Genomic DNA, 72,089 nt, shown 5'->3' with positions numbered 1-72,089 from the left:
TCTGCGTATGCCTGTCAATATGTACAAATTTTGAAATCCCTGTCTGTCCCTTCCCACCCCCTGTCCCCCTGGCAACCACAAGTTTGTATTCTATGTCTATGAGTCTGTTTCTGTTTTGTATTTATGTTCTTTTTTTTTTTTAAGATTCCACATATGAGCAATCTCATATGGTATTTTTCTTCCTCTTTCTGGCTTACTTCACTTAGAATGACATTCTCCAGGAGCATCCATGTTGCTGCATATGATGTTATATTGTCATTTTTATGGCTGAATAGTATTCCATTGTATAAACATACCACATCTTCTTTATCCAGTCACCTGTTGATGGACATTTAGGCTGTTTCCATGTCTTGACTATTGTAAATAGTGCTGCTATGAACATTGGGGTGCAGGTGTCATTTGGAAGGAGGGTTCCTTCCGGATATATGCCCAGGAGCGGGACTCCTGGGTCATATGGTAAGTCTATTCCTAGTCTTTTGAGGAATCTCTATACTGTTTTGGTGCAGTGGCTGCACCAACCTGCATTCCCACCAGCAGTGTAGGAGGGTTGCCTTTTATAACTCTATTTTTTTTCTTGTAACTCTACCCTTCAAGATATGTTGGGGCACAATAAATAAAATAATTTAGACGCAAACAACTTATACTGTGAGTATAACTCTATGTGTGGCCCCATAACAATTCAGTGAAGTATATAAAATTAGAAGAAATTCTGAATATCCTTCATAAAATTACCAAATTTGTACTTGGAGTCCTGCCAAGACTAACAACATCTATTTTTATTTTTTTCCCCATTTCTCTAGTTTTCAGTACTCTTGAAGCTCTCTGTGACTGACAAACTCCCAATCAACCTTTCAAGGTCACTTGGTTTGAAGATAGAGTCCGTAATTGGAAGGGGCCAGGAATAAATGCCAGAGTGAACTCTCATTCTTTCTGGACAATGTAGATATATTTGCTTTTCCTAGGAAAACTGGAAACAGAAAGGCTTTCCCCCTCCATTTACACTAAGGGAGTGGGAAGAGAGTAGTGAATTCATCCAGGCACATTTGGGATCAAAGTCAGGACCGGGGCAAAGTTTGGGGCCCAACAGTAACTGTTTAATAAACTCTTGTTCAGTGAAGGCCCTTTAGGCATGTGCCCCTTGAATCTTCTCCTGGGTTATAATTTTTTTAAAGGCTACCCATTCCACTTAACTCTCTGGCTTAGGAGTGCCAGTGCTCAGAGGTTTAAGCTCTGTTCTAGCGTAGCTAGCGGAGCATGCTCAAAGGTACTGGCACAGGGACCTGCTTTGTACTCTAGGAAGCCGCCTGCACAGGGTGTCAGAAGTTTGAGAAATCGGATTTGTGCAAGTGAAGAGGACACTGCCAGCCCTGGAGGTGTTTCAGAACCACCGCAGTTGCCTGCCAATGGCTGTATAAGGCATTGTGAGGGTAAGAGGGGACAGAGAAGGATCATCTAACATGGCCTATGGAAAGACGGCTCTTTTCTCTACCCTGGCGTAACAGAGGCTCATGGAGAAGGAAAAAGTCACTTCAGATTCCTCTCCTATCAGTTATTAAAGGAGCTATCAGAATGGATGCAATGCATAAAACATATTTATGGATAAATTATAATGAAGTGTTCTGGTGAGATTGTACCGAGTTAAAATACCCTGCAACCCATCAGTGGGGCCAGGGTGGGCTGGACTAATGTGTCGACCGTGCAGGTCAACGCCACAGCACCAGAGCAAGGTCCGAGCAGCCCTCCTCAAGCCTTGAGGAGAAAGAACAAGGGGAGAAGAGTCTGCAGAGGGATGTGTATGAGCCAGAAGGGCCAAACCAGTGGGTGAGGCCAAAGGTTAAGGGTGGGATCGAAATTGGGAAATAAGTCAAAATGAGCCACTGGAAGCAACTGAATAGAGCCATAACAAGGCTGACAAGTATTCACTGGATTTTGCAATTGGAGGATAACTGCTCACCCTAGAGAACGCAGGTGCAGAAGAGTAAGGGTGCAAAGGTCAGTGGGTAGAAGATTAAATGGCAAGGGAGCATGACAGGGTAGACCTGCTGCTTCTAGGGGAGAGGCCATAAGGGAGGAGGGAGTTCAGGCACGATAACTGGAGGCTTTCCAATTTGCTTGTTTTCAGATGTGAGTGAATTAAGCTTTTTACCTGCTGAGAAAAAAAAAATAGAATAGGAAATTATTGAAGACATAAAGGAAACAGAAAAACATGTGGGTTAGATTGAGGTTCAGAGCTCAGCTAAAAGGATTATGTTTAGTTGGGGGAGAGAAAATTCTTTTGGTGAGAGAAAGAGAGAGAGCGAGACAAAGGGAAAGAAGATATGGATGGAAAAGGGCCAGGTAATTTTGCAGCTAGGAAGTGTTGAAGAGGTTCAAGCCAGAATGCTTCATTTCCTCTGAAAACGGGTCTCGGGCAAGATATGGAGATTGCAAGATTGTTGTGAAGAGCAAAAAAAAAAAAAAAAAAAAAAAAAAGAGAGATAAGCAAGGAAACAGAAGAGGATTTTCATAGAACGATCAGAGCATAGCCAGACCATTTTATATCACTGCCAATTCCATGCTTCAGGGAAGAAAGCATTAATACTTCATGAGCAGAAAGTTTCAAAGTCAGCCGACCGGAAGACATGGACGACATCATATAGCTGTCATCCTTCCGGTTCCCTTCTCTGTGGCACAGTTGTCCTGTGGGTCCTGTCTTCAGAAGGTTTCAAACAAGGATGCTGTTGGCCTTGGTCTCGGTATCCTTACAATTACTCTCCATCACTTGAGCTACCTGGATGGGGTCTTTATTCCCTCCAAAAGTATCCAAAAGAAGCTGCTGAACATGGGTGTCATAAAAAAGGAGAGAGCACCCTGTAGTATTAAAACAAGTTTAATCCATTTTCTGAATTTTTCAAATCATCTCTCCTAGTCAGAAAATATGCTCTTTGAGCAAGAATCATATATAGTCATCAAATATGTTTGCCAGGACAGAATTCCCATACAATGAAAACCCTTTTCTGCCTCATATCTTCCTTCTTGAGTGCATTAGTTCCAATGAGACTATAACTTCTGGTTTCTGAATAAAGTAAAAATTTGATAAATTAAGGTTTACCTATGCCACAAATCTTTACAATGACCTTCCCTCATTTCCTTTATCAGTTTAATTGTAGCCTACTTTTTATTTCCTTAATGCTGGCATAGTGCTAACACATGATTGAAAATTAACTTAAACTTTGTCCTCGTTCATATTGTATAATATTTCCATAACTTTATTTTTAAAAAGCATAGAAATTCAGTTATAAGAAACAGACTCTTAATAGAAAGTTAATACTGTCATGCGGCTAAAACGTGTAGACCTTTCTTCGGCCCTGGCTTCTCTACAATAGCCTGTCCTCTCCTCTCAAGGAGCTTACTGTCCAGTGGAGGAGACAAAAATGTAAAATAAATTCAATATAATGTTAGACTGTTAGAATGGAGATAGGTGGGAAATATTCAGAGAGAGTAGAATTGTCCCTGGCTGACAAAGACAGGGGAGGTGAATGTTGGAGAATGCGGGTGACCTGTTAATTAACTGAATTGAGACTTGTTTTGAACAGAGAGAATAGCAGCTTTAAAAACAGAGTGAAGAGGGGAAAGGACATTTGGGTTCAGGAACTACAAGTAATTCGGTTCACATAGTATGTCTGTGCTTTCTGTTTGGCCACAGTGAAGCTCTGTAACAAATCACCCCACATCTGGTGGCTTAAACAATCACCATGTATTATTCATCATGCATCTATGGGAAAACTGAGGGGTTCTGCTCATCTAGCCGCATTCTGTCCATCAAAACAGAGTTCACTCTTGCATCTGTGACCTTCTGGTGTGTAGCTGGGAGCTGGTGGTCTACCATGGCCTCGGCTAGGATGGCTTGTCTCCGTTCTGTGTGAACACTGATTCTCCACCAAACTGCCCAAGGCTTGTTTTTGTGGCAGAGACCAGGTTCTAAGACAGAATGAAAGCACCACGAGGACTTCTGAGGACTGGATATGGAACCACTGCCCCATCACGTTCTATTAGGCAAAGCAAGTGACTGGGCCAGCACAGATCTGAGGAGTAGGAAAGTCAGGAGGCACTGCAGAGTCACGTGGCAGAGTGTGGCGGGGTAGGGAATAGGGTCACTTTTTGCTGTCAATCTATGTCACCATGTAGGAATGGAAGGGGCACGTGAGAAGGAGAGGCTGGAAAGTTTGTAGCACCCCATGCCTTGTAAATGGAGGTAAGAAACGCGAACTGGAGGGTCAAGTGAGACTTGAAAGGATTTGAGACAGAGCAGTGACTGGATAAGTTTCTCACTTTAGGAAAATAACTCTGGCAGCAAAGAAGAGGATGGATTGGAGGCGTCAGACCTTTTCCTTGTAAACAAGTATCTGAGATGGAACTCTGCATAGTTATCTATTTATTTATATCCCACCTCATTCCAAAAAAGATATGATGCCACAACTCTTCCATAGTTGCTATCAAAAATATGTGTATTTATGCCCTGTCTACTTCTGAAAGGAATTCAAAGCAGCTCTAGTTGAATCCGGCCCAAAAAATCATCTTGGAAGTATGTCGTTGTCTGTCTTAGCTGAGCTACCAGTAAATGAAACTCCCAGAGCTTCTCGCCAGAGTATTCCTGGAGGTGAAATAAACAGAGGTGAATTTGGCTGCTTAAAAACACATGTAAGCTCTTTATTTAGAACTCTGATTGCATGGTGGCTGAAGAGAAAGAAAGGTATGGCAAAGCAGGATGAGTTCAAAAAGAATATTTGCCATTCCAGTTCATCTTAGGAAACGCTGCAATCATTTCTGCTTAGCAGACACAAAAATAGGCTGGTAACGCCGATACCCTGTGTGGAGAACAAAGCTGAAATAACCAAAAAGCCTCTGCAGAGACTGAACCAGTGACTGGCAAAGGCTCTCAGTCTGTTGTTAATGCTGGAACAGACTTGAAAAGATCTGTGTTTGGTTTCACTCTGTATTTGCATATGAAAGCAAAGTCAAGTAGAAGCCAGGGTTAGAAGCACTCAGATTTTCATAGGAGGGTCTTCTTGAAACTCAATCAGTTTGGTTTCTAACAACCAACAGGGAAAATTCACTTCTTAAGTTCAATGTTGGTCAATGTGCTAAATCCAATAGTTTTTAGGATGAAGAACCTCGATCCTACTATTTTCAATGGATTGACCTACATTTATTGAAGATGCATGGTACAGCCCTATGCTGGATACTGGGGCTACAGAGATGGGTAAAATATGCTCCTGTTCTTGCATTGTTCACAGACAGACACAGAGTAAGACAAAGGGCCACAGAATTTGTTAAGTGCTGGTACCTAAATGTGCCATGAGACCCCAGGAAAGGGGACAGAGGCTTGGTTTACCGTGTGTTACCGCCTTTTTGTCACAGAGTTCATATTCTTGGGACAAAAGGCAAAACAGAACAGTGTTCCCGCTTTCTGCACACTAACCTGTGCTGAGGCTCATTTACTCACGGACCTCCGTTACCCAGGCGATAGACGATGCTTCCAGCTGGTACTACTTGTGCTTCTTGCCTCCAAAATGATCCCCGAGAGCCTGTGACACTAAATGGTGTGTATGCACAATTGAGGTGTTTGTCTTTTTATTTACAGAGACGATACTAATAAGTAGGGTGATACAAGTCCTCCACATCTTGGTGCACCCCCAGTTTATGTCTGTTATCCCAGAGTATTTGTTAGTAACACCCCTCTCTAAAGAGTACGACTTCGGAGAAAACCTACGGAATGGGAGAAAATTTTTGCAAGTGAAACCGACAAAGGCTTATCTCCAGAATACATAAGCAGGTCATACGACTCAATAAGAAAAAAATAAACAACCCAATCCAAAAATGGGCAGAAGACCTAAACAAGCAATTCTCCAAGGAAGACATACAAATGATCAAAAAGCACATGAAAAAATGCTCAATATCACTAATTATCAGAGAAATGCAAATCAAAACTACAATGAGGTATCACCTCACACCAGTCAGAATGGCCGTCATTCAAAAATCCACAAATGACAAATGCTGGAGAGGCTGTGGAGAAAGGGGAACCCTCCTACACTGCTGGTGGGAATACAGTTTGGTGCAGCCACTATGGAAAATAGTGTGGAGAGTCCTCAAAAGACTAGGAATAGACTTACCGTATGACCCAGGAATCCCACTCCTGGGCTTGTATCCAGAAGGGACCCTACTTCAGGATGACACCTGCACCCCAATGTTCATAGCAGCACTATTTACAATAGCCAAGACATGGAAACAGCCTAAATGTCCATCAACAGGTGACTGGATAAAGAAGCTGTGGTATATTTATACAATGGAATACTACTCAGCCATAAAAACTGACAACATAATGCCATTTGCAGCAACATGGATGCTCCTGGAGAATGTCATTCTAAGTGAAGTAAGCCAGAAAGAGAAAGAAAAATACCATATGAGATCACTCATATGTGGAATCTAAAAAACAAAAACAAAAACAAACAAACAAACAAAAACAAAGCATAAATACAGGACAGAAATAGACTCACAGACAGAGAATACAGACTTGTGGTTACCAGGGGGGTGGAGAATAGATTGTAGAATAGATAAACAAGATTACGCTGTATAGCACAGGGAAATATACACAAAATGTTATGATAACTCACAGAGAAAAAAATGTGACAATGAGTGTGCATATGTCCATGAATGACTGAAAAATTGTGCTGAACACTGGAATTTGACACAACATTGTAAAATGATTATAAATCAATAAAAAATTAAAAAAAAAAAGAGTACGACTTCGGATGATAAATTATATAGTCACCGTACTAGTGTGAATGGGAGATCCTCAGTTAAACATGAGCAACTGAGCTGGCTTTCCAGTCGTGATTTCTCTGGTGGGCTCAAAGTTATCTCCACTAGGCTGCACAATCCCTCTTATGATCAGGGATGTGAAATCTCACAATGCCTAGCCTAATTTAAACAGTGTTGTTTGTGGTCGTGCAACCAAGTTTTTCTCAGAGCAAGGCTGACTTGTCTGTGTGGAGATTATGACCATGGGAACCCATTACTCCCCTGCATTACCCAAGAGGGAAGCTGACCCCCATCACAGCTTGATAATTGCAACCTTGGCAAAGAGGAGGAGAGACACCCTGTCTGTGCACTTTGCACCTGAACAAAAATTCGCAGGCCAGTCTTGAATTTTCCACACAGTGTTACTTCAATTCTCAAGTATTCGTTAAATATTTGTCATACTTCCTAAAATACACTGAAAATAAAGGTTTTAAAGAGAATTTTTAAAGTTACCAGGACAGAACCTTTTCTGCTTGAGGTTGGAGGGGGCAGGGATTTAAGCCTCTAGTCTCTTTTCCTGTCATAAATTATGCATTGGTTTTTCATGAAAATTGATGGCTCATTGATCAACCATCCTTGGGTCCTTTACAGATTGGATGTTACTCAACCATTCTTTGTTTGGTTACTAGGTTGGATTTCTTTATTAACTGCTCTTTGGAAAGAGCCCAGTTTGAATGTAACTTCATTCCATGAACTACTGGAAAGACAGACCATGGTCTCCAGGTCAGTTTTGAGTCTGAGCTTTGCCAGACTATAGCTGTGTGACCTGGCGTAGGTTACTTACTTTTCAGACCACAGTTGCATTATTTGTCAAATGAGGATATTAGGGTCTAGCTCTTTATGGTGTCGCGAGGACCATAATAAGCCTTTATATCTGGTAGATACTCAACTCATGCTAATTTCTTTCTCTTCTCATCCTACTAAAGAAAATATCTGTCCCAATCTTTTGATTCTATAATTGTAGGAATTTTACTTTACCCCCATGAAACTACCTATAATAAAAGAAATCTTTGAATATAAATATCCTTAAGTAACATAAATACTCTTGGAGTGACACCAGTGGTTCTTTAGGCTTCAGATCTGGGGACTCTTTTGCTAATTCCAGTGAAGTTGTCTAGCTTAAGGACATGAAAAACTGGTAGGCTGTTTCTATCTGTACATATGAAGTATTAGATTAAACATTTGTTAATTAACTTAAATATAGCTTTCTAAAATTAGCTGGGGTTACTTTTGTAAAAAGGTTTTAAAATGTGTAAAAAGACAGGTTGCTCTAGCAATAGACAATACTGGCCACGTAAAAATAGTAGACACTGTCACTTTGTTCTGGAAGAAATACATTGCAGCATGTGAGACAGTTTTAGAAGGGTGAACTTGGAGAGTATGTCCAAAAGCAGAAATTCTTTAGAGGACACATACTGATTATAAGACATTCATGGTATAAGTCAAATGCTTTTTTTAAAAATGTCATTTAGAGGGAACAGATAGATCTTCTGCTGGGAGAACATACTCCATTGGGAGCCCAGTGGAAAGATATCTGATGAGGACTGGAAAAGGGACAAGTATGCATGGAGGTGTTGGAAGTGGAAGAACGGAGCACAAAAACAGTGGGGGGCAGAGAGGCAGGTGCTGCATGTGAAAGGGAGACTTTGAAGGGGGAACATGATGACACCAACTGGAACTGAGAAACTAAATCAGGGAAATATCTTCTAGTTATTTGTGCAAATGTCACCCTGGCAGGGAAGAAAACGACCACCCATGCTCTAACACCGCTCACCCTTTTTTTTATTAACCTCTCATCTTTTTATTTTTTTCTCGAAAGTACTGATAATGTTTTTTATTGAAGTATAGTCAGTTTACAATGTTGTGTCAATTTCTGGTGTACATCATAGTGCTTCAGTCATATGTGAACATACGTATATTCATTTTCATATTCTTTTTCACCATAAGTTACTACAAGATATTGAATATAGTTCCCTGTGCTATACAATTTGCTTATCAATTCTGTGTGTTGTCCATCTCCCCCAGCTGGGATAAATGAGGGCAAGGACTGTCCATTTTTTCTTTTGGTTACTTTTATATCCGGGGCATATAGTAATCCTGATTTTGTCAAGGAATGAATGATGAATGAATGTCCATGTAAACCAACTATCTTAGGATGAAAAATATGGTATCTTCTAGGAGAAAGGAATATTGCATGTTAATTCTATTCAAAAAATTGTTTTTCACTCTTTAATTCAACAGTTATTTACTGAGCACATACTACACGCCAGGTACAGTTCTAGGACCTGAGAGCATAGGAATAATCAAAGCAGACAAAGCCCCTGACCCCACCAAGTTTACATTCTAGTTGAGAGACAGATAATAAACAAGGCATGCTGTTGCTAAATCTCACAGGCAGTTTTTATTCAAAATTTATTGTCTTACATGCTCACATGTATAAACTCTGGCAGAATATGAGGTAGATAGAAGATCTCTAAAACCAGAAAATTCTCATTCTAAATATATGCCTACAAAAGATTTCTTAGAGTGAATCCTTCATTAAGTTGATTTTGGGGCATTTTGCTTTTTATTTATTTGTGTTTCTTTGCAGATGTAGGTATTACTGACATGGTGTATTTGTCTCCATTCGATACATACAAAAATAGCAGTGTGCATGCCCCAGATATAAAAGGACCAAAGAACGGTGTGATTTTAACCTCCAGAAAGAATCAGAGAGGGAAACACAAATACTAGGAGCAAGGTCACATGGAGAAGAGAGACACAAGAAAGAGAGAGGTGAATGTGCCATATATTCTGGAACACATTCTCATCTTCATTCTCACCTCCTTCCCCCTGCAAAGGGACAGAACATAAAAAGCACCTGGTTATGAACATTAGTAAAAAATTTAAAAATTTTATTATTCAATGAATATGAGGCAACCGTAGTCTTGTTTGCCAGTTAATTCTGGCTAAAGATAAAAACAAAGTCACTTAACTAAGAGAAACACCAAAAAGGGCAAAGACATGTAAAATTAAGAAATATGTAGGAGTACTAACATTATATTAACATTTGGAATGAGCTAAACTTTGTGAAAAATGTAAAGAACAACATGTTAGCTATTATGCCTGACATGTCAAATGTAATTGTACGCCATGTTTCTTTATGATTTTTACTAACCAGGATTCTTTGCAAAGATTTTGGCTACCTCTTAGAGTACATGCTAGCATCTAGAAAACGATCAGCTTCTGTTTTTTGGCAAGTGGAGTGGTTTTTAAATTGTAAAGGGTAGAACAAATAAAAGGATTATAAAAGAATACAATGAATCGCTGTGTGCCAACAAATTAAATAATCTAGAAGAAATGGACAAATTCTTAGAAAGACCTAAGCTACCAAAAATAACTAAAAAAGAAAATAGAAAAATCTAAATAGACTTATAACAAGTAAAGAGATTGAATCAGTAACTAGTAAATTTCCAATAAGAAAAGTTCACGACCAGACGGCTTCACTGGTGAATTCTTCCCAACATTAAAGAATAATTAACACGAGGCCTTTTCAAAACTCATCAAAAAGTAAAATCTTTTCAAACTCTTCCTAAAACTTCCAAGCTCATTCTATAAGACTGTGATACCAAAACGAGAAAAATAGATAACAAGAAAAGAAAACTTAGACCATTGTCCCTTGTGAATTAAGATGGAAATCAAAACCACAGTGAAATACTACTTCACACTCACTAGGATAGCTATAATAATCTTTGAAGGTGGGGGAGATATTTTTGCTGTTCCTCAATATAATTATATATGTTTACAGTTAAACACAGAATTACTATCTGATTCAGCAATCCAACTCCCAGGTATATACCCAACGCAACTGAAAAGAGAGATTCAGATACCTTTACACCAATGTTTATTGAAGCATTGTTCATAATCGCCAAAGATGGAAAAGACCCAAATGTCCATCAATTAATGGGCAACAATGAATAAACAAAATGCCATATATCATTCAATGGAATATTAGTGTGTCATAAAAAAGAATGAAGTACTGACACAAGCTACATGAGTGAACCTTAAAACATTAAGCTAAATGAAAAATCCAGGCATGACAGACCACATATTATATGACTCCATTTATGTGTAATGTCCAGAGTAAGCAAATCTAGAGAAAGAAGATTCGTGATTGTTAGTGCTGGTGGGAGAGGGGTTGGGGAGGGACTGCTTAATATATATGGCATTTCTTTGGGGGATGATGAGAATGTTCTGGAATTAGATAGTGGAATGGTTCCACGTGTTGAGAATGTACTAAAAGCCACTGGTGTGTATACTTTGAAATGGTTAAAATGGCGAATTTTATGTTAGGTGAAGTTTACCTCAGTAAAAATACATGCAAAGCTGATAGGAAAATAGGGTTTGGGATACAAACACATAAATCCCTCAGTGGCACATTAAAAACAGGTAGAAATATAATTTATGAAACTAATAGGAGTCGAATAAAATTGGTAGCATAGTCTTACAGATATTAAGATTAAGAAATGGATAAATACTGTAATACGTATTGTACTTTACCTTGAAAAATATCTGAAGGGCCCTCACAGAAGTGGGTGCCTGCACTCCCAGCAGGTTTCCCTGTCTGGGCTCCCAGATCCATCACCACGTGTACCAGAGGAAGAAGGCAAAGTAAGAGAGAAAACAGAGAAAATAATAATAATAATAATAATAATAATAATAATAATAATAATAATAATAATAATAATAATAATAATAATAATAAAACAAGCTGAGAGGCAATGGGAATATTAAGGAGAGGTTAAGGCAGGAGCCACGTGGCTTTGGCCATCAAAAGGCTTATAGCTTGAGAGTTTCCGAGAAGTGGTGACAGCTGTTAAAAGGAACTTTGTAACACCAGATTTGGATGGATGTGGCCCAGTGTAGTCATGAAGTATGTGCCTGTATGCATTTTAAACATCCCTACACAGCTCCATTCAGCCCAGTGCAGTCTACTACACTCACTTAACAGTTCCGGTTGGAATAACTTAAGATTTTCAAAACATGCATTAAAGCAGAACTGATTGTATTTTATACATTTTTCGTATAACTAGGGCAAATTTTTAAGATTACCCTAAAACTCAACAAATAGTAGGTTCTTAAAGATTAACTTCAATGTAGACTCTAAACGCATATTAATAAGTTCTTCACATAGTTATATTAAAATTCATGGCCTATCTTGTACTTTAAATAGATTGTTTACCCATGTGTGATTTTGTAATATCATCCTTTGGCCATTTGGAAAATATTGGTTCATTGAGTTACTAGCAAAACGAATCCAACAACATTAAAAACAAAAAAAGGATTATATTCCATGACCACATACGATTTATCCCAGAATGCAAGGTTGTTTCAACATATGAAAATAAATCAATGTAATGCACCATATTAATAGCATAAAGGGCAGAAAACACCTGATCATCTCAACAGATTCAGAAAAGCATTTGACAAAATCCAGTATCCTTTCATGATTAAAAAAAAAATTAACAAATCAGGAATAGAAGAAAACTTCCCCAACTTGATAGAGGTCATCTACAAAACCCCATGGCTAACGTCATACTTACTAGTAAATGCCTGAAAGCTTTTCCCCCAAATCAGGAATAGGGCAAGGATATCCATTCTCACCACTTCAACATTCAACATACAGTTCAGCACTGTGGAGTTTTAATCAGCATAATTAAGCACGAAAGGGAAAGGAAGAAGTAAAACTACTTGTATTTGTAGAGGACATGATCTTATATCTGAAAAATCCTAGGGAAGACAGGATAAAAGCACCTATTCCAGCTAATAAACAAGTTCAACAAGGCTTCAGTATACATGTAATTATGCAAAAATCAGTTATATTTCTGTAACACTAGCAATGAAAAATCTGAAATTTTTTAAAGTTCCATTTACATAGCTTCAAAAAGAATAAAATTGTTACAAGTAAAATCAACAAAAAGAGTTCATGACTTATATGCTGAAAATGACAAAATTTCACTGAAAGAAATTAAAGGCTTAATAAATGAGAAGATATCCTATGTCATGGATTGAAAAACCTGATATTGTTAAGATGGCAATACTCCCCAAACTGATCTTCACAGTCAGTGCAATTCCTATAAAAATCCCAGCCTGTCTTTTTTATTTTTTAACAGAAATGGACAGTTTATTCTAAAATTTAGATAGAAATGCAAGAGACTCAGATAGCTCAAACAATCTTGGAAAAGAACAAAAATGAAGGACACACATTTAGCAATTTCAAAACTTACTACAAAGCTGTAGTATTCAAAACAGTGTGGTACTGGCATAAGGAAGGACATATAGGACACTAGCTGACATTTGAAAGTACAGGAATAAACATTTACAGTCAACTGATTTTCAACAAGGGTTCCAAGAATATTCAACGCAGAAACATAAACCTGCACAACAAACTATGCTGGGACAACTGGATATCTATATGCAATAGAATGAAGATGGACCAACTATCTAACACCATATACAAAAATTAATTCCAAGTGGTCAAAGGCCTGAATTTAAAACTATGAAACTCTTAGAAGAAAACATTAAAGAAAACAGACATAAATTTTATAACCTCGGATTAGTCAACAGTTTGCCTAAGATATCCAAGGATAACCCATGGAATAGGAGGAAATATTTGCAAATCATATATCTGATACAGGACTAGGATCCGGAATATAAAAGACTTCTTGTAGCTCAACAGTAAAAAGACAAATATCACTATTGAAAAATGGGTAAATACTTTGGATAGGCATTCTTCAAAGAAGATGTGCAAATGGCCAATAAGCACGCATAAAGATGCCCGAAAGCATTAGTCATTATGGAAATGCAAGCCAAAACCATTATGAGACACCACTACACACCCACTAAGATGTCTATAATCAGAATGTTGAACAAGGACAAGTGTTGGCTAGAATGTGGAGAAGTTGGAATCCTCTTATGCTGCTGATGGGAACATAAAATGGTGCGACTGCTTTTGAAAACAATTCATCAGAAGGTTAAACGGGGTGGGAGGTAGGGAGGATGGTATACCTCAGTGGCAGAGTGCATGCTTAGCATGCATGAGGTCCCGGATTCAATCCCCAGTACTTCCATTAAAAAAAAAAAAAAAAAGGTTTAACAGTGTATCCCTGTTACACTCATGGGTGTACATCCAAGAGAAATGAAAATACATGTCCACCCCAAAACTTGTATGCAAATGCTCGTAGCAGCATTATTCATAATAGTCAGAAAATTGAAACAACACCAATGCCTATCAGTTGATGAATGAATAAGTAACATGTGGTACATCCAAACAATATTATTTGGCCCTAAAAAGGAATGAAGTAATGATATAGGACGGAGTCTAGATGAACACTGAAAAGCTTATGCTAAATGGAAGATTGCAATCACAGAAGACAACCTATTAAATGATTCTATTTATCTAAAATGTTAAGAACTAAAAAGTAAATCAGTGGTTGTCTAGGACCGACGGTTTGAGAGAAAATGAGAAATGACTGCTAATGGATACAAGATTTCTTTTCTAGACGATGAAAATATTCTGAAATAAGATTCCGATGTTTGCACAACTCTGCAAATACACTAAAAGTCACTAGGCTGTACACTTTCAAAGGGTGAATTTTATGTTTAAATTACATCTCGATAAAAATGGAGAGATACGGTGGTTATTAGGAGCTAGCAGTGGATCATTTAAGAATAAATAATACCTTCATAATCTCTTTAACTACCATTTTTTCATAAGTGGGCTAGACAGATAGATCAGAGAAATGACATAAACATAGACAAAGTATCTTGATATAAATAGGTAATTTGACCATATCATTGTTTAGTTATTTATTCAGTAATTCATTTTGCAAATTTACTGAGAATCGGCCTGAAGTACGCTGGCTGTTAGAGATTCATTGATCAATATGACGCAGCTCTTCATGGAACTAGCCTAATTAAGATCTGTTTGGTAAAGTAGGATGGAGAAGCTCAGAGAGGTTCAATAACTGGCCCAATGTCACACAGGTAGTCAGTGACAAAGCAAAGATTTGAACCCGGTTATATTTGGCTCCAATGCCAATGATATTCCATTACTTCACACTTCCAACAGCAGCTTCATTGTAGGCAAGAATAAGAACTAGGTAACAGTGTAATTAAGGAGATTTACAAAGAGTGGAATAACTCTATGCAGAGAATAAACACATTTATGTATGAATTCAAGGACTGATCGCAACCTGGAGGGACATCCCCACAGGGGTCAAAGGGTTCTTCCTATGGATGGATCTTATTTGATAGTCTTATCAACAACACAAATGAAGACACAGAAAGCAGGCTGACCACATTTATAGTTGACACAAAGCTGGAAGTGATAGCTAATATGTTCAAAGAAACATTCAGGATTCAAAGAGATTTCATCAGACTGGAACTCTGGGCTGATGTAATGCAGGATGCAGGGAGAACTGGCTTAACTGGAATTCACATGAAAAAGACTTGGATATTTAATTGAGAGCAAGCTCAATATGATTTAAAGGTGTGAGCCAAAAAAGCTACGGCATTCTTAGCCTGCATTAAAAGAAAATTAGTGTCCAGGAAAAGGGATGGAACTGGACTTCTAGCCACTGCTTTCATCAGACAGACGCTGAAGTATTTTGTTCCGTTGTGTTCCACTAGTGTTAAGAATACTGACAAAGTGGAAGATGTTCAGAGGAGAGAGGTCAGCAGAATGAAACTGTGTCATGTGAAGGACTGGAGATATTTAGTTTAACTTGGAGAACTGACCAGTGCTGTGGAGGTGGGAGAGGGAATAACAGCCATTTTCAAAGACTTGAAAGGATATCTTCAGGCTGATGGTTTAATTTAATTGTTTTCTCTAACAAACAGAACTAGGACCCACACGAAATAGGAAGAGAGATATGCGCTTATAAATTATTTTCAAATAATTGCCGTGGTGGGAAGGGGAATAATCTACCTTGTAATTTAGTGAGCAGTTACTCATGGAAATTATTTACGAAAAGTTTGGATAAACATTTGTACACTGGGGATTCATTGAAGTTTGGACTCAAAGACTTATAAGACTCATTTGAAGTCAAAGATCTAATAGCAATTATAATAATAATCATTATCATGGTATCAGCGAATATGGATTGCAAAAGCTACTATTGTAAATATTCTATGTTTGTTATCATATTTAGCCTTGACAACTACTTGAAATATTTTATTATCTTCATTTTATGGATGAGGAAACAGGGACCTTAGACAGGTAGAGTAATTTTCCTAAGGATGCATGACTTGTGGTGCTATGATTTCAGAGCCTCAGCATTTAACACTTTCTTAAAAACTCTTTTAATCTCTGTTATTGAAAGAGTTGTAATAGATTGATTGTGATTCTGAGATAATTTGGCTCAAATTCCATCTGTTCAGCCTGAACCTATTGGAGGGGATTATATGGTTAGGCATTTGAACAATTCAAGGTCAACAGGAACTCTTATCTTTGTGGAGAGTAAAAGGCTATCCAGTGGAATTTCAGGATCGACACGTTCAGTGTTTAAAAAAGCAAACAGCTTAGCTCATATTTTCATTCTTGGATTATTTCAAATGAGACAGCGCCAGAGTACACAAAAGCAGATAGCTTGGTTTCAGATTTTCATTCCTGAATTGGGATTTCAATATGCATGCCATGATAGCGGATGCTTACCAAAGAATGGAAGGAGCAAGGGATGGAAATTACCGTATTTACTCTTGTGGTAGGCAGATGACTTTTCTGCAACTTGCATAGTGGTTTTAATTTCCTATAAATAGTGAACCAGTGACTAACAGGTGCTCTCTGATATGTCTGGAAAAACACGTGTTTAATTTCAACATGGAGGTCCCACCACAATTAAGTCTGGAAGAGACGAAGAGCAGTAGTGTTTTGCTTCAATAAATTCTAGTCTAGTTCAGAATATTGGGGGGAATGTCAAATCAGAAATAAATTCATGCATGCATTCATTTTAGGAAACAAACAGATAGATGACTACAGATTTTGATAAGTAGAAGAAAGGCACTGTATATGATGCTATCATAAAAATGAGGGAGAACCTTCTTGGATGAGAAAGGGCACTCTGAGTTGGTGATTTCTAAGCTGTAGCCTGAGCAGTGGGAAAGGGTCTAGAGGAAGAGCATTCTAGGGAGAAGATACAGCAAGCAGAAAGGCTTCAGGGCTAGAAGGAGTTTAATATATTCTAGGCATTCACAGAAGAGGTGGCAATAGTCCAGATAAAGGATGTCTGTATCTTGGGTTAGGATGATAGCAGTGAAAATGGAAACAAATGGATAAACCACAGGGATATTTTAGAAATTGAGATCAGACACAAGAATGAAAACTATACAGATATGCAATATCCTAGGGGTAACATATATGCATAAAAATCTCTCTGGAGCCCCTATCCTCATTCTTTGTAATCTCAAGAAATTGTCAACATGTTTCAGTCTTTTATCAAATAGTCTTGAATAAGCAATTCTTTTCCTTATGAGAGAGAAAGGAATCCTCCTTCAAACAATCCCCAATGTTCATAGCAGCACTATTTACAATAGCCAAGACATGGAAACAGCCTAAATGTCCATCAACAGATGACTGGATAAAGAAGATGTGGTATATTTATACAATGGAATATTATTCAGCCATAAAAATGACAACATAACGCCATTTGCAGCAACATGGATGCTCCTGGAGAATATCATTCTAAGTAAAGTAAGCCAGAAAGAGAAAGAAAAATACCATAAGAGATTGCTCATATGTGGAATCTAAAAAAAAAAGAACATAAATACAAAACAGAATCACTTTCTATTAGTTAGAGACTCCCTCCCTCTCTTCCTTCCTTCCTCCTGGCATTCCTTCCCTCTTGCCCACCTGCCTTCCTTCAGTGGAACGGATTACCTGGCTACTTGGTGTCAAGCCCTGGGCTAGCTACTGGGCATGTGGTTATGAGCAAAACAGTCCTGGTTTCTGCCTCCATGAAATTTTCATTTAATTGGGAGGTAATTAACCCAGGACAAAATCATATCTCTTTTACATTTCTGCATTTTTAAAACTAGTAATTACTGAATGCTTATTAACCCCATGCAATATTCTAAACACTTTACAAGTGTTATCTTAATGAATCCTTAAAACAAACACATCCCCCCACCCCAACCCACTGTCCATTCTACCAATGAGGATGCTGAAGTTCAGGGAAGTTTCTGGCCCTAAGTAAGTGGCAGAGCTGAGGTTGGCATCCAGCTCTCTGGAATTCCGAGTTCCAGCTCATAACTGCAGTGCTTTGGAGGTCTCTCTAATTCTGTTTTAAAACTAAACAACTATATAAATAAAAGCGAATGAATGAACAAATAAAATCTTGCTCAAGCATCAGCTGTTTCCAGCTACAGTTGACTCTCTGATCTTCCTTTAGTTGGGTGGAAACCCCCCTTTCTCAGACTGCTCTGGTCTATACGCATTTTAGATCCAGTGCAAGAGAAGTCATAAAATGGAGATCGCCGGGGTAATATCAACAACCTATCAGGGAACCTGAGTCTTGAACTGAACGCCATTCCCTGTCTCCTAATGTGAAGGAAAACAAGGCATTTTTTCCATATTTCCATTGACTCATTTTAATGGTAACCAGGTTGAAATGCAGAATTGAGTTTTCCATGTTCAGCCACACACATTTCACTATGGTACTATGAACTCTATTTGAGATCCGTAGCTTCATCCCAGGAAGAAATGGTCCACTAGAATCAAAAAATGCAAATGATTGTTCCCCTCTTACTTTCTACCTCCATTTCCACTCCAGGTAGAGTGACTGCAAAGGTGAATCAGGTCATATCCCTCATCAGCACTTTCTCTCCAAAAACTTGCCACTGCACCAGAGTTGAAGATCAACTCGTCACTGAGACCTTCATGGCCCTACATGGCCTGGCATCTCCCATCCTTTCAAACCTCGCCTTGTACCACCCTCTCCCTTGATTACCTCCCTCCAGCCCAAGTATTCTTGGAGTTCTCTCCACCTGAAATTCTCTTTCTTGAATTCCTCCAATAGTTAATACCTTTCCAGGCTTTAGTTCTTTTATTTCTCCTCCTCAGGAAACTCTTCCGTAATTATCATATCTAAAGAAGATCCTTCTTTTCCAATCTGTCCAGTGGATTTTTCCCTGTAAACCACACGGTTATTGTCTGTTTCCTTGCTATTGTCAATACCACGCAACTAGAATGTAAGCTCAATGAGGTGCACAATCTCTCTTGCTCCTTAATATATCTCCAGTGCCTAGAACAGAGCTGATAGAAGCACATAGCTGGCATTAAAAGCCCACGTTGAATGCATGAATAAGTGATATTCTTTCCATTATATTATTTAGATATATTTTAAAAACCTATTGGGTTTTGAGAAAATACTATTCCATTTGGAATTCATTGAATTTGCTGTTAAATGTACTAATAGGAACTTCAGAGGGACTAGTTGCTGTGATGTGTCACTGTATTACAGGCTAGAGAACAGTGTTGGGCCAGTCATTGAACAAATTAAATACACTTCTGCACTGTAATGACTTGAAAACTATAGAATGAAATGTGGTGACCTCAGAAGTTTCTGTTGATTGGCAAAGAAACCATTTCTGAGAGATAGGATTTGTGCTAACATATGTGACATATCATTTATCTATATTTGTAGTAAAATCTAGGTTGAAGACGCTCAAATCAAAGTATATTAAATTTATTAAATAAGTGATCATAATTTATATTTTTCCATGTAATTCAATACTATATTTCTGGATTTTTAAAATTACTCTGTCCCCATTAAGAGAACAATACAATTCTTTCCAAGGCAAGTAATAATAAACAGCTTTTTCGAGGTTCCCACTGCAAAAGAGAGATCCTTCTTTATTTCCTTAAGTAATGCACCTTAAAAAAAAAAGATTTTAGTAATGCCACACTTCAGCATCATGAAAAGTGTGAAGAAATGGTTGTCCTTGAATCAGAATGGATGGATTCATTTTTTTTTAATTCAGTTTTGGGCTCATGTCATGTTTTCATTATGGTGAGGAGAAAGTTGGTGCAGTATCAGACACGCTAGGCTGCCGTTTCTCTCATCACCCTGTCCCAGACGAGGTAGGGCTGCCGGTTGCAATCTGAGTACTGAACCCGGGACAACAATGCCCATTACTCATCCTCTCAATCAAATATCAATCCGGGAAGTTGATGACTTAGGCCAAAGATGAAAAGATCTGACCAGCTGTTCTTCTCAGGCTCAGTTCTGATCCCTGTGTGAAAAAAGAATACCTTAGAAAAGAAATTGTGAGTCGGAGTGCAATAGTTGCCAAATAGAGAGTCTAGCCCTGTTTATTTTGGAAGCGCCATGTGCATCAGTCTGGCTGTGAGCAAGGTATTCACGTGTGTGCTTCTGCCCAAGAGGGACAGCAAAGTTCCCCCATCTCATCTGAATGGAGATTCCTCTGAGTGAGTTGTTTGACTCCTCTACCCTGTCCCGAGCACCTTCTGAAAAGAAGACTGTCTTTCTTCAAGGTCAATAATCAATGATTAGTAACTGTGAGTGAAACTGAAAACCACAAATCTGGTCAGAATGGCCACCCTTGAGGATCCAAGCTCTGACAGTACAGAGGGATAAACTGTCCTAAGGGTCAGTGTCAGTAGAACATAGCTGTTTAACGAGGGATTAACTGGGAGGCGGCAGGATAGATCTCCAAGCAGGAGCAGGACGCTCCTGGTCTCTGACCAGAGTGTTACCCATCCAACCCACTGCTTTCCCATAGCTTCTTGTCTGTCCCACTTACGTATCAAGTCTAGACGAAACTTTCTTGGCCTTGAAGCCTTTCCAACTTTTCCATTTTGCTGACATTCATAAACGCTAACTAATAATGATTAGGTTCACTGGTCTGACGAGTGGGATGTGAAATGCTTCCATTGCCCTGAGAAAGAATATGGTTTCTCCATATGAAATTTTCTTCTCCATGTCGTACAAGAACTTTTCATTCAGTTATATTCCATTTTCAATAGGATATTCTGAAAAATTAAAGTTGTAAAGACTAATTCTGGTTTCTATTAAGTAATACTTTGTTTCAAGGTTAAAATATATTGGATCTTACAAAAGAAACTATTTTAGTGTTGAATATAAATTCCTTAAAGGCTTTTGAAGTCACATGATACTTCTGATGTATGAAGAAAAGACACATTTTACTATAGCTAATTCTGCTATGGAACTTTAATTCCAAAAGTTTCAATTCTAGTTACACACTGAACTGGCTCCAGGAAATATTCATTCTAGCATGTAACAAATCAAATTCGTTGTAGACATCAATATTTTTATTGATCTCTTTCAACACTTTTAGTTTTATAGGGTTTCACATGATTAGCTATTATATTGTGTTATTCTTCTCAAGGTCACAGAGAATACTATACTTTTTTCATTGGGAGATGCTGAGCTAACATTTCACAGAGGATATATTAAAATTTTATCCTAAACCTTCCTCTGCTAAAACAGGTAGATATTTTATGTAGCAAGTTACCACATGAAAGCAATAGTTCAGTACAGCTGTTCACTAACCAAATGAAATTTTTCCTTCTTAATTTTACATTTCATAAAAATGAGCATATATTAGAATCGCTTTGCAGACTCTGTAGCTTACCATACTGTGTGCCATAGTTTCATTTTGCTTTACAGTGATAATGGTTAACTAAAGATGTTTCTGGTTTGAGAACATTTCCCTCAAAATTTCACACTGGTTTTAAGTTGTTTGAATCATAAAGACCAAATTGCATGCCAGAGATGTCAGTTGATTGTAATTTATAAGGCAAATTAATATTATATCACAGTAAATAATTAATTTTTCTCCACATTACTGCAAATCAAGAGGATACATTAAGTTGAGTTAAACAAAATAATAGACAATATTATAAAGCTGTATTGGAACAGAAATTACATTTTTTTTGCTATTATTATTTTTAAAATTTTGGTTCTCATGAAAACAAGCATTATATAGTTTTTAATGCATGCACTTTAGTAGCCTTATTACTTGTGAGAAATATTTCCTCCAAATGTTAAATTAAGGTCCACCTGTTTAGAGAATTCAACTGTTATATGTGATATTCAGTGATCATAGATAGTAAAGTTGAAGGGACTTTCCCAGTCTCTAGTCCATCCTCTCATTTATATACAAGAAAACACTACCTGAGGTGCTGTGCAACTTTGCAAAGTTACACACATAGTTAAGGATGAGTCTGGAATCTGGGTTTCCCTATGAAGTTCATTTATTTACCAGCTCCATGAGTGGCTCATTTATATTTTCAAACTAAGACTGTGAGATGAATTTTCTATCACATAAAGAAATGTGAGACACATGGCAATGGATTTATCAGAAATTACATTTTTTTACAATGTCAAGATAGTCCTTATCATTTAGAGACAAAATCAGAAGTGTCCAAGTAACTTTTTCTGAAGACAGAAGATAAGCTCACAGAGGAAAAAAATGTGACAATGAATATATGTATGTTCATGTGTAACTGAAAAATTGTGCTCTACACTGGAATTTGATACAACATTGTAAAATGACTATAACTCAATAAAAATGTTAAAAAAATAAAGACAGAAGATAAAAATTAGTTGTATTTTAGTCTTAGGGTATGAGGCATGCTGAGACACTACTGATGGGATTTTTTAAAAAGCAGTGCATGATGGTTTAATTAACGGCATTTTTTCCCTAAGTGGGACATAAAATAATCATTTATCCTAAGATTAATAGTACCTACATTGGTGGAAATCAAGATATTAAGTACCATTTTTTATAGAAGGAATTTTTATTTTAAAATACTGAAAACTAGAAATAGGAAGAGTTTAGTAAAAGGGCACAAACATTCAGCTATAAGGTGAATAAGACCTTAGGGATCTAATGTATAACATGGTGACTGTAGTTGATAACACTTTGTTATGTAATTGAAATTTTCTAAGAGAATAGAACCAAGTGTTCCCACACACACAAAAGATGAACAGGTGAGGTGGTGGGTAGGTTAATTACCTAGGTGGGAGGGCTCTTTTCACCATGTACACGTATTTCAAATCATCACAGTGTACACTTTAAATAGCTTACAATTTTATTCGTCACTTACACCTCAATAAAGCCAAAAAAAAAAAAAACGCCAGAAAATTCTGCAGTTATACCAATATAAAATCTTTCAGGAATAAAGTATTTAAATTCCATTTTTATTTGGAAAAAGTATGATATAATAACTGTGGGGTGTAGTCTACTAATTCAAAGATTACTGTTAGTCTTGATTCCTTAATTTTGAAAAAATTAAAAAAATACTTAATGATATTAAAAGCCTATAAAATTCAAACAATTAATACACATATTCTTCTGCTCTGTTATTCAGAAATTTGATGAAAATCAATTTCTAATATCTCTTAATGTCTTTTAAAAAACATGAATTTGGGTTTACCAGGTTTGTACCTTCCAATTTGGAAAAAAAAATTATGCTAGAATTTTTTCCTGCATGAAAACCCCACAGTTCTTAAATATTTATTTAATTAAATTTGTAAAGTGAGAATAATGACAAATATAAAGTGTTAGTTTTCAAGTGCTTGCACATACAGTGTTTGGTGTTAATAATCAGGTGAAGGGTGCTAGGCAGTTACTACTATTTTGCGAAGTTACTTGTCCAGCCTAGGATAGCAACACTTCACAGGGAAAGGCAGAGGTGAAACCAGTGTTTTTCTAGCTTCTAGAAGGGTAAGGTTAATGCTTGATTTTTCTCAGGGAAGCAGAAAAAATTACATTATATTGGAAACAGAATCGCCCATTCCAATAAAAATAATACCAAAAACAAAAAAATGACAATGAATATATGTATGTTCATGTATAACTGAAAAATTGTGCTCTACACTGGAATTTGACACAACATTGTAAACTGACTATAACTCACTAAAACGTGTTTAAAAAAAAAAAGTCTAACAGTGGCTTGGCCTTGAATCAAAATGGCAGCAGAGATCAAAAGACAGCAGACTGAATGGAGACCAGATATTAAGGGTGAACTGATGCCTTTTCAGTGTGAAATCTTACTCACTTCCTACACTGTCTGTAGAGCTGTTGATGTAAATGGTTTAGCTGTATTAGGTATAGATGATGGGAAGGACAACGGAGTCAAAGGGAACAGTGTGTGAAAAGGCAAAGAAGGGGTAAGACTAAAGCGTGTTATGGGAGGAGTGAAGGCAGCTCTGTAGCTGATGCAGAGGGCTGGTGGATCTGGAAGGAAAGGTGGGGATAAGGCTGAAAGTGGGTTGGACAGACTTCTGAAGACCCATGGTTGCCATTTAGAAGACTTTGCATTTCACTTTTAAAAACTTGTTTATCAAATAATATACTAAAGAAGCGCTAAGCCTTGTAGGAACTAGGGTCTTCTTAGTTCTTATCACAGTGCTTAGGGTTTCAGTTAATTTTGTTGTATGAGATTAGTACATTTTGCACATAATTGGTCACTTGTGGTTAAAAAAGTTTTAAGTGCAATTCCCACTGTGGGAAGGATCAACTGGTATTAGATGGAACAGCTCAAAACAGTTCAAGGAGAAGGTGAATGCCGTGGGTGTTTGTTTTATCCTACACCAGCAGGATGCATCCTGCATCTCTGTGATGTCTGTGGGTTAGCACCTGCACTCTGACATGAACAAGAGGCACTGTTTACGACCAACAAGGGACAAGGATTAGTCAGGATAGGTGACTGTCCAATGAGAAATTGGATAGGGGGAGGGTATAGCTCAGTGGTAGAGTGCATGCTTAGCATGCACCAGGACCTAGGTTCAATCCCCAGATCTCCGTTTAAAACAAATAAACCCAATTAGCTACCCCCCAAAAAAATTTTAAAAAAGAAAGAAAGAAATTGGATAAAATGAACAAAGCCAGAGAAGGGTACTAACTTCACCGAGTGAAAATACACTGGCCTAGACTGAGCTAAGTTCTTCACTGAAGTATCTCATTGAAGCCGCACTAGAACCCTGTAAGGCAGACATTATTCTCTCCATTTCACAGATGACATGGCTAAGGCTGAAGAAAATTGTAAGCAAATGGCCACCAAAATGCTATGAAATGTCAAAACAAAACACAATTCCCCTTGTTAATTTTGCAAGCAAATACTAGCATTGAGTTATTGAAAACTAGAATTGATAACCTATATTTGATACTAAGAAAAGGTACCCCAGAGTTCAACTAGTGAGTTTTCTCAGTTTAAGATGCTATTACTGGATTTCAAAAGAAGAATTTGTATTTGGAAGGAAACAGTTTGAATTTATGAACCCTGATGATCCAATCTTACTGCATAGATCTGGGGGAGGCGCCTCACATTTGGACTCATGCTCCTGCTCTCCAATAAAGTGACTATCTCAGGGCAATACATTTTAGTGAGGGACACCAGCTGGGACAAGTTCTCAGGCTGTTCTCCTATAAAACTGCCATGAATAGGAGTCAGACTTTAAGATTTGATCCAAGTGACTCAGCTGTCTGTTGCTGGTGACAAACTCAGGAACTGGGCCTATCAGGTTTGGCTCCTATTGGTGAGCCAAGTTTCTTGACAATGTTTTTGGGAAAAAAGAAATAACAAACAAACAAACAATATTGTCAGGGAGGAAGGTAAAAGCTAAGTTATATATGAGAGTTAAATAGATTAACTTAAAAATTCGATTTTTAGAGGGAGAAATGGATAAAAGGGATCAACGATATGGTAATGGGTGGAAGCTTAATTTTTGGTGCTGAGCACGCTGCAGTGTAGACAGAATTAGAAACAGAGGGGAGATCAAGATGGTTGAGTAGGAGGATGTGGAGCTCACCTCCCCTGACAAACACATCAAGACCACTTCTACATAGGGAGCAATCCTCACTGAAAACAAACTGGGGACTGGAGAAAAACTCTGACACAACCAAAGCTCTAAGAAAGGTCCACATGGAGTTGGGCAGGAAGGGAAGAGAAGAGATCAAATCAGGACCTGTGCCTCTAGGAGGAGATGCAGAAGAGCAGAGGGATTACATGGGCTCGAAGATCTCCCCTCCCTGGGGGGTGAGCACGTTGAACCATATAGAGGGCACCCCAGCCCTGGGGTCAGACACCAGAGAAGTCCCTTGGCTGGTTTAAACCAACGGGACTAACAGAGGACTGTAAGAGCCTAGACTTTGCTTGTGTGCTCATGTTTGCTTACTCCCCAAACAAGGCAGAGGAAGCAGATTGAAACTGCCTGGGATTCTGACTGGTTTCCTGCAACAGCCCCTGCAGGCACCCCAGCTAGAGCTGAATGCCCACTCAGGCCCCCCTGTTCTGCCCCAGCCCCACACTGGGATGAGGGCTCCACATGGCCAAGGGAGGTACACAGTTATGAGAGACTAAGTCAGCTCAAACCTGGCACAGCATCTGAAGTAATGGTAAATGTATTATACAGTAAAGGCTGTGAATCAGCCACCTAAACAAGCTAGTGTGAAGGTTAAAGGAAAAAAAATTATAAAGTCAACCAAAACTACAATAAGTAGTGAATAGATAAATGCAAAGTTGTAAGCTTAACAGCAAAAACACAAAATGTAGGGGAGGGGAGTAAAAAACGTAGCTCTTTTAGAATGTATTTGAACTTAGATGACTACCAGTCTAAATCAAGTAGATACAGCTATAAGTCAACATATATAACACATATATTTGTAGTTTCCCCATGGTAACTACAAATCAAAAACCTACAATGCACACATAGAAACGAGAGAGAACGGAAACAAGAAAATTATCAAGCCACAAGGGAAGAAACTAAAAGAAGAAAAGAATAAAGAACTACAAAAACAACCAGAAAACCAGTAACAAAATCACAATAAATACTTATCAATAGTTACTTTAAATGTCAATAGAACAAACGTATTCTAAGCAAAAGATATAGTGTGACTGTTTGGATTAAAAAAACAGGACTCATCTGTATGCTGCTTACAAGGTACTCATGTCAGAACTAAAGACGCAGAAAGAATGAAATTGAGGGGTGGAAAAATATATTTCATGCAAATGGAAATGACAAGAAAACTGGGGTAGTCATACTTATATCAGACAAAATAGACTTTAAAATAAAGTCTTATAATAAAGGAGAAAGAAGGGCATAATATAAAGATAAAGGGATCAATACAAGAAGAGGATGTAACGCTCATTAACATATCCACACTTAATATGGAAGCCTTTAAATAAAGGAAGTATTAACAGATATAAAAGAAAAAATTGACAATAATACAATAAATGAAGGGGACTTTTAACACCCCACTTATGTCAAAGAACAGATCGCCTAGACAGGAAATTAATAAAGAAATGGTAGCCTTAAATGACACGTTAAACCAGTTGGACGACTTAATAGATATCTATGGGGCATTCCATCCAAAAACAGCAGAATACATTCTTTTCCAGTGCACATGGAACATTCAATTTTATCACCTTAGATTTTTCAAGTTTGTAATTTTAACATACCACCTAGTTGAAACTTCTACATTCAGATACTCCATTCTCCTCAAGCTACGTTTACCCAAATTATCTTCCCTTCATTGATCTGAGCATGTGTCTCCCTCTCCCCCTGTGCCCCTCTCCCCACTCTCCCCCTGTCCCTTTCACCCTTCCTCCCCTTCTCTCTCCCTCTCTTCCTTTCTCTGTATGAACACAGTCATTTAGGGGGATAAATCCTACAGATTGCCCAATACATCAACTTTCCAATAACAGTGCTGGGAGAAATACTGTGAAAATGCTGGGGGATAATTTGTAGTTAATCATTCTTAGCTCTTTTTCCGGCATTATTTATCTCAGTGTGTGCCTAACAGTTTTCACTTTTTTAAAGCCAACTTTAGAAATCTCAGTGTCTTGGACACAATTTAGACTGATCTCTTTGCTCTGTTGACAGGGAATTTTGAAATTTATAGACAAACATGCTGGAGTAAAATCAATTAAAATGCAGGTGATTAATTTGTGCTTCTGAAAAATATATTATGGTCTAAAGTGACATGATTTGACATAAACTGTCTTGAAATTCCAATTTTTATTAACTTTCTAGTACAAAAGCACAATGAAAGATCAATCATCATTTTTCAAGACCATACGCCTAAAACTACTATTTCACTTTGCAAGTTTTACCTAATGTTTATTTGAAATTATGTGCTACTTTGTAAGTCTTTAATTTATTATTTATGCATTGTGCATAGTCTTTTTTAAAAAATTTGATGACAGTCCACTTTAAAAACTCCTTCTATGCATAAATAGTAATAATATGATGAATTCCTAAATTGTTGGCTTTGCTTGATATAAAGGTTTTATTAAAAACTTTATCTCTATTAACATTGTATCAAATAACATGAAATTCAATAACTGACCTACTCACATACACCAGAAAAAGAGAGATCGAAATCATTTAATGAATTGGAACAAGATCATGATTTACTAATAGAAATAATTATGCACAATGTGAAACACCTCCATTAACCACAAACTGCCACACCACACTACCACCATAAAACGGAAAACTGGCCCAGACATCCCAATTCAATAGCAGACTTTCTGATCCAACACTGAGACACTTGAGCTCAGAGTCTAAGGGCATTTGCAGTGCTGTTTGCTCGGTTTTTCCAAACCATCTCGGTTCTTGATTCCACATCGCTATTGTGTGGATCAAATAATCCCTGGTCACAAAAATATGCCCGGGAGTGACTCCTCTGGCGTCCAGGTTATGAGTGTGGTCAGTCATTCCACATGCCTTGGGGATGAGCTATCGTTACCATGATGAGAGATTTCCTTTTCAAGGTTTGTAATCCCCAAATACAAAATCTCAGCATCGATAAAAATCAAAGTAATTAAGAAAATGTATCTCAACCTTGCTCAGGATAGTACTGAAATTAGGCTTATCTCTCTCTCTCTCTTTTTTTTTTTTTTTGAACAAAATTAATACTTACCCGGGACAAAGAAAAACATTCAAAATATACTCTTAGACCTGCAAATATCTAATAGGCTGCTTCTTCAATGTGAACCACAATTAGACATTTAAAAATATAACTTTCACATGTGCACACTGGATACGTCCATTCTGTGACCCTCAGCGTGGGTCACTGCATTATACAATAACTTGGGAGGGAGAGGAAAAATACAAAGCAATTCTGGAAAACATTTTCTCCTCCTTTTCTTCCGATCTTTCACTATGTCTTGGAAAATGCGGTCATATGTTTTAAACAATATGACTCACTCTGTGTTCGTGGCCTTTCAACACTCTGGAATATGCTCGACTTTCCGTGAGCAGAGGTACAGCAGCTCACGGAGTGTCGCTAAATCAGCCCCAGGCTCCTGGCTCTGCGGCGACCTGGATCCAGACCTTCCCCGGATTCCCGAGACCCAGCCCTCTGCATCCCGCAGACCACAGGGACCCGCTGGCTTGCGGGATGCTGCTTGGTGTGGTTCCAGGGACCGGACACTGTCAATCTCTTAAGGATAACGGAGTCAGAGAACCTGCCCTCCGGCCTCCTTCTTCTCATCCTTTGCTTTTGGGATTTTACAAGTTGCCTGCAGAGTCAAACGTGGGTCAGGCAAACAAATGTGTTCTTTCCAGCCACCGTAACCGGATCGCTGGAGCGAAATAAACCCGCAGGAGCGTCCAGAGGCCGCAGCCCGACCGCCAGCCTGCGCTGAAAGCAACTTCTAAGCGAGGCTGCAAACGCCGCCGGGGTGCAGATTTTAGTCGGTGCCTAAACACAACCACGACAAGCCCATCTCCCCCGCCCCCTCCACACACACACACACACACACACACACACACACACACACACACACACAATGCATGGATCGCGGAGGGTGGACAGGGCGAGAGCCGCTGGCATTTCTGCACGTCGGCACCGGGGTCAGAGAGCCCTGCAGCTTTAGCAGACGGGAGGGAGGGCTGGAGGGGCCAGGAGACTCGCTTCCAAGGGGGAGGAGGGACTCCGCCCATCTCCCCCGATCCCAGCAGCTGTCCAGCCCTTGGAATTCATTGGCTTCCCCCACCCGCCTCCCAAATACCACCCCAGTCCAGCTTAGCCCCCCGCCCCACCCTCGCTGACCGAATAAGGCCATGCAGTGTGTGGGGGGGACCTGCATAAAAGGCCCGGGCTCGCCGGGACTGCGCGCGACGCCGCCGGGGACAGAAGGCAGCCGCCGTCCAGCGCCCACAGGGAGGACCATGGCCAAGGAGTGGGGCTACGCCAGCCACAACGGTGAGCGAGCGGGGGCGCGGCGCCGCGCAGGGAAGCGGGCCGCTCGGGCGGGCGAGGAAGCCGGAAGATGAGGGCGGAGGGGTCGAGGGAAACCAACACTTACCGAGCACTTTCCAAGTGCCACCGCCCACCCCCGACGCTTTGCCCTCGGTCTCACTCCGTTCTCCCTGGTGTGGAGCGGCATTACTCCCCGCTGGAGGGAACCGCAGCGCAGGGAGGCTCGGGCACTTGCCCGGATCACACTGCCTCCGACTGAGAAGTCAGACCACCGAGGTCCAGGTCTGATTGTCCCCTGCCCCGTGATACCGGGCAAGCGCTTAACCTCTCTGAGCCCGGTGTCAGTATAAACCGCTCTGCCTGCAGCCTCTGCCTAACCCACTGCAGAAGGAAAATGGGCATGCTTTGAAATCCACGTGGCACTGGTAAAACGTGATGAGGTCCATTTCAAAAATAAGCCTTGAGGCTATATGCTTGACAGGGGGCGGAAATAAACTGAGCTAAACATAGTTTTCAGGTACACCATTAACAAAACGATGAACAGATCTTAAACACTGAGACTTGCATTGCCCAATCTGAAATCCAAGACCTTTGATAATCACTGCCTAGCCTCTGTGTGTTTTTCTGGTTCAGTCAATTAAAAGAGGGCTTGGGTGGCGCCACCAAATAAATCAATGCCCTCAATTTGATTTCCTAGGTCCTGACCACTGGCATGAACTTTACCCCATTGCCAAGGGAGACAACCAGTCGCCCATCGAACTGCACACTAAAGACATCAGTCATGACCCCTCTCTGCTGCCATGGACAGCAGCTTATGATCCCGGCTCTGCCAAGACGATCCTGAACAACGGGAAGACCTGCCGGGTTGTGTTTGATGACACTTATGATAGGTCAAGTAAGTATGACTCTTAAGTAGAGACGTGTGGAAGTTTTTAATGTCCATGCTGGCAAAATGTGATTTATGACTGCGGCAGCTGCATTAGTGGGAAGAGGGGGTCACTTCTTGTCTGAGAATGGAGATGACGTTTGACTGTGCTCTAGTCATGGAGGATTCTGTTTATGCATTGAAGAGGAATGTCTCACTCTAACCCTGGTCACTTTGCTGCTGCAAAATGGCCCCAGGCCCAAGCTAAAAGTTGGCAATGCACTCCTGAGATTAAGTTGGACAGGTTGGTGAGTAATGAGTCCAAAGGAGTGTTCTTCAGGCTCTCATGGTCTACACCTGAGGGGGTTTTTGCCTCTTAACCACGGCCTGGAGAGCAAGGCTCCCATTCCCAAATGTGGAACAGATTCTAGTCTACAAAGCAAGGAACACAGCAAAAAAATTAAGTAGGTCCTCTCTTCCCCTGGTCTGTGGGTAGGGGCCGATCCAGGGCAGAGAGTAGATCTCCTAGCTGAGCCAGGAAGACTTGCCTTCAATGCTGGAGTGGGGTTTGCCCGGCTAATCATTTTGGTGAGTGTTTTAAGTACCTGACCATGTCTTCTCAAAGCATGATTTGTGCTTGTGTGAAAATGAAAATTTACAGTTTTTAAAAAAACCCTCTTTATTTCACCTACACTACCACTTGTAGGTTCCAAGGAAGGAAGAGCATAGAAATATATATATATTTCTTGAACAATCATCTGGCTGGTGTTACTTTTTTCTTTTTCCTCCATTTAAATCCAGTTCCATTCTGAAGGATAAACAACAAAATCAGACAGTGTCTATTAGGTCAAATCACATGAAAATGCCTTTTTGTAAATAAAAATGATGGAATATTGACAATTTTGAATGGTTCACCCAAATCAATTGGACTCATAATAACAGTTTCTACTGGTTGGACAGAAAAATTGCAATTAATGAAACCACTCATTCCTACGTGACTGAGCTCAGAGAAGCCTCGTTCTGTCGTGTTAGACCTATACTGTGGCTTTCAGTCTGTCATTTCAGCACCAACAGCTGGCCAGTCTTTTCTAGAATAGCTACCCTCTGGATTCTGTTTTGATCTAGCTTATATTGCTAACTTTTGATTTCAGGATTTCTGAACAGTTTCCAATATCCCTTAGAAAACATTTGAACTGCTAAATCACTCCCCCGGCTGAATGAAGTGAAACCAAGTTAAGTGACAGGTTGAGGTATTTGGACAACAAACTCAAATTCATGCTACTAAGAATCATAGCTGTCCACAGTGATTGATTCCCTGGGAAACGGCTGAATTTTCTATTTCATTGCATTTGAATACATTGTCTGAATTAGACGTGGGTGAAAAGCTCTCGCTTGTTGTCCTGAAGAAAACTGTGGTGGAAGGCAAGCCATGGAGAAAGAATTCACATTTGCTTGGTGATTACTGTCCTGGGCACCGTCATGAACAATTTAAAGCCCCTAATTTCATTTAATCCTCACAGCAGCTCTGAAAGGTTAGTATTATTATCACCTTCAGAGGGATGCAAAAACGGGTTCAGAGAAGTTTAGCAACTTGCCTGAGATCACACAACTCGCAAGGAGGTGGAGCCGGGAGGGGAACCCAAGTCTGCCTGGCTCTCAGCTGTCGTGTTCTCCCCACTATACCACACAACAGACCCATCAAATGCCCATCTATTGGTTTTATTTTCATAGATGTTTATTTCACATTTTTAAAAAATTATAAAGCAAGCAAACAAAATGAGAAAGACAGAAAAGAGAAATCATTTCTTTTGATACATCCCAAGACTTTATTTTGGGAGAAAGAGACCAGTGTGTTTGGGGATGCCACCGTCAGCCCAGCAGACGGATCACCTTTGCCTGTCAAGCCTTGGCTAGAAAAGCATGTGTTTAAAGCAGGGCTCTGTAGAAGAAGCATCGAGTTCACTGCTGCCCTTGCTTCTCTGAATCACAGTGCTGAGAGGTGGTCCTCTCACTGGATCCTACCGGCTTCGCCAGTTTCATCTCCACTGGGGCTCGTCGGATGATCACGGCTCGGAGCACATCGTGGATGGGGTCAAGTATGCTGCGGAGGTAGGAGAGGCTGCCGTAACCCACTCTCGATCTCACACGGTGAAAACAAAAAATAAGGGCAGAATAGCACGCACTGTTTTTGCTTCAAGCCTGGAGTTGTGAAAAGAGCTGCAGTAGGTTTAGCATAAACGGAAGCTGCCAAACATGCTGGTCTAGGCAGTTAAAGGGATGTAGGTGAGTTAGCATCGTGCATGAAGACTCTAGAGGTTATATTTAGAACTTGGCCAGCAGCTTAATAAAAGAAAAGCCAAGGTCCCAAATGGAACCGAAAGGACAGGGATAAGTAACACTTATTAAGAGCCTACAAGCGTTAAGTCACTTGATCCTCTCAGCACGCTGTGAGATGGGTTACAGATGAGGAAACTGAGGCATGGGAGAGTTACATAACAAAGTCACACAGCCTCAGCGGTAGACCTGGCGCTTTACCTTATGCAGACTGGCTTCATGGTCCGTCTTGTCTAGTGTCTTAACTGCCTCTTTTACAGGAGTATGGTGCTTTAAAAATAGCGCTTAGTAATTCTGGCTAAGCTCATGAACGGTGTTGAAGGGGGTATATATGTGTGTATATGTGTGACTCTCTATATGTACCTAAGTACTTCTACACACACAGATGGATACAGATACACACATGATTTAATATGAGCAAATACTGCTCTCTGTTTCAGTTAACCCATTAAAGAAAATTCATGATTTTTAGCTGAGATCAAGGCATCAAGTTACAAGGAAATAAGACAAGCCTGCTGCATGTTCTCTGTATCAGGCCAAGCCTCCAAGGGGTGACAGATGCCCTGAGGTGAGGATAATTCCATTTGTACTTCCAGACTCTTTCCCAGAGACAGGCTCTGGTCAACAGAGGAGCTGGGACAGGAAGCTTGGAGGCACTTACAGACACTCTGCTAGGCAGATCACTAGGCAGCCTTTATTTTTTTTTTAATTGAAGAATAATCAGTTACAATGTGTCAATTTCTGGCATACAGCGCAATGTCCCAGTCATGCATATATATATACACATATATTCATATCCATATTCTTTTTCATTAAAGGTTATTACAAGATATTGAATATAGTTTCCTGGCAGCTTAACTGTTGGTTAAACTAAACTGGAGGAGACCCAGAGATCTTGCCTGTGATGATTCCATTTCTCTACAACCCACCCAGAAAGCCAGTGACAGGAGAAAGTAATTGAGAATGGCTTCCAGACACCTTCACCCACAAATAGGGAAAGCCTAGAATATTCCTTACGAATGTGGGCACAGCTTCCAGCTTGGCCAAGCTGGGATGATCTCATACTTTTCATCTTGAATCAAAGAATTTTTAACTGCTCTGAACTATTGTATTCTCTTGCCATTCTCTAAGGCAAAGTGGGAAGTTTGACTAATTTAGCCAGTACAAATGTTAGCACTTTAACCTCATTAAGACGAGTTTACCACCAGGTTCTAGGACAGTTGCTACTGAAAGGAGATGGTTATCAAACCGCCCAAGGATGTGTCTTCTTGTTTTCCCCCTCCTTCTCCCAATTAATTGTGACTTTAGAATGTTAGCAGATTCCTGCTTACAGCTCTGTGTTTCACTGTTTGATTTGGTCAGAAAGAGCCTCCTTTATACAAACTAAAATACATATTTTGAATTGGTCTAATGTAAGTTCTGTTTTCACTGATTCCACCTATCATAACTTTGTATTTGAACTATTCAAAGTTTCACCAAACTATTGCATGTTAATTTTCAGAATTCCATCAACTTCTCTGAGAGAGTTCAGCAACCACAGATTGTATAATTATGGGGGTTATTGTGAACAATTTTATACTTATTCCCTTATTCTAGGAATTTACCTCATAACCTCTGTTCTGTGGTTTCAGCTCCATTTGGTTCACTGGAATTCAAAGTATAACAGTTTTGCAAGTGCTCTGAAGAAACCTGATGGAGTATCTGTGATTGGCATTTTTCTGAAGGTAAGGTAAAAATTGACCATATTCTTTTCGAAGTTGAATTCCTTATCGATGCTTAAGTTTCGCTCCCTCCTTATATTTAATGGAGAGAGAGGAATGAATTTCAGTATTCATTCAGCCAGTCAAGGTATTTCTTCTAAGATCAGCTCAAAATATTTTGCTCTTCCTTAAAAGTGTACCTTTGGTCATACTCCAGTACCCCTAGCACTTCTAAATGTTCTCAGGATTCAGGATGTATATATTTGTGTGTGTGTGTGTGTGTGTGTGTGTGCCCGCGTGTGTGTATGTGTAGGAGTGGTGGGGATGGAGCCTTTGAAGGAGCTTATGATGGTGAAGGTGAAGGCATGGGCAGTGTTGTTCTTTACCCTTTCCGCTTCTCCACATCAATTGCACTGGAAACCAGAAAAGCCAATGTTGGGAACCACTGCGATGCCAAGTTGGACGTTGGCTGGACGTTCCTACGGCTTAGGGTGGCCACCACTCACATGACCCCAGGCTAAGATAGCACCTGGAATGTGTGTGTTGTTGAGCCAGCCATGGTTTAGAGAGGACTTAGTGTCATTAACACATGAACCTGGTGGTAACATAATCTAGATTTCAAGCCGGAGGTGAAAATCTATCTTCTTTATTTTTGAATGACCTAATTTGTTTTATGTTCTGAATTCATTGGGTCATTCTGAGTGCTTGAACACAGTATTACAGGAAGTGGAATTGAGTGAGTCTGAGCAGAAAGACAGTGAGTCTAGTGTTGGTTACATTGAGTCCATCCTAGCTCTAATTTGATTGAAAAAGAAAGTGAAATGACTTCACAGAGAAGGTCAAGGACGCAGAAGTAAATCAACATGTAATTTTGTGGTTTTGTACTTCAGAGGCTTGGAGTCCAAGTTTAGTTCAGAAAATACATACTCTAAAATCGCGGTGGGGGGAATAAACTTATGTTTTTGCTTAGTACGAGATATGCTGGCAGATTTATAAACACTAGTTGAAGGTGGATGGATTAAAATCAGTTTTTAAGACAATCCTAAATTATGGAGAAGAGAAAATATAATTGTTGGTTTTCTTTTGTTCTTCCTTTCTTTTCTTTCTTTCTTTTTTCTTTTTCTTCTTCTTTTTTTTTTTACAGATAGGACGTGAGAAAGGCGAGTTCCAATTGCTCCTTGATGCACTGGACAAAATTAAGACAAAGGTAAAAAACAACAACAACGACCCATTTTCCCTCCTAGGGCATAAAGCAGAATATGGCAGTTTTTCTCTTTTATATTTTCAGGTGTTTTTCTTTCACCTAAAATCTATTACTAAGTTTGACTAATATGTTAAGCATATATATGAAAGCAAATGCTATTATATCTGTATGTATATTTGTATAGTTTATAGTTTTTAGAACAATTTCATGTATATAAGCTTACTTAATCTTCATAATCAGCCTGTTAGATAATTACATTTTTAAGGATATGTTTGAGAAAGAGGTGGAGCAGTGTTCCCTCACCAAACACACACACGTACACATACACACACTCCACACAGACCCCACATGCACACACATTTGTAGAGGTACCAAATGTTTGGATCCTAGTGTTGTCCCTTCTCTCCTGAACAGCACCTGTATGTTTTATTTTATTTTTTAACACCTTTATTATGGTATGATTCCTGTACAGTAAATGACACATACTTCAGATGTACAATTTAATGAATTTTGATATATGTATATACACCTGTGAAACTACCGCCACAATCAAGATAGCTAACATCTCCATCACTCCCCAAGAGGGCATCTGTATATTTTAAATCTTAACAGTAGATTTCTTCTGCTTAACAGAATCATTTTAATTGCCTTTGAGGCTGTTCGAATCAAACACTATATAGCTTTACCACCAGAGAAAGTAAGTATTCTTCTGAGTACAACGTTCGATAAAAATGCAAGTGAGCTTTGTACCATCGAGAATCCCAGCATTAACCTATATGAAATACTTCTGTTCCAGTTTAGAATGAGTTTCTACTTGTTTTCCTTGAGAAATGATAGTTTTATAACTCTACCTACAGTGTATAAGGAATAAAATGTTACAGTGACTGTGCCAAAGTCATACCATGCCAAGCGGCATCCCTTCTCGGCCTTTTATTTCTGAAAGGAGCGTACTTGGTTCCCAAGCTCGGTTTTCTCTCTTGCATCTGAAATCCATCCTCCCCAAACGGTGGGATGCTTGGGGCGGGCGGTGCGCATGCGCCGGCTCACCGCGCGGGGCGCTGTGTCCGCTCGCAGGGCAAGGAGGCGCCCTTCACGAACTTCAACCCGTCCTGCCTGTTCCCCGCCTGCCGGGACTACTGGACCTACCAGGGCTCCTTCACCACGCCGCCCTGCGAGGAGTGCATCGTGTGGATCCTGCTGAAGGAGCCGATGACCGTGAGCTCCGACCAGGTGAGCGGCGGCCGGCGCCGGCCCTGTGGGCCCGCGGGCTCCGTGTCGCGTGCACGCGAAACTGAACGTGCGCAGCTGCTAACCGGATGCTTGCCGAACCGCGCCTCGAGTGTGCCCTGGTTAATTCCGATCAGCCTGTTGAACTTCCTAAAACTGGACTTCCAAAGGGTACCAGGCTAAACGCAGAGCTTGTCAAGGTGTTGGCGAGGCTGAGCAATAACCGCGTTTGTGTTCTGCAAGCACGTAAGGGCTCAGATGCATATGGGTTAGTCTTTGCTGACTTGGAGGACTGCCAAATACTGAGCTCTGGTTAGGAGATGGGGTGAGAAGTACAGGCCTGGGGAGAAGGTGCCGATGGAAGGGACTGAACATCCTCGGGGGTGTATACTCTTTCTCCAGTTTCATAGCTAAGTAAGTAGAGGCTCAGAAAGGTTAAGTAATTTGCTCATGATCACACAGCCAAGTGCAGGGTCCGAGATTCCGTCCGCCGCCTGGCTGCTTCCGGTACCTTTTAACCTCTCTGCTCAGGCCTTGCTTCTAAGTGTTCATCTAAGCTGACTCCATAAACTTACACGGTGACGGCCGATTGAGTTTCTTATTTGCACTAATGCTGTCATCCCCTTCCACATAAGGAGTAGCTTTCATACTGACCCTCGATTAAAATAACGCTTTCAGAATTCGAGAGGAAAAGATTTTGACCAGAGGGCAGGGTGATCCTGTGTGAAAGGAAACAAAGTGTTTTTATACAAATGCAGAGAAGGTTTCTATTACTCCGGAACTGGTAACCACCTAACTCTGGACTGAGCGTCGGAGCCAGGTTTTGTGGTTCGCGTGTCTTGCTTAGAAACCCAGCGACGTCTAGCTCTTTGGTGGCTTGCTTAACGTGTCCCCGTGGTCTGAATGGCATGCAGACGGTTTCCCCTGCCTTGCAGATGGCCAAGCTGAGAAGCCTCTACGCAAGTGCCGAGAACGAGCCCCCAGTGCCCCTGGTGGGGAACTGGCGCCCTCCGCAGCCTCTCAAGGGCAGGATAGTGAGAGCCTCTTTCAAGTGAGGCCGCGGGAGCTTGCCCTCTTCAGGAAAGGACACCGGCCGCTGCGGAGCCTGGGTCCTCCCTCCTTTTGGTGCTCCTTCCTCCAAGTCTATTTCAGTTTTCCACACTGAGCAGTGAGGGTGAGAGATGCAGTCGCCGAGAAACCACAGTTACTGTTGACAAGATCTAGGACGAAAGCATCTGGCCTTTGTAATAATCATCTTTCCTGTAAAAGCAGCACTTCTAGTAAGGTTTCGAAGAAGAGGAAACAGATGGAAGAACAAAGATGAGAAAAGTGGCTCTTGGGCACCGCTTTTGTGGCATCTTGAGTTTCACGGAACTTCAGTTTTACTATTTTCATATTGTGAGCTGTCTGTCCGTCTTCGAGAAATCATGAGTAATTCTCTATGTAGGAGTAGAGGTGTATGAAGATCACATAGCAATTCAACATAAGCCAGAAATTAAAATGACTGTGGACTCCAAGAATTGAGAAGATGATGCGTTTAACCCTTAAATGAAACCAACAAAAGGCCCATCATTTATTAAAATTTTAACTACTATAAAGATTGCCTGGTTTTGATTATCTATGAAAGTTAAACACATTTGACCAGGCGTTTAAACCAGTCTGACCTGATACCTGAATTTTTTTCTGCCTAAAGATGGTTGACTTTACCCTATTATCTTTCTTTACCTGAAGGAAGGCCATTCATTTTTCATTTTACTCCTTTTATCTTTGCATGCTTATTAAAATAAAAGCTGCCTCTGATATCTTCCTAATGTGAGGGTGGGGTTAATGCTTCCCAGAACACATGGGAGTGAATGACCGCAGTTGTACTGATCACCAAAACTAATAAAGCCGTGAATGCCAGAAGTTGAGTGTTGTGTTTTTTAAGGAGGGCGAACTTTGTTAAGTTTGCTTTTATAACTGAAAGGTGGCGCTAATGGACTCCAGTTCTGAGTTTGGTTTGACTGGACGCTACAGACATTCTTTGCGGTGTGATTAGTGGAAGTCTTGTGAGGAAACTGCAGACAAGAAGAGGAATGCTTGGGTAGATGTTTGAGAGTGTGGATTAGTTTCCAGAGGCCTCAAAGTTGGTTTAGGATTTGGAGGTCCATGCCAGTACCATGGTTGCTAATTTAGTGGCATGAAGTCAAGTCAGACTGTAGCCTTGAAGTCCTTATTTTTTTAAATGTGCATTGGGATGACACCAATCTAACCCTGCAAAACTCTATACATCGAGACCCTCAAAACATTTAATATCTTTAGACATAAAGTCTGGTTTTGCCGTTAGTGGCTTTGACACAACTTTCATCCCACCACTGGCTAACATGTTAACTTACCACTTTAGAAGATGGCAGCAATGAGCGAGTTACCCCAAGGAATGACAGTGGTGTTGGGTCAGGAGAATCCCACGATGCCGGAAGTCAAGCCATATGACCGAGTCCCAGGAGGCTAACGTTATTTAATAGATTACCACCTGGGCGAAGTAACAGCAGGCTGGTCAGTGCGAACTGGATGTGTTAATTAAATCCCTTGAAATTAGGAGGTGTGGAGCTTTCATTAATTAGTGGTAATACACAAGCTGATTCTCTGAGGGTACTTACTTAGTCCTGCTGGGAGCACTGAAAAAATGTAGCCAGTGTACACACTGTGGGGGGAGGGAGCATAATCGAACTCCAGCTACGGGGGTGCTTACTCAACTGCACAGGCTGAGCAAGGCTGGAGCTGTTTTAAGGGGAAGTGTCCAACCAAAGGAGGGCCTCTCGCTGGGCCACCAGCTCCGTGAGGGCACAGATACAAGTCGCGTACGCTAACATTCCCCTTTTTGCCTCGCACGGTGTCTGGCACATAATAAACACTCAATAAATATTTAATGCATAAATGATGTCATGAAAGTAGCTGAACGCAGGACAAATGCTCCTCTTCTTGAACAGCACATGATTAAGACTCATCCGCTTTTTTGCTCATCTCATTTAGTTAGACCTTTTAGGAAAATGATCTCTCTAGCTTCAGGTGATAGCTTTCCAGTAAAGCATATTCCTTGACACCACCATTCTGAGTCATTGCCCATGATCATAGTTACCACCCAACGTAAAACTTCCTCCCAACTCCTGCCTGCACTCAAAGTGCTGAGTTATTACAAATGTCCCCTGGAATATTGAAACCACACTTGCGTCCTCCTTCAGTGGGCGGTGGGGCAGGGGGTGTCACTTTCTAATCATGCACAGGCTTCCAAACCGTTGCATTTCAGGCACACACAGCCCACGGAGGGGACGTGGCTAGGAGCTGCTGTGGTGAACGTATTTCAGCACCTGCCAATGTGCTTTTCAGGGTATAATCATTGCAGATATTTTAAAATTTCAACATCGGGCAGAAACTAATTTGAATTAATTGTGTTATAGTAGTCCGATGACTATACCCTTAAAAGTCTATGAATGGGGCAGTAAGAATGTACTGAATATTGGGCACTGTTACATTCTGAGAGTGCAAATACAGTTCCTACCCCTTTAATGGGGAAACAATATATTTATGAAGAGGTAAATAACTACTCAGGACCACTGGTCCGAAATTCTTTACGTGCTATCACTATTTACTAGACGAATAGGAAGTATTCCACATAGAACATGTAAAAAATAAACAACTGTGGGTGAAATGAAATAACTAGGGGTGAAGCTGATCAACTGTAAAGCTTGGATACATGTGAAAAATTTACATGTCAGTTATTCAGATAAGAATTGGCACAAAACATTGTTCTAAAAGAAATACATAGATCCAAAACCACAACAGAGACCACACATAAATAAAATTAATTAGATTTTAGTTTCTCCTCTAATGCTTTCTTATTTGCTGTTAAAGAGCAAATTGTATTATTTTAGCTGAGGAAAAGTAAGTGAGAAGAGGTAAGAAAAAAAAAGTAACTGCAAATGTCATACTTTTAGAATTTCAGATTTAATATATGAAGAGTTAATGATTGTTTAAACTACCCCTAAGGAAAGCACTTAAAGACTTAAAATGCAAATAAGAAGGCAAAATCAAGTTTCATGTTATTTTCTTTTAGATCACTAGATGATGGCAAAACATTTAAAATTTTTCATTTGGGGCACTAGATGGCAGCAAAATAATTACAAAAATGACACATGAAACGCCATTTGCAGAGCAATGAGGATTTAAAAAAAAATTTTGAGCACAGTATTTCCTTTCCTCAAATGTTTAATATTAACCATCAATAGCTATGTACAGCAGAAAAGATAGTGAGAGATTCTTACATAATTCTGAGCATTTTAATTGCCAAAAGTGAGGTCTACAGTTAGTAGTTGCTGCACTAAAATTGAAATAAATGAGAAACAAACATTTCACAGCCCTGATCAGTCTTCTGGAGGCCTGGATGCCAATCACACAGTGCTCGCCAGAAAGGTGGCCTCAGGCAAGTTGACCTGTCTGTGCCGCACTCTCCTTAGCACATGGATGGATGTGGAGGGCATTATGCTAAGTGACCTAAGTCAGACAGAGAAAGGCAAATACTCTATGGTATCACTTACATGTGGAGTTAAAAAAAATACAACAAACTAATGAATATAACAAAAAGAAGCAGACTCAGATACAGAGAACAAACTAGTGATTTTGGGGTTGGGAGGGAGAGAAGGGGGTGTGATAAAGGGGTGGGGGAGAGGGAGGCACAAATTACTGGGTGTAAGGCAAGCTCAAGGATGTATTGTGCAACACGGGGAATATAGCCAATATTTTGTAATGGCTGTAAATGGAAAGTAACCTTTGAAAATTGTATAAAAAGTGAAAATTTAATTTAAAATGAATTAAATAAGCTAATAAATCTAAATCTCCTAGAATAGTTATTCTAGCATGTAATAAAACTCTCAACAGGGGTTGACTATTACCTTCTGTAAATTAATTTTACTCCAACCAAGAAAAATTTTAATGGCTTATTCAATACCTAAAATCACGTTCCTTTCTTTGACTATGGATAACATCATGAATCCACATCTTATCAATTCAGATACTTCCAAGGAGTTACCATACTGGGCTCCCCTAATGGGATCCCCTCTGAGTTTGGCATTGGGGGAAATGGTTTTTAAAAACAATGGTGATTAACACAGGGAACTATGTTCAATATCTTGTAATAACCTCTAATGGAAAAAAATATGTAAATGAATATATGTATGTATATGCATGGCTGGGACATTGTGCTGTGCACCAGAGATTGACACATTGTAACTGACTATACTTCAACTTAAAAAAATAAAAATTAAAAAATGGTGATCAACAAAGACCTACTCTATAGCACAGGGAAATGTATTCAATATCGTGTAATAACCTATAATGGAAAATAATCTGAAAAAGAATATATATATATATTATTTGCTGTACACCTGAAACATTGTAATTCAACTATACTTCAGTAAGAGATCAAAACAAAACAATGACAATAACTCCAGTCTTATACTTTGTAGCAGGAAAAACAAGACATGGTCACATTCTAGCACAAAGCTAGAAGAGAGAATTCAGAGAATTTTTCCAGAGAAAGGCTCTGTTTCAAAGCTTCACCCCTGACCTGAGGAAGTGTATGATCAACAAAACATCCAGAAACTAAACCCAAATAGAGAGGTGGGAGTCCCGCAGTGTTCATTATGTTTTGCTGACCGGCAAATGCCAGCAGGATCGAGTCCCTTGGAGTGTCACATGAAGTGGAAAATCTATCCTCATCATAAGTATGGAAAGTCTTCTGCCATGAAATTAATTTGGGGCTTGTCTGGGCAGGCCATGAAAATCAGAATCCTGAATGAGACGCCCAAAGTCATCCTGGGGTTGAGTTTATCCATTTGGGGACAACTCAACTCCAGTTGTACCAAACGAAATAAAAAAATTGAGGCATAAAATCTAGGACCAAGGGAATGACTAGAGAACTAATGAACTCCTTTAGATTTGAAACATTAAATGGCAGCCACTTTACAAGTTGGCCAGGTTGATAATCACAGGTAATCAGCAGGTGTAAGAGCCAGTACACGGTGCAGTCACAGGGGACCGAGCGCACTACCGCAGCATAAAACCCAGTGATTTAAAAGCTAATTTTAGCCAGGTGCAGAAAACAGGGAATCGATTCTCCCTTGTATTTAAATCACTCCCAGGTAAGAGGAGCCTGGAAGCTCAGGAAGACGATTTTGGCCTTTAAATGTAGAAATTTTCTGTTTCAACTTGTTTGTATATTTCAATCGTGCTCACTCATCTCATTTGAAATTTGGATGCTTCCAAACACATTTGTTCAAGGGAAGTCATTCCCCCGAGGGCGCTTGGGTCCCATGAAAGTGTATTACAAATGGGAATGTTTGAAAATACCATACGTTTTGGGCTCAAAAAATCCACACTTCTCCCTCCTGTGTGTGTGTGTGATTGGTTTAATGGAGGGCAGGACCCTAAAGAGAGGGCCTGACAGGGGTCAGAAGATTGTACAAGCCAAGCAGAGCAAACTGGGTGGGGCCCAGTCCAGGGGAGAACTGAGAACCAAGTGCAAAAAGGTGCAGTTAGAAAGTTAGTGACAAGGAGAGGGGAGGGGTTCTAGATCAGTGGTAGACCTTAGCATACACGAGGTCCTGGGTTCAACCCCCCATACTTTAATTAAAAAAAAAAAGGAGTTAGTAACAAGGAAACTGCTGTCCAGTGAAGATGTAGGCATCAGGTTCTTGCACCAGGAATTAGTTAATTTTAGGAGTGACAAGAACACTTGAGAATTCTATCTGTGATGTAAGTTGTGTGTGTGTGGATGTGATGAGTAGTGAGGGCAGGGAGATTTTCGGAGGGTAAGGACTTGACCTGTCTCCTTATACTAACTACTGAGGCCCCAGTACCTAACACAAAATCTGGAACGTAGTCAGTGCTCAAACAGTATTTGTTGAATGAAGGGAGGAATGGATGGACAGAAGGACAGATGGATGGGGCAGTGAGAATCCTAAAACAGTGAACGCCCATCCAAGTCCATGAGCTGGTGGGAGCTATGTCCTCCTCCAAGGAAGGTCAGTGACTGACTTGTCAAGGGCCCTGGGAAGTACTCAGGGATTTCTGTTGCGGCTCCCAGGCTTCTCTGTAAGGAGGGTGTGCGTTCCAGACGAGAAGCAGTTTTACACATGTCCAGACCTTTCCACTTGCAAATTTAAATCCTCAAAGCAAATTTAACTTGGTAGAGAAGAGACCTATTTTAGATATAAAAGGAGATTCTCTACCTGAATATTTATCTCTTTTAGCACTCGTACTTCTAATATGCAAATTGAGCTAGGCTGGCAATGAGCCTGTGTTCCTGGGCTCTGGCGATACTAACTGGCATGATGCATGCTGGCCCTGGGACTTTTAGAAATTTGCCTTGATCTTCTCACTGGTGATTTTGGTTCTCCATTTCATTCAGCTTTGTGCTCATAGCAATTCCACATACAGAATAAAAGTAATTCTTCCTAATTCAAATGCGTTCTGGCCAGAAGTTGGTGAAGTAGGATACTTTCGAAAAGTCAATAAACAGACACATTCCACCCAACCCCAACCAGATAGGTGGTCAGTTCAAGCAAACGTCCTGCCCTCCACAAACAACGCAGACACACACGCTACATACGTCCTCACACACTTGTAATTACCACCTAGATTTACTTTATAATATACAATAATAATATAATATAACTTACCATAAAAATGTTTAAAAAATTACTATGCAACAGAAACATTCACTCAGACAATGAATTTGTCAGAAATCAAACTCAGATCTCTTAGTGGTGGTGGAGGGGATGGTCCTTTACAATTCAGTTGGTAACTTGAGGTGTGAATCTCTGTCGTCTCTATAAATTTTTTTTAATTTAAAGAAATAGTTTAGTGCTATTTCATCTGAGGTCTAATTTCTTCCTTTCAGTTTGTTTTCTCTAACAAAGGGCCTGTTGTCAAGATCGTGAGGTGTACTAAGCCTCTTGTCCTTAGCAGCTTAATTGATATGAAACATTGATTAAGCCCCAGGAGGGGTGGGGCGTTTCAGAGGAATTATGAAATAACCACAAGGCATGAAGGAGAAAGTTTGCAGCTTGCTAAGAGTGCAGTGCTTTTAGCTGGGCAAAAGCATTCAATATTTGATGTATATGTTTTAAAGTAAACACAAGTGACTCAAAAAAAATCCTCTTTCAAAAAGGATTTCATGTTTTTCCAAGGCGGTTATGTGTCAAGTAGGAAAGAAAGGAAAGTGGGTCAAGGAACTACCTGGAAGCACCAAGGAGAAGGGAAAAAAAAAAAAAAAGCAAGAAAAGGGCCACCTCCAAACAGGACTCAAGAGAAATTGTGCTAAACGTGGTCGTGGCGCTGCGGGAAAGGCCTTATCGGGCACAGCCACGGTGCCCAACACACTGGGCACGAAATACATGGTAAACAGTGATATCGGGGTCATTAGAAAGAAGGAAGAGATAGCAGAACCAAGGGGACAAGCGACCTGCAAAACCCGGCCCCGGGTCACCAGGCCCTCCAGGCCAGCAATGGACTCTTTTTGGACAATACAGCTACTGGGGCCCAGTTTTAGATCAGTAGCCTTTGGTACAGGGTTTCTAAAAACAAATTATATACACACAGTATTATATGATTACACATGTTATAAAATATAAACAAAATGGAAATTTTCAACTGTAAAGAGAAATTCTTGTATTTCCTTCCTGCCATGGAGAGGCCCCTCACGTGCACCCCGAAGTGTGTGCATTGTGCGTGGAGGCTGCTGGTTTGCAGCCTTCGGCTGGCAAGGTCAGGTTAGACCGTCTCCTGCCAACGGATCGACTTTGCTCTGTTCTGTGACTCCTCGCCCTGCTGGACCACCGCTGGGCCCCTGCTGGGCCACTGCTGTGTGCACTGTCCCACCCAGTGGGGCAGAGCTGAGGGCGGAGGTAGGATGGATGATCCCATCACACGTGTTAGAAAAAGAGCGCAAAGAAGCCCTGCGGCGGATTGCGAGAAGTGCAGCAGGACGTTTTGACCGCCTGGTTTTGACCTTGGGTTGAGTGGTTTTCTGAATGGATTTTAAACTCTTAGCTCAAAGATGGCAGAAGGAAAAAAACAAGAAAAAGAAGAAAGGAAGAGGGTATTCCATCATACCAAAGATAGGTCAAGAGATATTTACTGTGTTATTCTTTCTGTCCCTTTAAAATATTAAAATATGGAAATAGACATGACATTAATTGCTTCATTCAAGTGTGTGTTATGCACAAGGCACTGTCCTCAAGGGGAAGAGAGAAGGATTAGAAGAAGATGGAGAAGAAGGAGAAGAAAAAGAGAGACAGAGACACTGAGAAATATGGAGAAAACTTGTATGCAATAACTGAAAATTCAAGGCGATTTTTGCAAAGTGGTAAAACAAATACACATAAATAATACGAAGCAAAGAAATATAAAAAAATGCTATGGAGTTTCAGAGGCAAGAACAATTATTTTCGGATTAGACTACTCTTCTATCCCCAGACCCTCACTCTGAGCAGTTCAGAACTTTCAAGATACCTTTTCTTGCATAAAATAGACTTACTTTCACCTATAGAATTAACCTGGGTAGGTACCAAATGAGCAAGCTGTAGAATTACGAAATGTAACCATCTGTTTCCTGTGGCCTATTCATATATATTTTAGGATAATAAAAGTGCTGGTTTCCCCTTTGGATACTCTTAAGACAGTTTCCAGGAAACCAAATTTATCTGGATTTAAGCCTTTCGTGGGCTCTTCTCCGGTGAGTGAGGTCCTGGAGGCATAAGGTAATTTACTTTGCCCTTGTCCTTAAGATAATGGCTAAAGGCTAGGTTCTCATTGGGGAAAAAGACATTACTACATGGAGACACTTGAGGGCACCCTAGTCAACAACCAAAAGCAAAAACATAAAAAACAAAGCATAAAAAATATATATTCCAATCTGAAATTTGGGGTGGGAAAGTATGTTTTGCTCCTAGTTTAAGATCCCCAGGGAATCCTGACTCTTGCCCTTGATTTAAGGAGAAAAAAATTACTTTCATCCCTATAATTCCCCTGTGTGGAAAATGTTAAATTGCTCTTGCTACTAAAAGGAAGTCAGAAATTCCGCGGACAAGGTGGTGATTTACAAGCAAATGAGAAGTTTAATCATGTGATGAAGTTACTATTGGTATCATCAAGCTATCATGATTTGGGGAGGCAAGCCATTATTGGAGATATACTGAAGCAAAGTGAATAAACAATAAGGTGGAGAGGTGAGATTTTATGCTTTTCTATTGAATCCAACCAACACAAGGTGAGTGAGGGTATCTTATGAGCAAAGCACTGTCCTAGGGCTCACGTGTTGCTGGACATACATGGAACTCTTTCAGACCTTTTACAAAAGCATTACTTTACAGATGCCCTTCAGGCAGAGTTTCATCATCTTGGTACTGCTAACATTTTGGACTGAATCTTTCCTTGTTACAGGGGACTGTTCTGTGCGTTATAGGATGTTCAGCAGCATTCCTGGATGCCAGGAGCACCCTCTCCTGCCCACTGCTGAGCTGTGACAACCAAAATGTCTCTAGATAGTGTCAATATTGCCCCCAATTGAAAAGAGAAACAATGCTCTAAGGAGAGATGGACTTTCATTAAACAGTATTTCATGGTGCCACAAGTGGCAGCTGCCACAGAACATAAAATATTTTAAACATATAATTTGCATTTTTTTGTGTAATTGTCATACTTAGTACTTCCATTCTAGTTCTGGTTAATTGAAACCAGGTAACAATGTTTGAATTGAACCAACTACCCTTAAACAAACTAAATAGATTTAATTATTTATGGAAAAGTTTAAATGTCACTAGTTACCATGAAAGAAAAAGACACATTTAGGAACTAAATTTTTCAAAGTCTGAAAAGCAGTTCACTAAGGGAAGTTAAATTCATTTGTTTATTAGATGCATAGTTAGTCTATCTCCTGCCACTTTAGTGCTTAGACGGGTTTTGGTAGGAAGCCCTAAGAATGATCAGTATGTCGCTATAACTTTCTGTTTTTACAGAGTAGTGTTGAGCACATAATCTGAATGCATCGTTACTCTGACGCCTTGAGTGAGGCCGAAGAGCAGACGGCTAAGAACGCGAGCTCGGGAGCAGGACGAGCTGACAGCGCCCTTCCCCGTGGAGCGTGGGCCAAGCTGACTTAACGTCTCTGCCTCAGGATCATGTAAAACATCCAAAATGTGGGAGCGTAATCAGTTTCCAAAAAGTGTTATTTTTATAAAAGTAGGAACTCCCAAAATGTTTATCAAGGAAAGGTGAATTTTTTTCATCCAAGTTAGAGAAACAGAAAAGCCAGTTTATGCTTTTACAATGGGAAGTACTCTAGTAATAATTATACCATTTATTTAATAAAGAAAGGCGGCTAGAACAGTGTCTGCTGTCTTCCAGGTGCTAGCTCTCATCATAATGCTCTGGAAGTAGAATTTGCTCCCTAATTTACACATAAAGTGAGTGAAGTTTGGAGGAATTGCTTAGCTTGTTCAAGGTGATGCAGCACGTCTCTAAGTGTTGGAGCCAGAATCTGAACTCAGGTCCATCTGCTCACCACGTTGATTCCCATGCACAGCCCCACGTCTCTCTTCTGCAGTAGCAGGAACCCTAGCAGGGCAGCCAACATCCCAGGCATCATGCTAGCTTACATGATTAAACCACTGGGATTAGTCCATTTAACACTCCCAGCAACCCGAGGTATGCTTTTACATTTCAGAAGTGGAAACTGAGGCTTGAGGAGGTGAAATAAATCATCCAAAGCGAAGTAGGTGTAAGTCCTAGAAGCTGAATCCAAACTCACAAAACCTGGGCTCCTGGCCACCGTGTGACACTGCTTCCCAGGCTATGGCAGAAGAATGCCAAGAGACTCAGAGGCTAAGGAGGACAGCCAGAGTCAGGATTAAAGTGGCTTTATGGGTCAGGAAAAGGAGTTTGCATTTTTCTGTGAAAGTTCATTGTCAGACGGTCAAAGGCAAGGATGTGGGATAGCAAGAAGCATTCTGGGAATTTCTACCAATTTCCTCGTCTATAAAATAATCAGACTAGATAATCCCTGAACTCCTTTTAGTTCTGAAACACTACATTGTTACAATTTGTGTCATTCCTTTCCTTCCAACCTCCTGATGGCTTCCCTGTGCAATTACTGCAAAGCCCTTCCCTGGTAGTTGTCCTCAGGGCTCTGCCGGTTGGCCGCCCCTGCCTGCCTCTGACTTCACCTCCTTGTCTTCTCCCCCTCAGTCACACAGTGCTCCTGCCATAAACTTTTCTGTTCTAGAAACTTCCTCCATCAGGGCTTTTACACTTACGATTTCCGATTTCTTCTGCCTGAAATGTCCTTCCCCAGATCTTTCCTTAGTGGTTCGTGAAATGTCGCTTTCTTCCATGGGTCTTCCATAACCAGGGCACCCAAAGTAACATCCACCCCCTCGCTATTCTCTACGTCATTGTTTTATTTCCTTCTGACTAATTACCACTGCTGGAAATTCACTCTTCTTGTTGCTTATCCGTTTACTGTATTCTGCCCCCATCCATCCCCATGTCAGCTCCATGCGGACAGGGATCCTGTCCACGTGGTTCACGGCTGTAGCCCCTGTGCTGATGCCTGGCGCGTGACAGCACTTGACAGATTTGCTGACTGAAAGAATGGACAGCTCACTGCAGCTTTTACAGCCTACGCAGAACCTAAAAATTACTAAGCGCACAACAGGAGCTCAAAGATCACACAATAGCAGTAATGATAACTAGTACGTATTATCACACTCTAAGCATTGGCACTGTGCTAAACCCTTCATACAAATTATACATGTTACTCATCGCAGTAACTCTGTGAGGTGGATATTATTATTATCCTAGCTTTCCAAATATCAGAAAGCAAGTCTATTGACCCAGATTAAAAAACAATTCTAATTTTAGCACAACAATATTTGTTAACTGACTGGCTTCTGTAAAGAGAGACTGCTGTTACCTCTAATTAATTAATTAATGGAGGTACCGGGGATCGAACCCAGGACCTCGTGCATGCTAAGCATGCGCTCTACCACTGAGCTAGACCCACCCCACGCCTACATTTGGATTAATGACTTCATAATTTCAAAGCCCATTACTTCCGCAGTTACTATGTGTGTCCTGGGGCTCAGGCCAGATAAAAGTACTGATAGCTAGGATTCAGAGGTGGATAATGCGGTGCAGTCCCCAACCTCAGGTGGCTCAGTTTAGTAAGAAAAACAAACATGCAAGTGTGCTGGAACGGACTTCTCCATGACCCAAACACTCCTTCCTCCCTCCCTCCCTCCCTCCCTCCCTCCCTCCACAAAGCAACCCCTGCAGGCTGCTGGACGCTCATTCTTCTTAATTCTTCCCTTGCGCCTCGCCCAGGTATTTACATTTGCACGTTCCATTATATTCCAACAGCTTAACACTGCCTGGGATGAACTGAATACCCACCGCTTACTGAGTGCCTTCATGTAGCAAGGTGATTTTTGCACAGTCACTGATTGAATCCGTACAAAAACCCCCGAGGTGGGTGTCATTATTCCTCCTTTACAAATGAGCAGCCAACAGCTTCTTGGGCGGTGGATTACAACCTGATGACCACAATGCAGTGTCTGATTAGGATGTGGTATCAAAAATCCTAGGACAAAGGGATATGTGTGCAAACACCCAAGAAAGGAGCGGCTCTTGGCCTCCATAGATATTTACTTTAAAACTATAATTGTAACAACCATGAGACTATTTGGCTTTTTATTAACTTAGTTTGTAGTTGAATGTTTAATAAACCACGCATATTTCACTTTGTAATATACACTAACAATATCTTTACTTTTGGAGGAGAAAGCAAATACTTTTCCATTTTATTTTATACTTGTGCCAAGATTAATACGTTAGAGGCTTTTTTATTATGATACTTAGAAAGCAAACTTTAAGATGTTTGTATATTATTTTACAATACAATATGTAGCCTGACATTTTTCCCTCCTGGGGCAGAAAAAAGTACCTTTCCTCAGGTACTGGACAGTTTCTTTATTTAGAATTATTCTTAAATGAACGAGTCTTTCCCTCTAGGAGAAACACAGGCATGCGATAATTAATATTTTTATTTTTAAAAAATCCAATCTTAGAGAAGTCTCTGGAACATAACTGCCTGCTAAGAATGCCCTCAGTAAAATAAAGGTACATTCTGAATGGTGAAGGCACTAAGCAATCTCCAACGTTAAAAAACAAACAAACAAATGAAAAACCTATATAGAAAAAGAGCTAAGACAATCACTGTAATTTTAAAAAGTTAATTAAAGAATGTGGATTTATGTTGAATATCCAAAGGTGAGCCACATTCTGCCCTGCAATGACCATGTGACATTCTCCCCAAGCGTGGCTGTGGGGAGGGCCAGCTTTACTGAAAATTTCATTTTCTAGAAGTGAGAGAGAAGGGGGAACCTCAGAATAAGAAGAGTCTGTTCGGTGCACTGCAGTTTGATGGCATTCAAAGTTTTAGAGATATTTAAGAATCAAAATATGCTCCTATTACGTCCATGTTAGTAAAGCCACAATCCAGCTTCACAGAAAGTGACAGAGAGAAGGACTCCGGCAGATCTGAAGGCTGGTTACCTTCACAGAATCATTGGAACCCACTTTACATTCATAGACTTGATATTCAACCCTTAGCACTTATCAACTTTCCATCCCCAGGGCCTAGGGAAGTCTCACAGCACCAGCAAGGTCGTCTTCTTTTGAATTAAGTAAGTACTGGAAAGTTATGCCAAGAATCAAAATTATTTTTACTGGGCTCCACGAGAAACTGTGCCGCTACAGAGGCAAATAAAAGGTTCTTTGTAACAACAAGCTACACTCAGTGATGGTCCTAGAAACCAAAACTAGCTCATTGACTAAGAATTCATGGTAGCATCAACCAAAAGGCCCCCTACAAAGAGGTACACACTTTTCTGGCGTCTTAGGATGCGAACAAGTAAATCTAAACAGGAATCATATTTGTTGTGTGGAACTGACTGAAATAAACAGCAAGTAATGATTTTGAGACCAATATTGCAGAGTTTTACACTAATGTTAAATTTACCTTTTTATGTACCTACGTATAAGCAATATGATGCTAAGACTGATAGACTTGTGTAAAACTGTGACCTGCTGCCCCAGTTTTAACTCTAATACTATGCTCTCAAAGATCACAGAGCGCCACAGGACAGAAAGTCTTTCTCCCCTTTGGGTGGCAAAGTCCCCTGAGGGAAGTGAATTGTGTCCCCACCTGAAAACAGCCCTGACTTATCCACTTGGTACAGGAAAAACCGTACCCCTGGCCCAAAACACTTTTCGGAATCTAGGAAAATGTTTTCTTTTAAAATCAGAAGGAAAAAAATGGAACATTTAGATTAAAAATGTTTAAATATAACATTAAGATATTAATCTTTATATCAATACAGCCATAAATGTGTGTGTGTGTGTGTGTGTGAAAAAAGGACCCAAAAGTCAAAATGCCTAGACCCAGGAAAGCCAATAATGCTGTCTTGCCTGAAAAATAACCTCTCTTAAATTGCTTTGAATTAGTTCTCAGGTGTGCCGGATGCCAAGTTTCCTTTGTCAGCCAAAGAAAGTTCTCATCTTTTTGCAAGAAATTCTTTCTTTTACCCAATTCTTAGGAGAAAAGTATTTTTTTAGACGTTTCGATTGCTTTAAGTCACCGTGTACTCGCGTAGGAAGTCTCTCTCTCAAATTTAATTTTTTAAAGAGAAGGAAAAAGGCATTAGGAGATGAGCACTTCATACGTGACCTTGACAGCTTGCAAGGTGAGGCGTTCTCCCAGGCTCGCCTTGGTTTGTACTTGAGCAGGAGAGACCATCTCTCCTCTTTCTTGGTTTATTTCACGGCCTTCCAGCAGGGGGCGCGTGGTTCTCAGCCTGAAGCTGCTCGCTCCCCAGCGTCTCAAGGACCGTATCCCTATTTGCCCCAAGGTCATAGCTCCTAACCGAGATGGTCGGCCCAGGGCCCCGGACACTGAGAAGCAAGCCCTCCGGGCTGGAGACCTCGGCGCGGGTGGGGCCGATGGGGCGGGGCGGGAGGGCTCCGAGGCCCGGGATGCTCTCACAAAGGGGACACGGGATGAAAGGCACCGGGCCCGGGTCCCGAGCTGTCAGCGCGGCCGCCAGCCTCGGCGCCCGGGAGGGGGCAGGGTGCGCGGAGGCGCTCCGCAGCCCCAGTCGCACCCAGGGGCCCGGGAGCCGCCACCGCGAGCGCCGAGAGCTCGGAGCCTGGTCCCCGCCCAGGGGGCCGGGATCGAGGGCAGAGGGGAGCCGGGCGGCAGGAGAGGCGCTCCGGAACCTGGCCGAGCGCCCGCCGAGAGGGCGTTCTCCCCGCCCCCGGAGCCTCGCCCGGCCCGCCCGCCCCGAGCGCCAGGAGATCACCTCCACCCGCCACCTCCTCCCCCCGTCGCCCAGGTCCACCCGGGGTCCCCTCCCCCGGGCCGCCCCCGAGCACGAAGTTGGCGGGAGCCTATAAAAGCCGGCGACGGTGCGACCCGCGGACACACGGTGCAGGCGCCCCGGCAGCCGCCGCTAACCCCGCTCCAACTCCTGCCTTGCTCCGATCCTCGGCGCGACCATGTCCCATCACTGGGGATACGGCAAGCACAACGGTGAGTGCGGGCGGCGGGCGGGGCGGCAGCGGCGCCCCGGGCCCCGGGCCCCGCCGGGCCCCGCAGCACCCGCACCTGCTGTTCACGGCGGCCGCCCGGGGCAGCGGAGCCTCAGGTGCGCCCCCGGCGCCCGCCCCGCCCGGCCCGCGGCGCCCCAGCCCGAGGCCACTGTCGAGGAATCCGTGCGTCCCGCGGCGGCGCGCAGGGCCCGGGAAAGGGGGCGCGCAGCCGCAGGCGCCGGACCCAAGGGCAGGCTTCCCGGGTCACGAGCCGGAGGCCGTCCTATCCCGAACCAGGAGCAAACGAGCAAGGGTTGTAACGGAACATTTTAGTTATTGATCGCAGAGAAATTAGGGGACCCCCTCCCCGCCCCCCCACCCCCAGCACCACCTGTGGCTAAGTCTCTCAGCACTGCTCCCGGGCGGGTTTCTTGGGCTGCTTTGAATCCTTTGCGCTGAGTTTTCTCTTCATCTCTGGACTTCTCATGTTAGGGCGTCATCAGGAACCGGCTTTATCGGGGCTACAGATCTGGGTTCTCCCGAGCCATCAAAATCAAGAGAATGATGTGTCTCGTGCACCTTGAGCGTCTTCGGGGGTTTGGGGCTTCCCAGCTAGCCGGGATCCTGACCATTAAAGGAGGAGTGCCCGGCGCGAGCAGTGACTCTGCCCTTACATCCAGTCTGAGGACAAGAGAAAGGGATTCTGATAAGATGGAACGTCCTCGGATCCTAACCACGAGCCCAGTATCAGTTGCCCAGTTTCAGTAGAAGGAACATAAAAATAGCTAATATTTATATGGCGCTGACGATTTATTCTAACAGCTTTGTGTGTATTGATTCTAATTCTCACTCCAACCTCTATAACCTAGAAGCTATTATTACCCCCTAAGGCAGATGAGAAAACTAAGGCACAGGTAAGCGTCTCCCCAAAGGTTATTCAGCTGGTAAGTGGTGCAGCCCAAGCTGGGACAGAGCAGGTGGACTGCAAAACCAGTGTCCTTTTCTAGAGCTCTGAGTGTGCCCTTTCTCACACCCTCTGGGGCGTTCACTGGTCTCTTCTCAACCGTAGGGCCTGAGCACTGGCATAAGGACTTCCCCAATGCCAACGGAGACCGCCAGTCCCCTGTGGACTTGGACACCAAGGCCGTCGCTTATGACCCGTCTCTGAAGCCCCTGTCTGTTCGCTATGATCAAGCGACTTCTCGGAGAATTGTCAACAACGGTCACTCTTTCAATGTGGAGTTTGATGACTCCCAGGACAAAGCAGGTCAGTGTTTAAAAAATGACTTGTGCCTTTTGGCCCAAAACTGTTTCCCCAGTTTAACAGGAAGAATCAGGAGCAGTGTCAGGACCCCCTTAATACTACACTCTGATAATCTTCATTAGCTTTTAGTCTCTGAGAAGTAGGCTAATTACTTTGCCGTGGCAGGGACTGTTTCTCCCTGAAAAATCCCTGGTTTCTATGTAGGGCACTGAATAATTGTGATATGCCTTGGAAAAGTCACAAACAGCAAGTCCCCTGGCAAGAGAGATCAGCGACGGTGAGATTTGCAAAAACTAAACTTTTAAGACTCTTTCTGACATACTTGTCTTCCAGAATTGATGCCTATTCAATATAAAGCACATCTTAGGGTGATCTTCAAGGTAGCAGTGAGAAGAGTGATGAAAAGCTGACAATTTAAAATCCTGAAAAGTCTTGGAAACATTGTATTTATGAATATTTTCTTGGCGTTGAGCTGGTGTGATAAAAGCGGCCTTACATCTTGATATCGACCCAGAAATTCATTCCACGAATGGAGATGTTTCAGAGTTAGTGCATACCATACCTGACCCCTTAATGACAAAACCAATTACCACAACTTACTTGTAGTGGAGCTGTTTACAGAACTCCCATCGAATGCTTCCCTTTTCTTACTTAGAAATAGAACAGTCCCCTTCAGACATAGTAGCAGCCTTCTTTGGCTACTGGTTGATTTCATTGCCAGTGTCCTATTTTCCTGAGTGCTTTCCTCTGAAAGGCATTGAGTGAACGGTACTACAAACACATTCTATGCGATGGTAGTGGTGATGTGGGAGTGGGGGGGGGAGTATTGGGGCAAAAATGAGGAAAGATAGAGACATCATTCAACCATGCTGTCAAAATGGAGTAATAACCTATACTCCTCCCATATTGTGTAAATGTAATTATAATCATTATGATCAAGTTGATTATTATTTTGCAGTAGCTAGCCAATGGATTCAGTACAGTTTTGAAAAAAATTCTTCCTTCTTCCCCTTCTAGGAGTGACAGTAACTTAACCTCTTTGGTTTCCTTTTTCTGAGCTGTAAAATTGGAGTAGAGTAGTATGTGTTACAGACGAAGGATTAATTAGGACAGACGTATAAAGCCCACTGCCCCGCGCCTAACAGCTTCTCCATAATTGGCCACTGCTGTTGCCGGGGCTACATGCCCTTTGACTGCCTTTATTAGGCAACTGTTGTAGCGACTGCACCTCTGATAAGATTTTTGAAGGAAGTATTTAATTAGTTTTTAGATGACTTCCCATCACTTGATGGTATTTTAAAATTTTACTTTTATATTTTCCCAAACATCCCATTTATTATATAAAACTATGTACTGATTTTATCTATGATGTTATTACATAGTTAATAAGTTTTACCACGAATATGTCACGTTCTGATGGATTTCTACATGAGCAGTGACTGATTAGGGCTAGCCGCCTTCTTCTACTTCTCCTGGTGAATGACACGTACATTACCAGAGCAGCTGGCTGTGAAATAGATGAAAACCACGTGGTTCAGACAGAGGCTCAAACTCATGTCTTCAGAGTCAGATGTATTTTTCATCTAGTTTTTATTAAAAAAAAAAATTCTCCTAACGGCAGTTAAATGCAGGATAAGCTAGTCATCTTGAAGGCAGGTGGGATCCTGGTCCCTTTCCTCTGTCCCCAGAACCCATGCTGGGGATACTCCAGGTAGAAAGGCACTGCAATAGTTGACTCTGATAGCACTTTGATAAGTGCGACAAGGAAGTAGTCCAAGGACGTACGGAAGCATGAAGCAGGCTTGGAGTCAGCCTGAGCAGGTCAGAAAAGGACTTTTCAGGGTCAAATAAGGCTTGTGCTTGAAGGACGAGGTTGAAGGATTTCAGTGTCTGGAGGAGACGCCAAGGAAGTAGGAGACCTGGGGGACTTGAGAGAGCCATGCGGTAGGTACCTTAAAAGAGAGAGGAGTGAATGTTAGAAAGACTTGTTCTCTTTTACATATGAAAGGCTCTTTTGTAATTTTGTCCTTACATCCTCAACATTTTTTCAGGTGTTTTGACTAAACAAGGAAGAATTTTTTCCAGAGTGCTGAATATATTAAATGTTGACATTAAGGGAAAACACATCTACGAGATTAAAAAAACATACACACACAGCAACAACAACAAAAAAACAACAATGACAAAACATGTTTAATTATACCATGCAGAGAAACACCCTTTAGATTTTTATTTTTAAGATCCTAGACTCTCAAGTTAGAAAAAATGGTAGAGACACTCTAGTGAAACCCACTTAAAATAAACATGAAGAAACAGAAGGCTAAAGAGTTTAAGTTACTCACTAGTCATCTCCTTCCTAGTTTGTTGGAGTAAGACTAAATGACAATCACTTAAAAATAGAAGTTGAATAAGAATCTTTGAACAATAATCATAGCTAGTATTTGGTGTGTATGTACCATGTTTTTAAAAACTGGTATACTTTTCTGTACATTTAAGTACAAAAATAAGTTTTCATTTTGGTCACTCAATTTTAAAAAAATTGACCGTTTAACTACTTTTTTATTAGGAGTTATTTTTATGATGTTAACATTTTTAGATATCCTTTATCTTCTACATTTAAATGCTTCAGTTCATTTACTTTCTTTATTCCCTCAGTGAGATTTCAGTCGTCTAGAAATTCTCATAGATTCAGATTTTCAAATATATCCTCAATGGTATCTTAAACCCAAACTTAAATACTTGGGTACCAGGAACTGATTGGTATAATTTTTTGTGATGTTTAAGCTTAAGAGCATTCTTTTTAAATGTGGAGTTAATAGGCTTTAACAAGAAGCTTGGGTTAAAACTCTCATCCATCTTCTAAATTCCTTTAAAAATAAACCAACTTAAATTAATGAAAAATTGTTAATCCTGTTAGGGTTTTTTTTTTTTAATTAAAAAATAACTCTCCCTGCTTGAGATCTTTTATTACTCATTTTGTCAGGGAGAAAGGGATGGTGGTCAAATTATTAACTCTTGCTAACTTATTAACTTCTATTAATGAGTTTAAGCCTCTCCTGCTTTATTGAAAGTTAGAGGCAAATATCATTGAAAAACCAATGCTCCAATTATTGGGCCAACCTACATGCAATTTCTCACATCACTTCTGTTTTTTTCAGAAATTGAAATAGTTGTATCTGTATTACTTCAAGGGAGAGAAAGAAGGAATCTGAGTTTACCTGAGTTCATTTCAGGCAGACCGCTCGCTGTCTGTATGACACAGTGGAACTTCATACGCGAGTCCTGCTTGATTTTCAGGGACTTGCTTTTGAAGCTGTAACATTTTCCTTTCACAGACAGTCATAAGTTAAAAGGAAACATGGTAACAGCAAATGAAAAGGCTTGTCCTTCATTAATGTTAATGGTGTGAGCAGAGCCCAAAACGTCTGTAAAACTGACCAAAGCGTTCTAAACACTGTATTTAATTATGTGCATGTCACAAAGTTTCTTTTTTTTTAAAACTCCCATATAATTGCCATACACCTGAAACTGAAAACTTCTGTTCTCTTGAATTTTTATTATGTTTACATTAGCAAAAATGACAGCTAAACATTCTACTACTTTAAAAGCAATGGAATGTGGGCTTCTTTTTCTCAGATTTGTCTACATTGACATTTTGTTTTTAATTTTGATAGGTAACCCTAGGATTATTGGCCACTGCCAAAAAAAAGCAAAACAGATTTGATGAATTCCAAAGTATTCATAGAGAAGACTGTTCATCTGTTAGAAGTGTGTTTTTAGTAGACTTATCCATTTACTGCATTGGTAGGAAATCCCTCAAATTTTAGTTTTAAATTAAAGGATTACTGGAAATAGTGTATTTAGATTTTGTATTTAAGGGAGATTATTGACATTAATTAAGGTCATTAGTTTGTTATTTGGATACATCTTATATTAAGTAATAAAGTAAGAAGGAAAAAATTTTAATGTTACATTTTTAGTTTTTAATTGGTACAGATACCTGATTTAATTCAACATTATTGGAGTGAATCTCTTAATTTTCACAAGTGACATAATTTATATAAGTAATATGTATAGGAAGACAGATTCTAATGTTATATTTAATGCTTATTTTGTGTATATATATATATTTATATATATATAAAAACATGTGTAACTGATGGGAGAGCATGAAAATGAAAATCTGCTGGAGCTCTTGGTGTTGAGATTTGGATTTAAATTAAGTTTAGGGGAATAGAGGCTTGAAGGTGTTTGAGTAGAAAACCACAGTGATGTATCTCCATCACTAGTGGACCACATTTCCATCATACAATAAATCACTGACTCTTCAGAACCCCACTGACGTAGCTGGGTTTTACAGAAGGAAAAAAAAAAAGCAGTCAGCAATTTCTGCTATTTTAAAAAATTATTTTTGCATTAGAAAAACGGATTTTATTTTAAACTGGGATAGTTTGGAAAATGACACATGTCAATCAAATTAAGTAAATAAAGCACATCCAGAATATAGCATAAGCTCCCTATCTTTAACCTTGTCTTTCGTATTTCTCAAATAAAAAGATGTCTGCTACCTTTATTAGCGTTTATAGCAATTTATTATTGTAACAGTGTTTCAGGGGATTTCATTGACTAAACTCCATGCTAAGAATTTACTGTGAGGTAACCAATTAGTTGAAGAAGATTGGAAATGCTACCTTTTTTGGCAATTAAACTTTAAGACTGTAATAACCTTTCCTAATTACAATGGTCTGCTAATCTACATGGCAACATAGTTTTATTTTAACAGGAGCTCAGACAGGTATCTGGGAATGACAGATTAGCCCTGAATGTGTTTAATCATTGAGCCCAGAGCATTTTTTTTTTTTTAGTATTGGCAAGCCTTGTTCCATAAAAGCTCATATAATCTTGCCTAATTCTAAATTTTCTCTGAAATAATTTCAGTTATGTCAGGTGTTTAATATGGGTTTTTTTTGGGGGGGAGGCGGGAATCTTTAGGTCTATTTGTTTATTTATTATTAGGGTTTTTTTTTTTTTAATGGAGGCTGGGGATTGAACCCAGGACCCAGTGCATGCTAAGCATGTGCTCTGCCACTTGAGCTGTACCCTCCTCCCCAATATGGTTTTGTTTAACTGATTTTGCCATTCAGTACAATTAATGATGTTACAAACAGTTTTTATGATTGGCCAGTTAGCTGGTAGTTTTAAAAAGTTATTATAAAAGAATTAATTTCAGTATCAGTTTACTTCATAAATATATATTTTGTTTTAAGGGTATGTCATCGTGAAAAATGAGAATTTCCTCATTTATGAAAAAACCTATTTTGGGGGGGGGAATAGAAGGCTAATTCTTTCCTTACAGAATTGTCAGATTCAAAAACCACTTTTACATGAAGTTGATTTGCGTTTCAAGAGATGTGATTTTATCAGAATACGTCCAAATTCAAGTTTCTCAAAAGATCTGTAAAGTAACACCATGTATAATTTGTTCTCTTTTTTCACATTCTTTTCTTCTCCTGGTCTATTGTAAGACACAGCTGGCAGCCACAGGTTGTGTCAGGACCCATAGAAAGTCCCTACCACCTAGAACGTCTTCCAGCCAGCATTATCTTTTCTTTGAATAGATGAATGAGTGCTGCTTCCATTTAAGCACATTTAGGTGAAGTTGAGTGAACAAACTTTGTTGTACAGACTTTGCCCCTTGGTTTTACAAAGCCAGAGTAAGTTTGGGCTCCTTATTCTACAGAATTATAAACCAAAGCTAAACACTCACAGCCACAAATGTTCTAACCCTAGTTCTAGAGAAATAAAATTGAAATAGTAGAACTAAACTAATTTTAAAAGCTTTTAACTATATTGATTAAATCTCATTAATATGTATGTAAGTTAGATTAAAGGCTTTTTGGATGGGATATAGAAGCAGTGATTTCTTATGATTTTAATCCTCTCTTAAGACACAACTGGTTAATTATCCACAGATAGACTGTAGTCTAAGACTGTGATTTCTAGTATGGATTTTGCTGTAACAAAGTTGCATTAATCCCAGAACAGTAGAATTGTGGAACAGTTATTAAAGTTAGAATTCTAAGCGAGCACTCTGCACTGCATCTCCTAGATGGTCAATCAGCTCTCAGTGAAGTAGTAAATAACTGAATGTACCCATTTTATAGATTAGGAAGTTCAGGTCAGAGACGCTACATAAAACATTTTAAGGGTATAAAGCTCATTGGTAGCAGTGATGATCCAAATTCTAAAGAATTAGGAAGCCTGTGTAAGGAAAATTGAGTTTATACTATTAAGATCAAGGGAATGCTTATTATTTCACAAATTCTGGAAGTGGAGGTTAGCAAAGCCAGCTGAAGGACAGGCATTGGGCTGTGGCAGCAGGGAGGTTCCTGGGTGCTTGCTCGTGTGAGCAGGGGACCAGTATCCGCAGACGGCTTCACTGGCACTTCCTCAGTGATTCACAGAGGCGTTGATAGTCCCTCTCACAATTTCCTCTCTGAGACTAAACCTCTAACTCCAGGACACACCCGGAGGACAAGAGTCACTGTCCTCTGAAAACAGGTGAAAAAAGCCTCCATCCTTTAGTCAACACAAGTGAGGGGCAAAGAAAAAAAAACAGTTGAAATGATTTTGTTCAGGATTTAATTTTCACAGAGTGAAAAGGTTGCTTCAGGCATAAACTTTACACTATAAAGCGGGATTAAAGGTGGTAATATGCAAGTATGTGTGTGTTTCATGTGCACATGTATGTATGCGTATGTATGTATGTATATATATGTAAATGTGTGTGTGTGTGTGTGTGTGTGTATATATATATTTGTTTGGTTTGGTTTTTTGTTTTTTGTTTTTAGTTCTGGAAGGAGGACCGCTCACTGGCACTTATAGATTGGCTCAATTTCACTTCCACTGGGGTTCGTCTGATGGACAAGGTTCTGAGCACTCCGTGGATAAAAAGAAATACACTGCAGAGGTAAGTTACACTTTCTTTCTTCCAAAAACTTAATTTTGTAAATTCAACTCCAACCACAGGAACCACTTCTTTCACCAAAGACCTTCACATTTGCTTCTTATAATCTTTACTTGTGATATTAAGACTAATGCTGCAAAAGTTTCTCTGTGACCTCCAAGGATACCATTTGCAAAAAGTTAATGGATTCAGATTGGAAGGTCCTGTTTTAATGTCCATCTAGAAATAAATTTTGTGCCTTCTCTCAAAAAGATGCAACTCTTTGTCTTAGAGTTATTGATAATACCACTTGCTTTTATGCCAAGTAGTGGATGATTAGAAATTTTTTTTTAAGTTTAGGTTAAAAATGATCCACTTTTCCCCTTTCTTTTGTAACCTCTAGCTGCGAAGAAAAGATGCTTAGATAGCTCCGTAGGCTTTTATCATGTAAATCATTCATTGTTTGTGATTCTGTCTCTCCTGCTTTAGCTTCACTTTGTTCACTGGAACACCAAATATGGGGATTTTGGAAAAGCTGTACAACAACCTGATGGACTGGCTGTTTTGGGTATTTTTTTGAAGGTTAGTTGATGGCCTCATTTCCCACCCACCCCCCATATTTTCAAGAAAGATTAACCAGACAGAACATTCATCACAAACAGGACATTCGACAAAGAGCCTAGGAAATGCCTTTGACTCTGAAGTATTTTTAGCCTCATTTTCCATTTCGATCTGTTAGTAGCAGTAGAGATGCAGGCCAAAAGGACAGTCTGAGAGGTGCTTATTAGGTACCATGGCGATGTCGAGGTAAAGGATGTATACACGTGTGAGGTGAAATGAGAAGGAGGTATGCTTTAGATGAATGCTAGACTTCTTGTTTTTGTTTTTTTCCATTCACCTTTAAGCCAGATAGCACTGTATCACGGTAGACAATGCTGAATTAAGACCAAATTTTAGAGGTGGGAAGAACAGTTGACTCTGTCTTGGAGGATTCAGGCAACAGCAGTGGGATATTAGGGTTGAACTGCCCTCTGGGCGGTTGTAAACCCAGTGGAGAAAGGTCTGGGCAGCAGATTCATGGGTCCAGAAATCACGTGTCAAGGTGGAAGCTACAGGTGTTTATGAAATCATCCAAGGAAAGCACCAAGAAGGAGAGGGCAAAGCTGCTGAGCAAGCAACCCTGAGAAACTGCCAAATGTAAGGCATCTAAGGCCGTGGGAAGGATGCTAATTAAATGACTTAAAAGAAATGCAGGAGTCAAGGGAGATTTGGGAGGCTGGAGGACAGAAGGAAAGCCACAGGAAGGGAGAATTTTTAAAAGGAAGGAAGATGATAGTTTAAAATCCTGCAAGAAGAGTGAGATAAGCACTTGACCGGGGCTCTTTGCCTTGGCAGTTGGGGGGATGGGTCCCTGGTGACGGGGAATTATAGAGGCGGAAGCAGGAGGTGGTCAATGAAAGTAGGAAAGTGTGGTGCCAGTGGAATCAAACTAAGATTGATGGGTGGCGTGGAGCCGGTGGGGGGTTTTGGTTTACAATTTGGAGAAATTTTATGATAGAGGGGCCCACATCAAAACTGGAAAACCATATCTTGTTCCCCGTGTCTTTCTATAGATTGGCGATGCTAAACCAGGCCTCCAGAAAGTCGTCGATGCGCTGGCTGCCATTAAAACAAAGGTACAGTTGAACCTTTCTGCCACCTCAGTACGGTATCTATTTTCCATACCCCACCGGTTTTGGAAAATTCTTTTGCTCCAATTGAATAGCCTCGGTTGACGCGTGGTGCTGGGATGAGCAGTTAATAAAGCGAAAATGTTGCTTATGTGTTTATTTATCTTATCTTTGTCCAAGAGTTGATCCTAATGCTTGCATAATTTTAAGACCTGTATTAATTTCATCTTGCACCCCATCATTTGAACATCCGTGTGCAAGAGTCAGAGAGTCTCATGATTACAAGGAGGCTGAAAGATCATCTGGTCAAATTATTCGCTCATTCATAGGGCAGATATTTCTTGAGTACTGACTGCCTGCCAGTCACATTGTTAATCTAGTGAATACAGTGGTGGAGACCACAAATAAGGCCCTGCTTCATGGAGATTTATATTGTGACCTCTTTGAATTCATCCATCCCGTATATAAATATCCTCTCCACGGCATAGTGGTGCTGAAGTCATAGAGCATCTGCTCCAACGCTATCTTGACCAGTGGCAGCCTGGCTTCGTAAAGCTCATGCTCAAATTGAAGCAGCATCTGTCTTCTGAAATGCTCACCTGTTACCCCCTAGCTTGACCCCCTTAATTCATATAGGATAAACCTGCTGTGACAACACTAATTCAAAAAGATATCTGCACCCCTGTGTTCACTGCGGCATTATTTACAATATCCAAGACATGGACATAGCCCAAATGTCCAATAACAAATGACTGGATAAAGAAAATATGGTGTGTGTGTATATATACACACACACACACACAATGGATTCAGCCATAAGAAAGAATGAAATCATTTGTCACAACATGGATGGACCTTGAGGGTGTTAGGCTAAGTGAGATAAGTCACACAAAGGAAGACAGATACCATACGAACTCATCTGTGGGATCTAAACAAACAGAACAAAACAAACAGCTCAAAGATACAGGGAACAGATTGGTGGCTGCCAGAGGTAGGAGGGAGAGGGCAAAATGGGTGAAAAGGGTCAGAAAGTACACATTTCCAGTTAAGAAATGAATGAGTCTTGAGGATGCAATGTACAGCATGGTGACTACAGCTAATAATGCTGATTGCGTATCTGAAAGTTGCTAAGAAAGTAGATCTAAAAGTTCTTATCACAAGAAAAAAATCTTCAACTATGTAAGTTGACAGGTGTTAACTAGACTTATTGTGGGTGATCATTTCACAATATGTTTAAATACTGAATTATTACATTGTATACCTGAAATTAATATAATGTTGTATGTCAATTATACCTCAAAAACCCCACCCTAACCTTCCTCCCACTTGACCATATCCTCTGTCGGCCTTTCACCTTCCCCCAGGCTAATTATCTTTTGTCCCCTTTAACTAGTCTTCCATGACAGTTTTCTCTTTGCAGCAGAGCTCCTGTTCCTCTCCCAGTAACTCATTCCTGCTGCTTTTGTTCCTCTGAAAGCATAATGTCCAGAACTGAATTCAGTTCTTCCGTTCTGACCGAGCCATCAAATAGGAGAGCAAGACAATGGCTCCTCATCAGGGACACTGTCTTTGTCGTTATCTCAACCGAAAACTGCATCATCTCAGGGGCAGCAGTTTCACTTTAAACACTAGATATGAGCAGTTAATGACTTGATGAAAACTATAAGGGCCCTTTCTAGAGGGCAGGAGGAGAAAACGGACACGTGAAATTAAGTCGGTTTCTCTTGCTCATTTCTGCTGAGCTCAGTTTCCCTGTCCGATGTCTTCTGTTTAATTTCTTTTCATTCTGTTTTCTGTTGAACATGGAATTTCTCTGGGAAAAAAAGAAAGTTCTCTGGCTAGCAGAGGGGAGTATTTCCATTTCCCAGCCCTCTCCCTCCCGCCTCCTCTGATCTTGTGTCGTTTTTAACCTGTGTATTTGCCTCGTTGCAGGGTCAGAGTGCTGACTTCACTAACTTTGATCCTCGTGGCCTCCTTCCTCAAAACCTGGCCTCTTACTGGACCTACCCGGGCTCACTGACCACCCCACCTCTCCAGGAATGCGTGATCTGGATTGTGCTCAAAGAACCCATCGCCGTTAGCAGTGAGCAGGTCTGTTTTCTAAAGACGGGGAATTCCTTCAGTCCAGGCAGAAAGGCTTGGCCTTTGGAGTCAGACAGAGGGGTTTAATCCTCCTCCTGCTGCTTCTAGCTGCGGACTCACCCCCTGCAACACTGCTTAGCAAATAATCTGCACTCAATACATATTTATGGTTATTAACTGTAACCTTAGGCAGTTTTTTTCCTTTTTTCACTCTGAGATTAGATAAAATTGAGGATTACATGAGAAAGGTGTCTGTCACCTAATAAATACTTTTTTTTTGTAAGCTATGAGAAAACTGAGGCCCAGAACAAAGAGATTTTGCATTCAAGGGTACATAGGTGTTGGTGATAATTCCCAGCCTCCTGCTCCCTCACCTAAGAGCTTACTGCAGTTTTATTTATGTCAGAATGCATTTCGGAATTCTGACAAAGATGAGGGTCATCCTTTGGAGAAAAGTAGCTATTAAAAGTCACTCCAGGTGGCCTTAGCAGCTTAGAGCAGACACACATACGTTTCCTACACAGGTACATTCCCTGCAGTGGTGACGTTAAGTGATCAGTGCACTGCGGCAGTTGACTGCCATGGAAGCAGACTTCCTGGGGAGTGACCAAGGGGATATTATTGGACCAAAGAGATCAGGTTCAAGCCTATTGATTTGATGGGGAGCTACGTTGCTTCCCAAACCACCCTTCTTCACTTACATCAAGTCTTGCTTAAGGAAAGAGACGTGCTCCTTTGTAAAAACAACCTCAGAGAAGGAGGAGACCAGTTGCCTTTGTCCCATCATTGCTCTGGGAACTGACACAAATTTATCAGGGAATAAAAATTAACTAATGAAAGGATTTGAAATCCCAGCCTGGGCAAATTCATTTCTGTTTCTGTAGATTTAAGCAGAGATGTTAGATGATCATTTAGCCCGGTGCTTACAGATCCTGATCATGCAGATGCTGTAGTTTGTCTTCTCTGGGGCAGAAAACAAAACTTCAATTTGGATTTAAAATTGTTATTGTTATTTTACCTCTCAGAAGTATTTAACAGGCTTTTTGATGTGTGATTGTAAGAATTAAGAGGAAAAACAAACTCACTGAAAATTTCCTTCCAAATGACAGCAAGATTTTGTATGTATTTGACAGAAATGGATTTGTTAGACAAAAGTATACACATATAGTCTCTATGTGATTATTTATCTATTGGGAATCAAATTACATTTTGGACATTGATACGTGGTACTGTGAATGTTGGGGAATCTATCTCAAGAGACAACACAAGCACATGATTGAATACCGTTGTGACACGTTTCCTTTCAGTCTTTTCATCTTTGATTTTTGTCTCTTAGATGGCGAAATTCCGTACCCTTAGCTTCAGCGCGGGGGGCGAACCCGAGGACCCGATGGTGGACAACTGGCGCCCGACTCAGCCACTGAAAGGCAGACAAGTCAGAGCATCCTTCCAGTAGGGGGGTCCCAGAGCCGGGGTCCGATGAGGAGTGTTTGGGTTTCCCTTTAGCTAAGCGCAAATCTACCTTGGTGAATTGGACCCTGGCTGCTTTGAGTCTAATTTTCTACACCTGTCATCTCTCACTTGACATACTTACTACTAAAATGTGAAAACCTAGACCAACTGAGATGCTTGAAGAGTTGCTGAGACTGGGGCTTCACTTTTTGGGAGTGGCCTTTCTGTAGCAGGGAATATAGTATAAGGTGTAAGAGAAAAGCCTTGATTTCGTTCACAGCACGTGGAGTGAGGCGCACTCATGCTAAAAGGCTGTTCTTAAAACACAGGAAAATAGAATGAGTGCAAATCCATATAATGAGACAGACTGAACTGCGCAGAATAAATCAGGTGAAACAGTCATGATGCTATCTAATGTAAGCCTGATAAAGGAAATGTCCGTGATTCCAAAATAGTACATGAAAGAAAAATTTTTTAATTTTTATCTATTTGCAGCAATGTTATCTTAAATAGGAATTGTGCTGTAATTTAGAGACTTTTGAATTTACAGAGCTGTAAATGAAGTATTATCTTAAAAATTGTTATAGTTGTGATACAGAGTATATTTCCATTCAGGTAACAAATCATAACTTCATAAATATTGTATTTTAGATATATTCTGTAATAAAAATCTGGAGTTCTATTTGGGGTGATTTTATTTGATGCTGGGCAGTGGGTAAGAACGGAGGAGCAAATTTCTCCTTTTATCATTCACATTAATTCATTATTAATAATAAGCCATCATCGTTGGCTTACTCATAATTGAAGGAGTCTCCGTCATAGGAAAAACCCAGGTCATGTATTATCTGCCAAGCACTGTTTTAAGTGCCTTCTGAGCACTCACTCATGTGATCCCCACGAGGATTAATCCCGCAAAAGAGAGAGGAACTGAAGACAGGAGGAGGGGAGGGTGGGCATCCTGAATCAACACATGCTCCTTGGATAGACAATAAATAAAAATCCATTTAATTCAAAAAGTGAACCCAAGTGGTACCAGAAGTAAAAGAGTCATTTGAACCTTTGGAGGGTACACTCTGCCTATTACAGCCAGGAAGGAGAATGGATGGATGAAATTCCAGTCTCCCACTAGTATGGCTGCTTTGGATTTAGCTCCTGGCCCCAACCATGGGATGCTCAGCTCATGAGTTATCCTGGGAAGCCGAGTTTAACACATGACTCAGGTTCCTCACTTCAGGGAATAAAAACTCTTTGTTACTTGAGATAGAAAACTCTCTAAACTTGCTCTCACCTGCTTCCTAAAGAATTAAGCTGAGTTTTGTGTAGGAGAAAGATCACAAGCTTTGGAGTCTGATGATTTGTCTTAAATCCTAGCTCTTCTCAACCTCTCTGATCCTGGGTGTGCAAAGAGGATAACACTCAAAATATTCATAATCATATGAGGTAGTGTCTTGGGTACAAGAGGTGGTCAAAAATAACACTTTTTAGAGGGGACGGTACAGCTCAGTGGTAGAGTTTAGCATGCATAAGGTCCTGGGTTCAATCCCCAGTACCTCCAGTAAAATTAATAAATAAATGACTGACCTAATTACCACCCCCCCAAGAAAACAAGAATTAAAAAAATAAAAATAAAGTAGAAGCTAAAAAAAATAACACTTTTTAAATATTTTTTTTGTGTGTATGACTGTCAACTTTTCTTAGTCAAGAGAAAAACGTCAACAATTGGGTTCTATATATAGATGGATTATTGCGTGCTTGGTACATAAGAGATGATCTCCAAATTCTGCAGTGAAAACATTTTGTATCAGTCTCAGCTGGAATTACATTTAATCAGAAGATATCAATTTTTTTCTTGAGAAACAAAGAAGTTTTGTTGCATTTGTAATGTGCCACAAATTATTCTAATTTTTACCAGTGCTTGTCAAATGTTCCATCAAAATATTCCTTAAAACAGAGAAGGATATCCTTAGCACAGTTTGAAGCAAACCATTGCTTCTTTAAAGTCTCATGTTTTATTAAATTTATTCAAAATTTCTCTTCTACTCTGTATTATAGCCACGTTTATTTTTTAGTACAAACTGTTTAACTGGCTTATTACAATTAGTAAAATTAGCACTGGGGGAATGTTTATTCTACAACTTACTGTTCTCTCTGGCTATCAGGTATTTCTGCAGGGACTCAGGTGGCCCTAGTTGGAGAAGGACTGATAATGTGATTTTGGGAGGCAGGAAAGAACAATTGAATATTAAATACTGAGGATTTTGATTATATTTATTTCTTCAAGGAGAAGTGTTAATTTTAAATACTGTTCACCTTGATACCTTAATGGATATCATAATTAGAATTAGTATGTTTAAATTTTTAAAAGTATATTTGAATTTTTCTCCTGCATTTAGATAATAAGGCCCTAACTTAATTATTCACCCTGAATTAGAGTGGGGGGGGTAACATAAATGATACTGTAGCAGGCAGAATAGTGGCTCTCCAAAGATGCCTACATCCCCAAAATTGTGAAGATGTGACCTTACCGTGGTAAAAGAGCCTGGCCTTCCCTTGGCCACCTGCTGATAGACTAATGCTGATTAAGCCACTAAAAAGTTTCAGATAGATGGAATACTTTACTTTCTTTAATATATAAACTTTGAGTCTGAAGTACAGTACTGAAAATTAAGTAGCAGTCAGTATATATTAAAGGGAAGCTTTCATCAACTTGTCTTCAAATTTAAACTTACTCTTCATATTAACAGAGTAAGTACTATTTAAGAGAAAACCAAAGGACAAACAAGAGTGAGTTCCTATAACCAAAGATGAACAGCATCACCCTGGTTCGCTAGATTCACCATTTTTTTTGTACTAAGAAGTGCTTCTGTCCCGGTGGTGAGGGGCAGGTGACTATAGAAGACCTTTGTATCTGCCTGTCCACCTGCGGTGGTACCATGGATGTATATTACACAGAGTAGTAAGCTTGATTTAAATTCTTTATTTAGTTGTATATTATCTGCTCCACTTTCAGTTGGATCATGTGCCATCTCTTGACCAAGCCAGTTCTTAAACTCTGGTAGTATCATTGTATGCATATCCCCAGCTACAGAAGTGGTGTTGCTTAAGAGACTGTTTGCATGGAAAGATTAATAGCACTGACTAGCTTTCTAATATTTTGCACTTTTTGAAAGGTTTGATTTTTTAATGTGATTATATTTAAAACGTTATTAAATCCTGAAATAAACTACCTTCCCTATAAGAGATAAATAGTGCTTAAATATGTACACAGAAAGTAGCATCATTACATTTCACCTAGGTTTTGTTTTTTTAAATTGAAGTATAGTCAGTTTACAACTGTGTTACAATTTGTGTCAATTTCTGGTGTACTGCGTAACGTTTGTCATATACATATTTTTAATAATTGATTTGAAGGAATTATTAGGAGACCTCTGAAGGCTCTGATACTGAAAGGTTCATGTGCCACAAGTAATCATACCACTCCCTTCCTATGTGTGACAGCCTGGGGTTGGGTGGGGGTCTCTCTGTGGGATTTGGGGGAGAATCACTTCATGAGGGTACCTGATGGATGCACGGTGGCTCCGATGTCGAGGACTTGTCTCAGAAGGAGAGATGCCTGGAAGGAGGTTTAGGAAGACATCCCCAGCCCTCAGCAGACGGTGGCCTCACTGCATCAGGTGGAGAGAGTGGGTCCTGCCCCCCAGCACACTCGCCTCCACCAGGGCAGGAACTTCCGGCTTCTGCCATCTAAGCCGGCAGCCCCAGGCATTGGAAAATTTTCTCTGCACACCTTTGGTCTTTGGATGTTTTTAGACAGGGTATGGTTCCTGGACCTCCTCTTAGAAGAAGGATTCTGGCTTCTTTGGCAGAAGCCAGCATGCCCTCCCCGAGCAGGGCTCTCCAACGCTCGGCTACCAGTCGTCTTTCTCTCCCTCCTTTCACCCCACCTGAGTTTCTCCTCTGTAAAAGCTTTCAAGTCTGCATTCTTTGTTGTCTGACATATCTTCTCAGAAAGTTCTGGCAGGAGGAATGATGCCTTTCAGCCCTGAGACCAGTGCATATATAGAGAATTCTGTTTTTGTTAAACACACAGAATATTTTTCTTTTTCTTTTGAACATATAGCAGATATTGTGGATTGCACACTTTGCAGCTGACTTGTGAAAAAGGCACTTTAAAAATGAATGAATCGAGATAATCTCTCTAAATGGATTTATGTTAAATTATACGACATTCTTACATAGCATGTTTTCTATACACGAGATACAATCATATTCAATGACAATTAAGGTCTATGTGTGTTTCTGATGTGTGAGATCCTTTATTTATAGCTCTCTTGCTGGGCCACCTAGTTTTTTCAGGAGCCAATAATGAAGCAGGATTTCCTGCTACATCTCTTCCCATGTCACTCCTGATGTGTATGCCTCAAAAATAGGGAGAAATTCAAGTCTTGCTGGACAATGCAAACTGAAGTTATAAAGAGAAAAGAACTGAGGTTTACATCACATGGTGCATAGCATTTCATGACCTCTGTCCTCAAGGACTCTGCATCTCCCTGGGCTGTGGTCCCCAGTCCCTGCAGCTTCCCTTGG

General features: G+C 40.4%; 2 protein-coding genes across 3 annotated transcripts; both read left to right on the top strand.

The window, feature by feature from the left end:
* Positions 1–29,833: 29,833 nt before the first annotated feature.
* On the top strand, positions 29,834–48,752 carry CA3 (carbonic anhydrase 3). 2 transcript variants are annotated; one of them, XM_006202360.4, is made up of 7 exons: positions 29,834–30,078; positions 30,773–30,970; positions 32,931–33,049; positions 34,906–34,998; positions 36,119–36,181; positions 37,253–37,408; positions 38,341–39,051. In XM_006202360.4, exons 1-7 carry the CDS (start codon positions 29,937–29,939, stop codon positions 38,458–38,460), a joined length of 891 nt encoding a protein of 296 aa, XP_006202422.2. In that variant the 5' UTR covers positions 29,834–29,936; the 3' UTR covers positions 38,461–39,051. The 2 variants fall into 2 exon arrangements, with proteins under 2 accessions (XP_006202422.2, XP_072807764.1); XM_072951663.1 differs by lacking the exon at positions 38,341–39,051 and adding an exon at positions 48,460–48,752 and having other exon boundaries at positions 29,962–30,078.
* A 4,963-nt stretch (positions 48,753–53,715) lies between these two features.
* LOC140685356 (carbonic anhydrase 2-like) lies at positions 53,716–67,664 on the top strand. Its single transcript, XM_072951736.1, has 7 exons — positions 53,716–54,089; positions 55,158–55,355; positions 62,204–62,322; positions 62,788–62,880; positions 63,912–63,974; positions 65,901–66,059; positions 67,387–67,664. The coding sequence occupies exons 1-7, from the start codon at positions 54,056–54,058 to the stop codon at positions 67,504–67,506; spliced, it is 786 nt and encodes a 261-aa protein (XP_072807837.1). The 5' UTR covers positions 53,716–54,055; the 3' UTR covers positions 67,507–67,664.
* The last annotated feature ends 4,425 nt before the right edge of the window (positions 67,665–72,089 follow it).

The sequence above is a fragment of the Vicugna pacos genome, chromosome 29 (assembly GCF_048564905.1).
Source record: "Vicugna pacos chromosome 29, VicPac4, whole genome shotgun sequence".
Taxonomy (NCBI): domain Eukaryota; kingdom Metazoa; phylum Chordata; class Mammalia; order Artiodactyla; family Camelidae; genus Vicugna; species Vicugna pacos.
This window is presented reverse-complemented; position numbering and strand designations above follow the sequence as displayed.

Excerpts from the sequence above, each read along its gene's own strand:
- CA3 (XM_006202360.4), top strand. The coding sequence starts at position 29,937 with ATGCAGTGTGTGGGGGGGACCTGCATAAAAGGCCCGGGCTCGCCGGGA. Across the intron at positions 30,971-32,930 it reads TGACACTTATGATAGGTCAA|TGCTGAGAGGTGGTCCTCTC; the intron begins GTAAGTATGACT and ends TCTGAATCACAG. Across the intron at positions 36,182-37,252 it reads TGGACAAAATTAAGACAAAG|GGCAAGGAGGCGCCCTTCAC; the intron begins GTAAAAAACAAC and ends GTCCGCTCGCAG.
- LOC140685356 (XM_072951736.1), top strand. The coding sequence starts at position 54,056 with ATGTCCCATCACTGGGGATACGGCAAGCACAACG. Across the intron at positions 54,090-55,157 it reads GGGATACGGCAAGCACAACG|GGCCTGAGCACTGGCATAAG; the intron begins GTGAGTGCGGGC and ends TCTCAACCGTAG. Across the intron at positions 55,356-62,203 it reads TGACTCCCAGGACAAAGCAG|TTCTGGAAGGAGGACCGCTC; the intron begins GTCAGTGTTTAA and ends TTTTGTTTTTAG.